Source organism: Martes martes, assembly GCF_963455335.1.
Source record: "Martes martes genome assembly, chromosome: 18".
NCBI lineage: Eukaryota > Metazoa > Chordata > Mammalia > Carnivora > Mustelidae > Martes > Martes martes.
The window spans coordinates 8022231-8092176 of NC_137906.1; the positions used below are offsets into that span (position 1 = coordinate 8022231).

The 69946-nt window shown below is 53.5% G+C and overlaps 2 protein-coding genes across 2 annotated transcripts; both read right to left on the minus strand.

The window, feature by feature from the left end:
• Positions 1-1011: 1011 nt before the first annotated feature.
• MUC17 (mucin 17, cell surface associated) lies at positions 1012-10638 on the minus strand (the record flags this gene model as incomplete). Its single annotated transcript, XM_080830418.1, has 11 exons — positions 1012-1549; positions 2831-2910; positions 3657-3754; positions 3935-4096; positions 4937-5099; positions 5213-5278; positions 5660-5811; positions 8116-8174; positions 8554-8684; positions 9181-9369; positions 10554-10638. 11 exons carry the CDS (start codon positions 10636-10638, stop codon positions 1508-1510), a joined length of 1227 nt encoding a protein of 408 aa, XP_080686544.1. The 3' UTR covers positions 1012-1507.
• A 40169-nt stretch (positions 10639-50807) lies between these two features.
• Positions 50808-55243, minus strand: MUC3A (mucin 3A, cell surface associated). Its single transcript, XM_080830419.1, is given in 7 exon segments — positions 50808-52260; positions 52262-52497; positions 53021-53086; positions 53545-53657; positions 54241-54320; positions 54374-54531; positions 54687-55243. Coding segments are annotated over 7 exon segments (1131 nt in total). The 5' UTR covers positions 55033-55243; the 3' UTR covers positions 50808-52128.
• Between the last annotated feature and the right edge of the window lie 14703 nt (positions 55244-69946).

Below are 69946 nucleotides of genomic sequence, written 5' to 3' on the forward strand. Positions count from 1 at the left end.
GTTCTTTTAAACGGTCCCTCCCATGACCACGGATGCCTTGGCCTGTGTGAAGCGGGAAGCAGGTTTGAAAAGGAAGACATCTGGATTCAGCCGGGCTATGAAATGAATGTCTGTCTCTCCCCACCCCCAAATTCATAGGTTGAAACCTAATCTCCAATGTGATGATGCTAGCAGGAAGTGGGGGGGGGGACGCTTGGGAGTTGATTAGGTTGTGAGGACGGAGCCCTTCTGAGTGGGATTAGTGCCCTTGTAGGAGACCCCAGAGAGCTCCCTCACTCCTTTTGCCCTGCGAGGACACAACGAAGAGCTGTCTGTGCATCAGGAACCAAATCTGTCAGCGCCTTGATCTTGGCCTCTAGAACTGTGAGAAATAAATGTGTGTTGTTTACAAGCCACCGAGCCAAAGGGACTAAGCCCAGTTTTAAGAGCTGGGGATTTTGATGGCTTTCTGATTGGGGGTTGGGGGAGGTGGGGGGTGGGGAGGGACCAGGACGGGGATGGCCAGGGGCCGACCGGTGCTTGCAGCTGCTCCGAGGGACCATGAGGGGGCAGCAGAGGCTAGGCTCTGTTTTTAGCTTAAGGTTTAAATGGGGTCTCCTGCGGGAGACACCATCCAGAACAAACTTAAGTCCCGAGCTGCGTGGCCGGAATCACGATCAAGCATCCTGGACACGCGAAGGAGGACAGCAGTAAAGCAGGGCTTTAGGAAGAAGCTAGTCCTTACGCAGCAAAAGGCGAGTTGGAGTCTGAATGATCAAATATGCTTTTCCCCCAGACTTAACACGGGGAGTGGATTAGAAAGCTGGAAATAAGCCCCAGGACTCTATCTCTGCAAATCTACGGGAAGAAGCACAAGCCCGTTTCCAGAAGCAGCAGCAAACTCACCACGCCCTGCATCCTGAGGGAGAGGAGGTGAGAGAGCTTTGCAGGTGAAAGAGCCAGTGTAGGGTGTCCGCTGCAGAAAGGACTGGGAGCCGTGCGAAATTTAATGAAGTTGCTTTCATTGTTTTTAGTTACTAGAAATATATATTATTATATTGACTAATAAAAAATCAGAACCGATAGATACATATTAGAACTTTAAAAATACTTATGATCCTATATATTCAAAGAAAATGAACGGTTTAAAGCATTTTCCATGAAAATGAAGTACAATAAATCCTACAAGAGATTCTGTATGATGTAAGGTTGAGTCCTGTGTTTGAGCTGTCGCTGACGTAGCGGGTGGGTCGGACGCTGTCCTTGGTGCTGAAGTGGGGCGGCAGGAGGAAGCCCTTCCCCGGATGTGCAGGGGTGCCTCGCCTGAGATCATAACAAGCCCGTCGGAGTTTCCATGGTTTCCTGTTTGAGAGTTTCCCAGCACTGTGCTCTCCCCTCTTCCTCCTTGGTATGGCTTTTGTTTTTCATCCAGTTCCATGAATGCTCTCAATGGGGAAAAGTTCAACCAGGCTTGGCCAAAGTGAGCTCTCCTCACTCTCTCACCCCACAGCTCCATGCGGGAGCTGCCTTAAATCGATGTCATCATCACCTGGGGCCTCTGAATTCTGATCTGGAAAGAGAGACAGAACCAGGTGAGGGCTAGGCTTGTAAGGAACCTGGGATTTGGAAACATAGTGTTGGGACTGCGGAAGTGCTCAGCTTAGAGTCTAGAACAAATCAACTGCCCCCCACCCCCCGCCCTTAACTCCCAACTTAGGTAGCTTTAAAGGCATTCTAGTAAGGGAGTTTGTCTTTGCCCCAAGGCTTTCCCTAGGGAGTACAGTGCCTGAAGCCAACACACTTCTTCGGAAGTGGGAATACTATGAGCGCATTTCTTCGGCCCTGGAACATCCATCCAGTTGAAATAAAATCAAGGTCGCAATCAATGAGTGGTCACCTCTTGCCAAGTGACCAATCTTGGTCTCAGTCCTAGTGGGACATCCTGACATCACGTACCTCCTGAGGTGGTGCAGTAGCTTTATTTTTCCATGACAAATGTTTAACAGAAACGTCTAAACTGGGACTAATCAAGCCTCTAGGCCCCCAGTTGCCAGTTCACAGGAAGAACAGAGGCTTGAGGGGAAAGAATTAGATATATTCAAAATGTGGGACGTTCCTTAAGACAATCATCCTAGACTCTTAAAAAAAAAACCAATAAATGTAAAAGGTAGGAATCGGTTCTAGATTAAAAAGACCAACGTGACCCAACAAAAGTCAGTGTGTGAAATTTGTTCATATTCCAAAAAGCTAGTAATCACTCTTGGGTTCATTGGAAAAATGGATACGGGGTGATATTGTGCAATTATCATCAACTTGTTAGGAATGCTAATGGTATTTGAGGGTGTGTACTGAAGTGTTTTATGACTTTTATCATTTTATCAAATGTCATAATGTTTATAACTGACTGACAGGTGCTCCAGCTAAGTTTGATGAGAGTGTGTCTCATCGTTGTACACGCTGTGCTGTAAGATGAAAACGTGGCAGCACATTAAATACTGGGGATCGAGGTGGGGCGTTTAGCACACCACTACTCTGACTTTTATGTGGGTTTGAAGAGTAAAACAAATGAACTAAGTTGGCCATCAGGACATACTTGACATGGAAAGAAATTTCTGCACCTGGAGCCCCAGGGGTCTCAGGCAGGTCGACCCCACCTTGCTGCTTAGTTCCTTCTCCTCCCCCTGCTGCCACCCCAAGTTACTGCTCACTTCCTGGCAAGGCACACCTAGATGTCACCTGGGTGAGCAAACCGTAAACACGACTTTGCTTTCCTCAAGAGCCCACCGTGGTAGGAGAGGACACGGGGCCTCAGCGTAGAGGGAGGCGGGCGCCTCACCTGCACGTCTCTCACCTGGGTTTCAGAGTCTATGTGGTCCAGGGAGGGCTGGAAGTTACTATAGATGGAGTCCAAGTGCACGGAGTCGTCTCGATCTGGAGGGAAGGGAGCCCCATGGAAGCAACTGGTTAGAAGACAAGCTCCTGTCCCTCCCTCTAACGTCACCCGCTGCAGGGCCAGAATTTCTTTTTGTCCTTTCCCACACTTTTGCCTTCGTCCTTGCTCTGCCCTCCATTCACAGGAAACCACCAATTTTTTTAAAAAATTCCCTCTTTTAGCTAGAGTGTTTAACCCACATGTAATTGTCGTCGTGGATAGGGTAGATTATTTTTTCCCTTATTTTGTGCTTCCTGTCTGTCATCCCTTTCCTGATCATCTGTTCCCCCTTTTTTGCTTTTTTGTAGGTTGACTAAAATGGTCTCCTCGTTCCATGCTTCCCTTCTTTGGAATGTAAAGACTCGATCTGTAGGAATTTTAACACGTACATTTAACCTGACAAAATGTGCAGCTCACCACCTGGCAGAGAGGGAAATCACTGCTCGGTGAGCTCACCCACTGCCAGGGGGTGCCTGTGCGCGACCACACGGGCAGGTCTGCGTGCTGGAGAAACCCAGACCATCGGCGACCTCGCGTCCCCCAGTGGTCGTGGGCTAGTTATGCTGTGCCCGTCCTCACACCTCATCCAGGGCATTGCGGGAGCCACAGGTGGAAATTGGGGTACAGATGTGGAACCCACTGTTTTAGAGATGAAAATACTGTTCTCTTTGCTCCTTTACGTCCTCCCATGTGTGTCTGTCTCCACACTTTGAGACATTTTGAGCGCACTGAGGACTTCCAGTACCTTCATGGATGTCAAAGCCAATGTTTTGGAAGGTTCCGGGTGTGGGCCGTCCGTCTTCTTCATGCCACTTGTACAACTGAGACACTCTAGACTTCTGCCTGTTGACAGAAGCACCAGAGAGATTCCACGACGATCAGGGAACCGGGATTTGGGGACCGGTTGGGTCCTTCCTTTTAGCTCCCGCACTGTCTACCCCAAGGACCAATGAGTGAAGGCAGAGGGACCAGAAGAGGCGCGGGAGCTGGAGGCCAGAGGAGGAGGTGGCAGCAGCGACTCACCTCTTCAGCTCTCTCTTGGAACGGAGCATGAACGTGGAGAGAACGCCGAGGACGAGGAGCATGACGGCGCCAGCTGCCCCCACGAGCCCGTACACCAGGCTCTTCCGGGTGCTGAACTCACAGGTTTCCCCACTGTACCAGTGGGTGTCCGTGGTCAAGCAGCTGAGAGGGACAGAGGGGGCGGATGGAGGGAGGGAGCATTCTGAGAGAGAGGCAGCCGACAGCCACAGCCTCCCGGCCTCAGATCTGGCCCTGAGCCCGTGGGAGCTTGATGAGGAGAGGGTAAGGGCGACCTCGCTGGGGCGCAGAGCCCGGAGGGGGCGGGCCTCAGAGAGGCCCAGGACTCCGCCCAGTACTTTTAGGTTTTGCAGCCCAGGATCCAGAGCAGTCAGCCCCACTCTGGTGTTGCCCTGGGCTGTACCCAGGAACTGGAGACCCCAATGGCGACCTTTTTATCCACACACTAACCATCACGTTCTCAGCCTCTCCCTTTCCATCAGGAAAAGCAAATCCCATCCCAGATCCCCAGCACACACTGTGCCTCCGAGGCCCCCTCCCCTCCCTGGAGACACCCTTCCTAAGCCCTGTTCCTCTCCTCCCCACACCAACCCGCAAAATCCTCCTTCAGGAAAGCTGCCCGGAACCAGAACAGCGACTCGGGTCTTTGCACGTGTGTCACTCCTTCCCCCTCTGGTTTTGTTTCAATAGCCAAAGCCTGCGGCTGGTCTTTTACAGGCTTTCTACTCCCCCCCCCACCTGGACGCCAGGCTCTATCCTCCCCATCTGACCGGGAGTTTCCCGAAGCTGGGGCTTTCCTTCTGCTTCCCCAGAGCTCGTCCCAGTCCTGACTGCACTGCACAAAGCCCCGGGGAGGGGAGGGGAGCTGCTGCGGCCCCGTCCTGGACCTGGCCTCGGGGCTCTGGCGACTCTCAAGGGAGGCCAGGACCCACTAGGTCCCTGGGCCTGGAGACGGGGTCCCGAGGGCCGCGGTGGGACACTCACTAGCACCGAGGGCCGCTGCGCTCCAGCTGGCACTTCCCCAAGTTGCAGTCCAGGGAGCTGTTGAAGCCGGGCATGCAGCGGGTGATGCAGTACGGCTTCTCTTCCCTGTACACCACGAAGAAGTAGGCGGCGTACTCTTCCCCAGCCCTCTCCTGGCATTCCTCTGCGGGGCGCGGAGGAGTTGCGGTGACCAGGCCAGCAGGCACCTGTGTGCCTCCCTCGACCACCCACCCCGGAGCGCCACGCCCCCGCCCCTCCCCCGCGCCCGTCACCTACTTTCAGGGTTGTAATCAACTGTAACATTTTGCACCTTGGTGGCAGTATTGTTGTAACACAGTATACCTGTGGAAGGAAACACACAGAGCCCCTTGAAGCGAATTCCTTGAGTGGGGGCAGCGGAGCAGGGAGTGAGGCTGTCACGAGGGGTCCCGCACACGGGAAGGCCAGCCTCGAGCCCTGCTCTCCAGAACAATGACCCTCCAAGGGCCCTGTGCCTTCCCCATGTCTCCTCCCACATGCACCTCCGCCAAGACCCCCACACCACTCAGGACGTGCCGAAGACCGCTCTGCATCGCAAGCCATGCTTCTGCTCGCCTTCCGCAGACCCGGGCCTCCCAGGACTGAGCCTGCGGGTGCACCTGCCTCCCCCCAGCCGCCCCGGGGATGCCGAGGCCAAAAGATCCCCCAGGACCCCTTCCGGCCCCTCCCTCCCTAGGAATTTACTTAAGCAGGTATTATTTCTGCTGATTTGCTCTGTGGTTACTTTCTGGATTTTTTCCGTCACTTGCTGGGAGACCTTCGAGAAAACTTCCTTGTATTCTGGGGTGAAGTTGGTCTTCAGGAGGACTTCATGTTCCACCACAATACTGCCGGCACTGAGGAGAGAGAAGGATGTCGGTGAGCAGCCTCCCAGGTCATGACAGGCGCTCGCTTCTCCGACCCCTTGTCCCGGGCACGATATGCCCTTTGCCCCCACGGGAAGGCAGAGCTGGGGGAGGGCGGTTGAAATGACCCCCCAGGGTTCCCTGGGTGAAGGCTCATTCCAGGCACAGTGCTAGGCACTTCCCCATAGGACTCACACCACGACTTGTGCCTAAGGGGACTGTCTCAAAGGTTAGGTTCTAGGCAGCCCTGTGTGGAAGTCTCAAGAAGGCTCAAGCGCAAAGACGGATAGAGGGATGGGACCATGGGAGATCGTCCTCACGCTGCCATCAGATGCGTTCCAGCAGGGGACTGGGCAGCTGCTGGCAAGGGGTCCTTAAGACGTAGGAGGACACCGGGGACTCTTACAGGAGTCGCGAGTTGCTGGGTGGAGGGCTGCAGAAGGTCTGTGAGCCTCTTTTTTTTTTTTTATTTTTTTAAAAGATTTTATTTATTTATTTGACAGATAGAGATCACAAGCAGACAGAGAGTCAGGCAGAGAGAGAGGGAGGGGGAAGCAGGTTCCCTGCTGAGCAGAGAGCCCGATGGGGGGGCTCGATCCCAGGACGCTGGGATCATGACCTGAGCTGAAGGCAGAGGCTTTAACCCACTGAGCCACCCAGGTGCCCTGGTCTGTGAGCCTCTTAAGAGTAGGCACAGATTTGAAGCTCATGTGTGAGTATTTTCTACTCATAAACACTTTCATCAATTCTAAAACGAATCTCTGACACCTAGAAGGTTAAAATTCTAGCCAGCAGTCTCTTCCGACTCTCTGCTTAGGAGCTAGGAGCAGCCGGAGGCAAGGCCACCAAGAAAGCGTGGCTTTAGACACGCTCACAGCTTTCAGTGGCTTCTTTCTCTCGTCCCTTGGTCCACATCCCCGGAGCGGTCCACCTTCTGCGCGTGCAAAGCAGGATCAGGAATGCCGGGAAGTCAACGAACTTCTAGCCCCAACTACTTCTCTCGCGTGCCTGGGTGTGGGGATCATCCGCACCCCAGGAATGAGCTGTTTGCGTTTAAAAATACAGCAACACGGGGCGCCTGGGTGGCTCAGTGGGTTAATCCTCTGCCTTCGGCTCAGGTCATGATCCCAGGGTCCTGGGCTCGAGCCCCGCATCAGGCTCTCCGCTCAGCGGGAAGCCTGCTTCCTCCTCTCTCTCTGCCTGCCTCTCTGCCTACTTGTGATCTCTGTCTGTCAAATAAATAAATAAAATCTTAAAAAAAAAAAAAAAAGCCGAGGCTGATAACCGGACCGAAATTCGGCAGGGCGGGGGGGCAGAATCCTGTGAGAGGGGAGTGGGAGTGAACACCGGCCAGCTGTGGACTCGGACACATTTTCCCTGGGGTTTCCTCCCAGGCGAAGTTACTGGGCTTCATCTCTGAAGACAAGTGCGGCGTCCACCGCACAAGCTGTAACCTGCAGGGCTTCTCGTGTATCAGCGTCTCCAGCGTAAGAGGACCTGGGTGTGAGGTTGGGCCCCCCCACCCTAGCAGTGACCCCCCAGGCAACTCAGTGCCCGTCTCTGGGTCTCTGTTTCTTCATCTGTGCAATGGGACCAGGCCTGCTGGCCTCTCTCACAGGGTGGTTAGGAGCTTCCAAATTGGAAAACATACACGAAACCGTAATTGTTGGAGGGTGTTACGGGCTGAACTGTGTTCCCCCAAAATTCGTGTGTTGAGGCCCTAATCACCCAGTCCCTCAGGACGCGTCTGTATGTGGGGACAGGGTCTTTACAGTTACGAATAAGTTAAAATGAGCCTGTTGGGGTGGGTCTTAATCCAGTCTGAGTGGTGTCCTTATAAGAAGAGGAAATTTGGGGTGGGGGGCGCCCGGCTGGCTCAGTTGGAAAAGTGTGTGACTCTTGATCTCAGGGTCATGAGTTCGAGCCCCATGCTGAGTGAAGAGATTGTCAAAAAAAAAAAAAAAAAAAAGGAGAAGACGAGGAAATTCAGTCACACAAAGACGCACGAGGGATATGCCTGAACAGAGAAAAGCTGTGAGGACCCAGCAAGAAGGCGGTTGTCTACAGGCCAGGGAGAGACTCAGAAGAAACCCAACCCACTGAACACCTTGATCGTGGACTTCCAGCCTCCAGAACGATGAGAAATAAATTTCCGTTGCTTGAGCCCCCCAGTCTGGGCCATTTGGTTATGGGAGCCCTAGTCAGCTAACCTAGGGGCAGGGAACAGCCGTCTTTCCAACTGCGACTGCTGCTTCCGCGGCAAAGACTTTCTTCCCGGGAGCCCCGGATACTTACGACAGCCTTGTGATGTTGACCCCTTGATACTCGGGGATTCCGGAATAAACTTTCTCCATCTGAAAGGCAAAGAGATCACCGTGTCCTCGTAGAGGTCCCAACTTGGAGCCCCGCCGGTCCTTCCCCAGGAACTCGGGAAAGCAGGCGGCGGGCGGACGTGCTGCGTCTCCCACTCCCCGTCCCGCACTGGCAGTGGCACGGGGTCCCGGGGGGTCGGGCCCTCCTCAGAGAGCGGCCCCGCCCCTGGGGCCCCCACTGCCCTTTCATGGAACCTTGTGTTGTCCTTCCACGAGCCCTCTGGCAAGCCCTGAAGAAGGGAGTGAGCTGAGAAACTCACAAACCTCTAACATGGGAACAGCCCTCACGGGCTTTCTTCTCCTCCGGAGACGACTCTGGGAAAGCTGAGTGGCCCACGGGGACCTGCATTCCCAGGCTCACCTCCTTTGTGAATATCGCACTGAAGTTCTGGAATCTTTCAGAATCCCGGTCTTCTAGATCTTTGGTGTACTCCATACTGGTCACTGTCACGGTCATTTCCATCTGGGCAGAGACAGTCTCTGGCGGAGACTCTAAAGGGGCCGGACAGAAGCACCACTTACTGAGGACGGAGCCCCCTCCTGCCCTTTAGCTCCCTCCCAAGGAGACCCACACCCCCAGCAATTCTGCCCTGGGCAGGGGAGTGGCCTGGGTCCAGCACCCACGACCCCCACTCAAGTCCCACCAGGGTGCCCCCCGAGGGTGGGGAGCACTGAGCACTCCTCGTGGCTTTGGGGTTGAGCCCAGGGGATCTCGGGTCCTACATTCTCCAGGAGAACCCCACACACTTTTTGTGTTCTCCTCCATCACTCACTCCTTCGTCTCAAGTGTATTTTATGGTAAAATTCTGATTCAGTTTGTGTTTGGTTCCAAACCAATTCTTCTTGCTTTATTCATTTCTTCATGTCTCAACTTTCTTACCACTGAGTAAAACGGTTGCCTCCGGAAGAAGCCGTATTCCTGGGCATGCAGAAGGGCAGGAAGGGAGGCCCAGCGTTGGGGAGAGCGGGGCCCCGCGGTCTTACTCACCCATCTCAATGCTCGGGACCACCTCCTCGCACCTCGGCCCCTGGTAGAGGCTGGTGCACACACACTTGATCCCGTCCCAGAAGCCGCCATTCTTGCAGATTGGGACCTTGGTCTGGCACTGGTCTCCTTGGTAGCCGTCGGGGCAAATACAGACCTGCCCGTTCCATGTCCCTCCATTTAAGCAGGTCCCTGAAAGGGACAAGGCCCCGGTTACCCACACGTATTTGCACAACACTTCAGGCTCGCAACACGTTCTCCCAAGCAATGCCTAGTCTGATACTCTTGTGAGACCCTCGGGTGGACGGGACAGTTAGTGTCATTCCCACTTTAGAGATGGGACAAGTGAAGAGGAGAGAGGCTTAGACACCTGCCCAAGGGTCCATGTGGAGCCCAGACTTGACCTGGTCTTGGAAAATTTCCATATGATTTACTTTAGCCCCGAGAAGAAAGGGACAGGAAACCGAGTGTTGTCAGGAGTAAGGGACAACACAGTAAAGGTTGAGGAATAGAAAAGAAGAAACAGAAACTCGGAGTACCAGAGGCACTTGACCAGTCTAGATCCCAGCAAGCCTGAGAACGAGTATGTCATCGTCTCTCCAACACCTGCTTCAGAAGAGCTCATACTGGAAACTGTTGCCATCGTGACGATTCCTGATTCCTCTTTATTTTCTGGGATGTGGGGTTTGAGGGAGGAGTGTAACCTCCCTCAACCTGCCTGGAAAAGTGACAGCTCTGCTCCCTTTGGCTTTTCTTTTTCTTTCTCTCTCTCTCTTTTTAAAAGATTTTTTTTTTAACTTATTTGCCAGAGAGACAGAGAGAGCACAAGCAGGGGGAGGGACAGGCAGGGGGAGAAGCAGGTTCCCCGCTGAGCAAGGAGCCTGAGGCAGGACTCGATCTCAGGACTCCGGGATCACGACCTGAGCGAAGGCAGATGCTCAACTGGCTGAGCCCCCCAGGCGTCCTCCCTTTGGCTTTTCTTGAAAAGAGCTGTATCTGCACTAACTAGTGCTCCAGGTGTGTTTGGCCTAGGGAGCCACGTGAGATAAGCACATACTTTAGAAGACCAGCCCCATCTCGGCCTCCTGGTCTACCCCTCCCCTACCAGATTCAGAGTGCGTAGGCCACACCCATGAACAACACATCACAGAGCCTCTGGTTACAGGCCTTTGCTCCAAGACACTGAGGAAGAATGAAAGAGCCGAGTCAAGAGTGCCCTCCCGGTGACACGATAAAGATCCATGAATCCAAATCAGCCTCTCTCTCACTCTCTCTGCTGTGTGTTACTGAAGATATCCAGATCTTTTGTGCACAGCAGCAAAAGCAACTATCGGGGTGTGTGACTTGTTGCCCAAGGGTCTACAGGGAAAGCCAACCTCCAGGCAGTAAGAGGAAGATGAAGGGAGACCGTCCGCCCTCAGACAGGTGATCAGCACCAGCTGTGGACTTGCGGTCTCGCATTCACTACTGGACACCTGTGGGACTTCCTAGGGATGCAAAGTCCAGACCTCCCCTCTGAGAACGCTCAGCGCCTCCCTCTGAGAACTAGAAAGTTCAACATGATGATGCCGCACTGGAAAGAAACCGAAGAACAAAGCCATATGAAATAAAGGCCAGGGACAGAACTCGCCAGAGGCAGAATTCCCCAAGTGCTGAGAAAATGCAGTAGCCGGATGCCGAAGAACTCCCTTCATCTGCCTTAATTCAAGACAGGACTGGGAAGTGCCCAGGCAGACACAGATCGTATCTCTCTGGGCATATCTATGGTTCATCCAAACAAGTAAATGTCTTCAAGTGTTTTAACTAGTGTGTTTTTCTTAATGTATGGCAAAAATCCTCTCTCGCTCTGATAATAAATCTCACAAGTATAAAAGAATATTCTATAATACATGTTGTATATTATATATTATATAATGACACTATTTTTTTTAAGATGTTATTTATTTATTTGACAAATAGAGATCACAAGTAGGCAGAGAGAGAGAGAGGAGGAAGCAGGCTTCCCGCTGAGCAGAGAGCCCAACGCGGGGCTCGATCCTAGGACCCTGAGATCATGACCTGAGCTAAAGGCAGAGGCTTAAACCACTGAGCCACCCAGGCACCCCGTGACAGTATGTTTTAATGGTAGGTATGGACTGGGGCAGGTCTCGTCCTACCCAGAGCAAAGAGAGCTGAGTGGAAGCTCTAGAGACAGAGATTGACAGGGAGGCTTAAGGATATGGAAACATTCAAGGACACAGAGCAGAGCTCAGAGCGCATAAAAGTGAAACTACGTGGTTTCTATAGGGCATGAACAGCAAATAAGAAAAAAATAAGTGAATGGTAGCAAAGAGATAGAGGCTAATAGCATATGTGAGTACAACTGGCAACATCCTCTTCCAAAAAAACAAAAAAAAACAAAAATAAAAGAAACTTAGCACTTTAGCATGAGCAAAATATACGAGAAAAACCCTTAAAAAGAAACGAAATCAAAATGAAGATAAAAATTCATGAGATTGGGCGCCTGGGTGGCTCAGTGGGTTAAGGCGCTGCCTTCGGCTCAGGTCATGATCTCAGGGTCCTGGGATCGAGTTCCGCATCGGGCTCTCTGCTCAGCTGGGAGCCTGCTTCCCTCTCTCTCTGCCTGCCTCTCTGCCTACTTGTGATCTCTCTCTCAGTCAAATAAATAAATAAAATCTTTAAAAAAATTTCATGAGATTATGGGATTTAAAACACAGTGGGACAGAGTTTCCCAGAATAAAAAGGAAGAAATGGACTGTGCATAAACCACCCTGGGGATTGATGGGGTCCAGGCGAAGAGAGGTAAAGCATGTTAAATGACAGAGATGACCTAGCTCAAGAGACAGAGGGCAGGACAGAGGACAGAGACAGGGTGACAGCCCAGATGACATTTGATATCATGGTAAACAATTAATGGCAAAAGAAGAGTATGAAGGGAATAATTTGAGAACCCAAGAAGGAAACTGAAAAGAAATGACAGCTGTAAAGGGCAAAACAAGAAACTGCTTACGGGTTGTGGTTGCAGAAGAAGACGTTGAGGTGCGGGTGCTTCTCATTGTAACAGTGGTTGAACTAGTGAACACAGTCGAGGGGATGGAGGACGTACGGCTGGACGTGCTCCCGTCAGCGGGAGTTAGAGTGGTCGTGGGTCCTGTGCTAGTCTGTCCGGTAGTGCTACTGGCAGTGGGAGTCGGAGAGGTTGTGGGTCCTGTGGTCGTTGGTCCCGTGGTGCTGCTCGCAGTGGGAGTAGGAGTGGTTGTGGGTCCTGTGGTAGACTGTTCCGTGGTACTACTGACAGTGGGAGTCGGAGTGGTTGTGGGTCCTGTGGTCGTTGGTCCCGTGGTGCTCCTCGCAGTGGGAGTCGGAGTGGTTGTGGGTCCTGTGGTAGACTGTCCCATGGTGCTACTGGCAGTGGGAGTTGCAGTGGTTGTGGGTCCTGTGGTAGGTGGTCCCATGGTGCTACTGGCAGTTGGAGTTTGAGTGGTTGTGGGTCCTGTGGTAGTCGGTCCCGTGGTGCTACCGGCAGAGGGACTCAGAGTGGTTGTGGGTCTTGTGGTAGATTGTTCCTGAGTGCTAATGGCAGTGGGAGTCGGAGTGGTTGTGGGTCCTGTGGTAGACTGTTCCGTGGTGCTAGTGGCAGTGGGAGTCGGAGTGGTTTTGGGTCCTGTGGTAGACTGTTCCGTGGTGCTAGTGGCAGTGGGAGTCGGAGTGGTTGTGGGTCCTGTGGTAGACTGTCCCGTGGTGCTACTTTCAGTGGAAGTTGGAGTGGTGGGTCCTGTGGTAGACTGTCCCGTGGTGCTACTGGCAGTGGGAGTCAGAGACGTTGTGGGTCCTGTGGTAGACTGTTCCGTGGTACTATTGACAGTGGGAGTCGGAGTGGTTGTGGGTCCTGTGGTAGACTGTCCCGTGGTGCTACTGGCAGTGGGAGATGGAGTGGTTGTGGGTCCTGTGGTAGGTGGTCCCATGGTGCTACTGGCAGTTGGAGTTTGAGTGGTTGTGGGTCCTGTGGTAGTCGGTCCCGTGGTGCTACCGGCAGTGGGACTCGGAGTGGTTGTGGGTCTTGTGGTAGATTGTTCCTGAGTGCTACTGGCAGTGGGAGTCGGAGTGGTTGTGGGTCCTGTTGTAGTCGGTCCCGTGGTGCTACTTTCAGTGGGAGTTGGAGTGGTGGGTCCTGTGGTAGACTGTTCTGTGGTGCTACTGGCAGTGGGAGTCGGACTGATTGTAGGTACTATGGTAGACTGTTCCGTGGTGCTACTGGCAGTGGGAGTAGGAGTGCTGGTGTGTCCTGTTGTAGTTTGTCCTGTGGTGCTACTGGCAGTGGAAGTAGGAGTGATTGTGGTTCCTGTGGTAGTCTCTCCTGTGGTGCTACTAGCAGTGGGTGTTGAAATGGTAGTGGGTCCTGTGGTAGACTGTTCAGTGGTACTACTTTCAGTGGGAGTTGGAGTGGTGGGTCCTGTGGTAGACTGTCCCGTGGTGCTACTTTCAGTGGGAGTTGGAGTGGTGGGTCCTGTGGTAGACTGTCCTGTGGTGGTACTTTCAGTGGGAGTTGGAGTGGTGGGTCCTGTGGTAGACTGTCCCGTGGTGCTACTTTCAGTGGGAGTTGGAGTGGTGGGTCCTGTGGTAGACTGTCCTGTAGTGCTACTGGCAGTGGGAGTTGGAGTGGTGGTGGGTCCTGTGGTAGACTGTCCCGTGGTGCTACTGGCAGTGGGAGTTGGAGTGGTGGTGGGTCCTGTGGTAGACTGTCCTGTGGTGCTACTGGCAGTGGGAGTTGGAGTGGAGGTGGGCACTGTGGTAGACTGTTCCGTGGTGCTACTGGCAGTGGGAGTCGGAGTGGTTGTGGGTCCTGTGGTAGACTGTCCCGTGGTGCTACTGGCAGTGGGAGTCGGAGTGGTTGTAGGTACTATGGTAGACTGTTCCATGGTGCTACTGGCAGTGGGAGTCGGAGTGGTGATGGGTCCTGTTGTAGTTTGTCCCGTGGTGCTACTGGGAGTTGGAGTAGGAGTGGTTGTGGGTCCTGTGGTAGTCTGTCCTGTGGTGCTACCAGCAGTGGGAGTAGGAGTGGTTGTGGGTCCTGAAGTAGTCGGTCCCGTGGTGCTACTTTCGGTGGGAGTTGGAGTGGTGGGTCCTGTGATAGACTCTTCCGTGGTGCTACTGGCAGTGGGAGTCGGAGTGGTTGTAGGTACTATGGTAGACTGTTCCGTGGTGCTACTGGCAGTGGGAGTTGGAGTGGAGGTGGGCCCTGTGGTAGACTGTTCCATGGTGCTACTGGCAGTGGGTGTAGGAGTTGTTGTGGGTCCTGTGGTAGACTGTTCAGTGGTGCTACTTTCAGTGGGAGTTGGAGTGGTGGGTCCTGTGGTAGACTGTTCAGTGGTGCTACTGGCAGTGGGAGTTGGAGTGGTGGTGAATCCTGTGGTAGACTGTCCCGTGGTGCTACTTTCAGTGGGAGTTGGAGTGGTGGTGGGTCCTGTGGTAGACTGTCTCGTGGTGCTACTGGCAGTGGGAGTTGGAGTGGAGGTGGGCCCTGTGGTAGACTGTTCCGTGGTGCTACTGGCAGTGGGAGTCAGAGTGGTTGTGGGTCCTGTGGTAGATTGTCCCGTGGTGCTACTGGCAGTGGGAGTCGGAGTGGTTGTAGGTACTATGGTAGACTGTTCTGTGGTGCTACTGGCAGTGGGAGTCGGAGTGGTGATGGGTCCTGTTGTAGTTTGTCCCGTGGTGCTACTGGGAGTTGGAGTAGGAGTTGTTGTGGGTCCTGTGGTAGACTGTCCCGTGGTGCTACTGGCAGTGGGAGTTGGAGTGGAGGTGGGCCCTGTGGTAGACTGTTCCGTGGTGCTACTGGCAGTGGGAGTTGGAGTGGTGGTGGGTCCTGTGGTAGTCTGTTCCATGGTGCTACTGGCAGAGGGAATGGGAGTGGATGTCGGCCCAGTGGTAGACCATTCTGTGGTGCTACTGGCAGTGGGCGTTGGAGTGGTTGTGGGTCCTGTGGTAGTCGGTCCCATGGTGCTATTGGCAGTGGGTGTAGGAGCGGTGGTGTGTCCTGTGGTAGTCTGCTCTGTGGTGCTACTGGCAGTGGGAGTAGGAGTGGAGGTGGGCCCTGTGGTAGACTGTTCCATGGTGCTACTGGCAGTGGGTGTAGGAGTTGTTGTGGGTCCTGTGGTAGACTGTTCAGTGGTGCTACTTTCAGTGGGAGTTGGAGTGGTGGGTCCTGTGGTAGACTGTTCAGTGGTACTACTGGCAGTGGGAGTTGGAGTGGTGGTGAATCCTGTGGTAGACTGTTCCGTGGTGCTACTGGCAGTGGGAGTTGGAGTGGAGGTGGGCCCTGTGGTAGACTGTTCCATGGTGCTACTGGCAGTGGGTGTAGGAGTTGTTGTGGGTCCTGTGGTAGACTGTTCAGTGGTGCTACTTTCAGTGGGAGTTGGAGTGGTGGGTCCTGTGGTAGACTGTTCAGTGGTGCTACTGGCAGTGGGAGTTGGAGTGGTGGTGAATCCTGTGGTAGACTGTTCCGTGGTGCTACTGGCAGTGGGAGTTGGAGTGGAGGTGGGCCCTGTGGTAGACTGTTCCATGGTGCTACTGGCAGTGGGTGTAGGAGTTGTTGTGGGTCCTGTGGTAGACTGTTCAGTGGTGCTACTTTCAGTGGGAGTTGGAGTGGTGGGTCCTGTGGTAGACTGTTCATTGGTGCTACTGGCAGTGGGAGTTGGAGTGGTGGCGAATCCTGTGGTAGACTGTCCCGTGGTGCTACTTTCAGTGGGAGTTGGAGTGGTGGTGGGTCCTGTGGTAGACTGTCTCGTGGTGCTACTGGCAGTGGGAGTTGGAGTGGAGGTGGGCCCTGTGGTAGACTGTTCCGTGGTGCTACTGGCAGTGGGAGTTGGAGTGGTGGTGGGTCCTGTGGTAGTCTGTTCCATGGTGCTACTGGCAGAGGGAATGGGAGTGGATGTCGGCCCAGTGGTAGACCATTCTGTGGTGCTACTGGCAGTGGGCGTTGGAGTGGTTGTGGGTCCTGTGGTAGTCGGTCCCATGGTGCTACTGGCAGTGGGTGTAGGAGCGGTGGTGTGTCCTGTGGTAGTCTGCTCTGTGGTGCTACTGGCAGTGGGAGTAGGAGTGGTTGTGGTTCCTGTGGTAGTTGGTCCCATGGTGCTACTGGGAGTTGGAGTAGGAGTGGTTGTGGATCCTGTGGTAGTCTGTCCTGTGGTGCTACCGGCAGTGGGAGTAGGAGTGGTTGTGGGTCCTGTGGTAGACTGTCCTGTGGTGCTACCGGGAGTTGGAGTAGGAGTGGTTGTGGGTCCTGTTGTAGTCAGTCCCATGGTGCTACTTTCAGTGGGAGTTGGAGTGGTGGGTCCTGTGGTAGACTGTTCCGTGGTGCTACTGGCAGTGGGAGTCAGAGTGGTGATGGGTCCTGTTGTAGTTTGTCCCCTGGTGCTACTGGGAGTTGGAGTAGGAGTGGTTGTGGGTCCTGTGGTAGTCTGTCCTGTAGTGCTACCAGCAGTGGAAGTAGGAGTGGTTGTGGGTCCTGTTGTAGTCGGTCCCATGGTGCTACTTTCAGTGGGAGTTGGAGTGGTGGGTCCTGTGGTAGACTGTTCCGTGGTGCTACTGGCAGTGGGAGTAGGAGTGCTGGTGTGTCCTGTTGTAGTTTCTCCTGTGGTGCTGCTGGCAGTGGAAGTAGGAGTGATTGTGGTTCCTGTGGTAGTCTCTCCTGTGGTGCTACTAGCAGGGGGCGTTGAAATGGTTGTGGGTCCTGTGGTAGACTGTTCAGTGGTGCTACTGGCAGTGGGAGTAGGAGTGGTTGTGGGTCCTGTGGTAGACTGCCCTGTGGTGCTACTGGAAGTGGGCGTTGGAGTGGTTGTGGGTCCTGTGGTAGACTGTCCCGTGGTGCTACTGGCTGTGGGAGTCGGAGTGGATGTAGGTACTATGGTAGACTGTTCCGTGGTGCTACTGGCAGTGGGAGTTGGAGTGGTTGTGGGTCCTGTGGTAGTCTCTCCTGTGGTGCTACTTGCTGTGGGAGTCGGAGTGGATGTAGGTACTATGGTAGACTGTTCCGTGGTGCTACTGGCAGTGGGAGTTGGAGTGGAGGTGGGCCCTGTGGTAGACTGTTCCGTGGTGATACTGGGAGTTGGAGTAGGAGTGGTTGTGGGTCCTGTGGTAGTCTCTCTTGTGGTGCTACCAGCAGTGGGAGTAGGAGTGGTTGTGGGTCCTGTGGTAGTCGGTCCCGTGGTGCTACTGGCAGTGGGTGTAGGAGCGGTGGTGTGTCCTGTGGTAGTCTGCTCTGTGGTGCTACTGGCAGTGGGAGTAGGAGTGGTTGTGGTTCCTGTGGTAGTTGGTCCCATGGTGCTACTGGGAGTTGGAGTAGGAGTGGTTGTGGATCCTGTGGTAGTCTGTCCTGTGGTGCTACCGGCAGTGGGAATAGGAGTGGTTGTGGGTCCTGTGGTAGACTGTCCTGTGGTGCTACCGGGAGTTGGAGTAGGAGTGGTTGTGGGTCCTGTTGTAGTCAGTCCCATGGTGCTACTTTCAGTGGGAGTTGGAGTGGTGGGTCCTGTGGTAGACTGTTCCGTGGTGCTACTGGCAGTGGGAGTCAGAGTGGTGATGGGTCCTGTTGTAGTTTGTCCCCTGGTGCTACTGGGAGTTGGAGTAGGAGTGGTTGTGGGTCCTGTGGTAGTCTGTCCTGTAGTGCTACCAGCAGTGGAAGTAGGAGTGGTTGTGGGTCCTGTTGTAGTCGGTCCCATGGTGCTACTTTCAGTGGGAGTTGGAGTGGTGGGTCCTGTGGTAGACTGTTCCGTGGTGCTACTGGCAGTGGGAGTAGGAGTGCTGGTGTGTCCTGTTGTAGTTTCTCCTGTGGTGCTGCTGGCAGTGGAAGTAGGAGTGATTGTGGTTCCTGTGGTAGTCTCTCCTGTGGTGCTACTAGCAGGGGGCGTTGAAATGGTTGTGGGTCCTGTGGTAGACTGTTCAGTGGTGCTACTGGCAGTGGGAGTAGGAGTGGTTGTGGGTCCTGTGGTAGACTGCCCTGTGGTGCTACTGGAAGTGGGCGTTGGAGTGGTTGTGGGTCCTGTGGTAGACTGTCCCGTGGTGCTACTGGCTGTGGGAGTCGGAGTGGATGTAGGTACTATGGTAGACTGTTCCGTGGTGCTACTGGCAGTGGGAGTTGGAGTGGTTGTGGGTCCTGTGGTAGTCTCTCCTGTGGTGCTACTTGCTGTGGGAGTCGGAGTGGATGTAGGTACTATGGTAGACTGTTCCGTGGTGCTACTGGCAGTGGGAGTTGGAGTGGAGGTGGGCCCTGTGGTAGACTGTTCCGTGGTGATACTGGGAGTTGGAGAAGGAGTGGTTGTGGGTCCTGTGGTAGTCTCTCTTGTGGTGCTACCAGCAGTGGGAGTAGGAGTGGTTGTGGGTCCTGTTGTAGTCAGTCCCGTGGTGCTACTGGCAGTGGGAGTTGGAGTGGTGGTGGGTCCTGTGGTAGTCTGTCCCGTGGTGCTACTCGCAGAGGGAGTTGGAGTGGATGTGGGTCCAGTGGTAGACCGCTCCGTGTTGCTACTGGCAGTGGGCGTTGGAGTGGTTGTGGGTCCTGTGGTAGTCGGTTCCATGGTGCTACTGGCAGTGGGTGTAGGAGCGGTGGTGTGTCCTGTGGTAGTCTGTTCTGTGGTGCTCCTGGCAGTGGGAGTTGGAGTGGTGGTGAGTCCTGTGGTAGACTGACCCGTGGTGCTACTGGCAGTGGGAGTTGGAGTGGAGGTGGGCCTTGTGGTAGACTGTTCCGTGGTGCTACTGGCAGTGGGAGTCGGAGTGGTGATGGGTCCTGTTGTAGTTTGTCCCGTGGTGCTACTGGGAGTTGGAGTAGGAGTGGTTGTGGGTCCTGTGGTAGTCTGTCCTGTGGTGCTACCAGCAGTGGGAGTAGGAGTGGTTGTGGGTCCTGTTGTAGTCGGTCCCATGGTGCTACTTTCAGTGGGAGTTGGAGTGGTGGGTCCTGTGGTAGTCTGTTCCATGGTGCTACTGGCAGTGGGAGTCAGAGTGGTTGTAGGTACTATGGTAGACTGTTCCGTGGTGCTACTGGCAGTGGGAGTAGGAGTGCTGGTGGGTCCTGTTGTAGTTTGTCCTGTGGTGCTACTGGCAGTGGAAGTAGGAGTGATTGTGGTTCCTGTGGTAGTCTCTCCTGTGGTGCTACTAGCAGTGGGCATTGAAATGGTTGTGGGTCCTGTAGTAGACTGTTCAGTGGTGCTGCTGGCAGTGGAAGTAGGAGTGATTGTGGTTCCTGTGGTAGTCTCTCCTGTGGTGCTACTAGCAGTGGGCGTTGAAATGGTTGTGGGTCCTGTGGTAGACTGTTCTGTGGTGCTACTGGCAGTGGGAGTCGGAGTGGTGATGGGTCCTGTTGTAGTTTGTCCCGTGGTGCTACTGGGAGTTGGAGTAGGAGTGGTTGTGGGTCCTGTGGTAGTCTGTCCTGTGGTGCTACCAGCAGTGGGAGTAGGAGTGGTTGTGGGTCCTGTTGTAGTCGGTCCCATGGTGCTACTTTCAGTGGGAGTTGGAGTGGTGTGTCCTGTGGTAGACTGTTCCATGGTGCTACTGGCAGTGGGAGTCAGAGTGCTGGTGGGTCCTGTTGTAGTTTGTCCTGTGGTGCTACTGGCAGTGGAAGTAGGAGTGATTGTGGTTCCTGTGGTAGTCTCTCCTGTGGTGCTACTAGCAGTGGGCGTTGAAATGGTTGTGGGTCCTGTGGTAGACTGTTCAGTGGTGCTGCTGGCAGTGGAAGTAGGAGTGATTGTGGTTCCTGTGGTAGTCTCTCCTGTGGTGCTACTAGCAGTGGGCGTTGAAATGGTTGTGGGTCCTGTGGTAGACTGTCCCGTGGTGCTACTGGCAGTGGGAGTTGGAGTGGAGGTGGGCACTGTGGTAGACTGTTCCGTGGTGCTACTGGCAGTGGGAGTTGGAGTGGTGGTGAGTCCTGTGGTAGACTGACCCGTGGTGCTACTGGCAGTGGGAGTTGGAGTAGAGGTGGGCCTTGTGGTAGACTGACCCGTGGTGCTACTGGCAGTGGGAGTCGGAGTGGTGATGGGTCCTGTTGTAGTTTGTCCCGTGGTGCTACTGGGAGTTGGAGTAGGAGTGGTTGTGGGTCCTGTGGTAGTCTGTCCTGTGGTGCTACCAGCACTGGGAGTAGGAGTGGTTGTGGGTCCTGTTGTAGTCGGTCCCATGGTGCTACTTTCAGTGGGAGTTGGAGTGGTGGGTCCTGTGGTAGACTGTTCCATGGTGCTACTGGCAGTGGGAGTCAGAGTGGTTGTAGGTACTATGGTAGACTGTTCCATGGTGCTACTGGCAGTGGGAGTCGGAGTGCTGGTGGGTCCTGTTGTAGTTTGTCCTGTGGTGCTACTGGCAGTGGAAGTAGGAGTGATTGTGGTTCCTGTGGTAGTCTCTCCTGTGGTGCTACTAGCAGTGGGCGTTGAAATGGTTGTGGGTCCTGTGGTAGACTGTTCAGTGGTGCTACTGGCAGTGGGAGTCGGAGTGGTTGTGGGTCCTGTGGTAGACTGTCCCGTGGTGCTACTGGCAGTGGGAGTTGGAGTGGAGGTGGGCACTGTGGTAGACTGTTCCGTGGTGCTACTGGCAGTGGGAGTCGGAGTGGTGATGGGTCCTGTTGTAGTTTGTCCCGTGGTGCTACTGGGAGTTGGAGTAGGAGTGGTTGTGGGTCCTGTGGTAGTCTGTCCTGTGGTGCTACCAGCAGTGGGAGTAGGAGTGGTTGTGGGTCCTGTTGTAGTCGGTCCCATGGTGCTACTGGCAGTGGGAGTTGGAGTGGAGGTGGGCACTGTGGTAGACTGTTCCGTGGTGCTACTGGCAGTGGGAGTAGGAGTGCTGGTGTGTCCTGTTGTAGTTTGTCCTGTGGTGCTACTGGCAGTGGAAGTAGGAGTGATTGTGGTTCCTGTGGTAGTCTCTCCTGTGGTGCTACTAGCAGTGGGCATTGAAATGGTTGTGGGTCCTGTGGTAGACTGTTCAGTGGTGCTGCTGGCAGTGGAAGTAGGAGTGATTGTGGTTCCTGTGGTAGTCTCTCCTGTGGTGCTACTAGCAGGGGGCGTTGAAATGGTTGTGGGTCCTGTGGTAGACTGTTCAGTGGTGCTACTGGCAGTGGGAGTCGGAGTGGTTGTGAGTCCTGTGGTAGACTGTCCCATGGTGCTACTGGCAGTGGGAGTTGGAGTGGTGGTGAGTCCTGTGGTAGACTGACCTGTGGTGCTACTGGCAGTGGGAGTCGGAGTGGTTGTGGGTCCTGTGGTAGACTGTCCCGTGGTGCTACTGGCAGTGGGAGTTGGAGTGGAGGTGGGCCTTGTGGTAGACTGTTCCGTGGTGCTACTGGCAGTGGGAGTCGGAGTGGTGATGGGTCCTGTTGTAGTTTGTCCCGTGGTGCTACTGGGAGTTGGAGTAGGAGTGGTTGTGGGTCCTGTGGTAGTCTGTCCTGTGGTGCTACCAGCAGTGGGAGTAGGAGTGGTTGTGGGTCCTGTGGTAGTCTGTCCTGTGGTGCTACCAGCAGTGGGAGTAGGAGTGGTTGTGGGTCCTGTTGTAGTCGGTCCCATGGTGCTACTTTCAGTGGGAGTTGGAGTGGTGGATCCTGTGGTAGACTGTTCCATGGTGCTACTGGCAGTGGGAGTAGGAGTGCTGGTGTGTCCTGTTGTAGTTTGTCCTGTGGTGCTACTGGCAGTGGAAGTAGGAGTGATTGTGGTTCCTGTGGTAGTCTCTCCTGTGGTGCTACTAGCAGGGGGCGTTGAAATGGTTGTGGGTCCTGTGGTAGACTGTTCAGTGGTGCTGCTGACAGTGGAAGTAGGAGTGATTGTGGTTCCTGTGGTAGTCTCTCCTGTGGTGCTACTAGCAGTGGGCGTTGAAATGGTTGTGGGTCCTGTGGTAGATTGTTCAGTGGTGCTACTGGCAGTGGGAGTCGGAGTGGTTGTGGGTCCTGTGGTAGACTGTCCCGTGGTGCTACTGGCAGTGGGAGTTGGAGTGGAGGTGGGCACTGTGGTAGACTGTTCCGTGGTGCTACTGGCAGTGGGAGTTGGAGTGGTGGTGAGTCCTGTGGTAGACTGACCCGTGGTGCTACTGGCAGTGGGAGTTGGAGTGGAGGTGGGCCTTGTGGTAGACTGTTCCGTGGTGCTACTGGCAGTGGGAGTTGGAGTGGAGGTGGGCACTGTGGTAGACTGTTCCGTGGTGCTACTGGCAGTGGGAGTAGGAGTTGTTGTGGGTCCTGTGGTAGACTGTCCCCTGGTGCTACTGGAATTGAGCGTTCGATTGGCGGTTCCTGAGTTAGTGTGTTCTCTGATGCTATTGGCAGTGAGAGTTTTAGTCCTTTTGGATTGTCCTTTTGTTTTAATTGTGTGTCTTCTGGCTTCTTTATAGGAACCATGGAATGAAAAGTCTAGGGATTTGGGGGCCTGTGAGGCTTGTTCCAGTCCTTTGGCACGAAGGTGCTCCTTCTCCGTCCTCCAGGGCTGCTGTGCCTGACTTGTATCCCTGGTGTCTTGTATCTGCTTACACTGAGGGTCCTGGGGGTTCTCCTGTGACTCACACCCTCCTCCGTCCCATACTGCCCTGTCTCCTTGGAGACCTGAAAGACAGAAAGGGAAATTAGTCTCCTGGATCTATAACTTTCCTTCCCTTTTGAGATCCTTACTTCTCTCAAAGCTCTGTGATTCCCGCCCCCAGCCCAGCCCGGTCTCTTCTGGAAAGGGCCATCTTGCTTGTTTCAAGATCTAGAGGTGAGGCAAGCAGGCAGGGGGTTGGGGGGATGAGCTCTGGAATATTTTGACGATGGGACAATGTCGTGTTGCAGAGCAGTAGGAAATGGAGTTTCTGCCCAATTCGGGAGTCGGATTTCAAGAAATTAAGTGTTCCCATGTGTCTGAGCCCTTCCAATGGAATGTGAGCAGAACCGAGCATACCACTTCCAGGCCAGCCCAGAAACTTCTCGTCGTGGCCCTCATTGCTCTTCCAGCTGGAGGCTGATGGCAAGGAGGCCCAAGAGGAGAGGAAGCCTCAGGAAGAGGGATCCTAGGTCCCTGAGTCACCACAGAAGGAAAGTTACCTGCCAACCACGAACATCTGCCTCATATTATTACATGAGCAAGAAAAAAATCTTTTGTGGTTGAGCAATTTCACATTTGGGGCATATCTGTTATAGCAGATACAAAATATCCTAATAATATGGGAAAGAGCCTCATTTAAGCTCTAGGAATGGATACACTTACTCTCATTATCTTTAAGAAATGTAAACCTTTTTGGGGCGCCTGGGTGGCTCAGTGGGTTAGGGCCTCTGCCTTCGGCTCGGGTCATGGTTCCAGGGTCCTGGGATCGAGCCCTGCATCGGGCTCTCTGCTCAGTGGGGAGCCTGCTTCCCCCGCCCTCTCTGCCTGCCTCTCTGCCTACTTGTGATCTCCGTCTGTCAGATAAATACATTTTAAAAATCTTAAAAAAAAAAAAGAAATCTAAACCTTTTGTATTAAATAATTCTTCACACTTGCGATTTAAGATATTTGTAATGTTCAAGAGAATTTGGCCTAACGTGCCAACCCTGTAGTTTCAATTTGTAACATATAATTGAGTGATTGATTTAGACTTGTCATTTTACATTAAAATCTCGCTAAGACTGTAAACAATATGAAAACATTTAAGAGAAGCTAATAGCTACCACACAGATAATTACAATGTATTTGACTTGAAGGTTTGGGGGGAGTTTTAAAAAAAACCTATATTTAATGTACTACATTTGTGGAGTTTCTTGAATACTTGGAAAGGTTTCCTTATTAATCAAACCATGAAAGACTTTCAATAGGAAAAGTGATGTATTCATTTTATAAGTGTAACTCGAAAGGTTGAAAAGTGATTTAATCGGCCAAGTATGTAAAATGATTACACACTAATCGAAGGTGGTTATCAAAGCGTTATACTTCTGCTTCTGGTCAAGAAGGAGTGTCAGGGATTGGAATTCACCCTCCTACCTGAGACCACACCCAGCCCCCAGATAACCACATCACCACGCAAGAGATAAGAAATGACGACTGTCAGTACAAAGGTTGTCAGGCAACAGAGGACAGCGGTCCCCGAGAGGCACACGAGGAAAGCAACAAGGGGAGCCCTGTGATGGCCCAGGCTTGCTGACGGCAGACGCCTTCCAGGCAGAGGGCCCGGAGGGAGAACCAGCGGGAGCCCACCCCATCTCCTAAACTGAGGAGATGCACATCAGTGTCTTGAGAGACCAAAGCAGCTGGAGGTCACAGGTCAGACCGACTGGGGAGGCAGACGTGCACAGAGGGGCCCCCGGATATCCGCCACGGCGCTCTACCGACCAGAGCGTGCTTAGGAAACAACTCCCCGAGATCCAGGAAGTGCCCCTGGAAAAGATCAGAAGGAAGCTGCCCAGGCTGTCGTGCAGGGATGGGAACAGTGCTGGTCCCACCAGCCAAATTGGAAAAACCTGTACTTCTCAGGGGATGGGACCGAGAACTCAGGAAGATCCTACTTCAGTCCTAGGAAATACAAGCCCTGCACACCGCGTGTGGGCCTCTTGCTCTGTCCTCCCCACCCCAACGGCAAGCTGACTCCCGTTTTGACCGGACAAAGTCAGGTGACATTAAGTAGACATGCCAGACTCATTTAAAACAGAACTGCTGAGGGGCGCCTGGGTGGCTCAGTGGGTTAAGCCTCTGCCTTCGGCTCGGGTCATGATCCCAGCGTCCTGGGATCGAGCCCCACATCGGGCTCTCTGCTCAGTGGGGAGCCTGCTTCCTCCTCTCTCTCTGCCTGCCTCTCTGCCTACTTGTGATCCGTCTGTCAAATAAGTAAATAAAAAATTAAAAAAAAAAACAACAGAACTGCTGAGTTCTCTGCTAGATCCCTTGGGGCAAGCAGCCTTCTTCTATGGACTGTTTAAGTCGAGCCCCTTGAAGGGTACTCCTTCTCTTCCCCCCCATCACCTCCCACCTCTGCAGTGCCACCCAGGCCTGCTGGTGTTCCCTGCAGAGCACATCCCGGATGTGTCCACTTCCTTCCGTGGCTCCTGAAGCCACCGGATCAGCGATGCCGTGGACTCCCACCTGGCCTCCTGCCCTGTCTCCCCACTTCCCAGCCGGGCCTCCACGCCAAGCACTCCTACACGCCGAAGCTAGAGGGATCCCTTCATGACACACGTGTGGGGTTACTTCTGGGCTTTAACCCCCCACTGTGGCCCCCTCCCCAGATCTGTATGGTGAAGTCCTAACCCCTAGGACCACAGAACGTTACATCTGGAATTAGGATTGTTGCCGATGTAATTACGTAAGATGAGGTCACCCCCAGAGTAGAGTGGGCCCTCATCCAAAATGACGGGTATCCTTCTAAGAAGGACCCGGGTCCGTATTTTGAACACAGGGACGTGTGCACAGGGAGATCCCGGGGGAAGGATGAAGGCAGAGGCGACATGCTTGCGAGCCACAGAATGCCAAGCTTGCCAGCAGCGACCAAATGCCAGAGGACAGGCCTGGAGAGATCGTTCCTTCCCCACCACCTTCAGAAGGAGCACGGTCCTGCTGATAGCTTGGTTTTGGACTTCTGACCTCCAGACCCGTGAGTCAGGATTTTCCCTGTTGTTTAAGCCACTCAGGTCGTACTAATTTGCTGTGGTGGTCCAGGGAGTGAGACTCCTCCTGGTCACCTGTAGCTGCAGCCGTGGGTTCAAGGGGAGAGAAGTCCGTGGTGAACACCCAGGAAGGCTTCTCGGAGGAGGCGGACCGTGTTGATGGAGGGGAGGAGGAAGGTAGCCTCTAGACTCACTCTGGAGGCTGACAGTGGGACGGTGCTGAGGATGTGGGTGGGCGAAACACTCAGGATGGGCAGTCGGGGAGAGGGCACGGGGAGAGGCCTGAGCACCCAGCGTTGGACACATTTGTGCTGGCCGTGGGAGGGGAGAGGCCCTTGCCACAGCTGGACAGGGCCGAGCTGGGTGCAGGATGTTGTTTTGCTGATAAGCGCTGTATAACCAGGACGTGCTGGGAGAGGGGACCAGGTGGCCATGAGAGGGTGTGCCTGCCAGGAAGAGCCAGCTGAAAGCCACGAGGCTCCTCCTTGAGGGCCACACACCACTCAGTCATCCCCAGCCCAGCAGCCTGAGAAGGGATGCGGCGCTGGGTCGCCGGAGAGGGCATACGGGAGAGTCAGGTGCCGCTCAAAGCTGGCCAGAGCTTTACAGACCAGCTGATGCCAGACGCAGAATGGGGACCCCGGGACCCCAGAGAGCAGGAGCAGAGGGTCTGCAAGGCTCCGTTTCACTGAGGGGGAGACTGAGGCTAGAGATGCAATGAGCCACAGCGTGCAGCCCGTGGGAGAGGCTGGGGCAGGGAAGAAGGGGGAAAAACGGCGGCAAAGAGAGGAAGAGGGAGGGGAGAGGCGGGCCAGAAAGGGGCGGGGGGGGGCAGAGTGGGAGGGAGCTAGAAACATCTTCCCCAACTAAGGCACATCACGGTGCCTCAAATGGCTTTGTTAGAGGTAAGTCACTAAGAATCTGGACAGCGTAGACAGTGCCTAGGAAGACGGGGTCACTCTTTCTTTTTTTTAATTCAATTAGCCAACATATAGCAGATCATTAGTTTTTGATGTAGTGTTCAAGGATTCGTTAGTTACACAGAACACCCAGTGCTCATGACGTCACGGGCCCTCCTTAATGCCCGTCACCCAGTTACCCCCGCCCCCCTCCAGCAGCCCTCAGTGTGCTTCCCAGAGTTGAGAGTCTGCCCCGGTTTGTCTCCCTCTCTGACCTCATCCCACTCGGTTTTCCCTCCCTTCCCCATGGTCCTCTGCACTATTTCTTCTGTTCCACATACGAGCGAGATCACGTAATCTCGTCTTTCTCTGATTGACTCACTTCACTTCGCATCATCCCCTCCAGTTCCATCAGGTCAGTGTAAATGGTAGGTATTCACCCTTCTGAGGGTGTCATTCCTGTAACTAATAAGGTGACAGCTCTGGGTGCTGTCACACTGGGAGTCTGTGCCAAGAGATGGCAGCGTTCGGGTCAGTGAACCAGCCCTTTAGACCAAGGCAAGCACTGCCCCACCCTGCCCCAGACTGTCATCCCCTGCCTCATCTCACCCTCCTTGTTTGGCCCATAAGCCCTCAGGCTGGTCCCCAGAGAAGGCCCTGCTCCTGTGGGGGCAGGGGATTGGTCCAAAGAGGCCTCAGGCTCCAGGACCGCACTCCCAGGTACTTTCTCCTCCGCTCCCGCCTCTTTCTCTCTTCTGAGAAGAGCTGCCCAAATTCTGGGGCCAGGGGACCAGGAGCCCTGGCTGCTCCTGGTGTAGGGACCTCACGCAGGACAGAGCCCAGGCTCTGGCAGTCTGAATGCCATCTATCGGCCCAGTATCAGCCTCCCCGCTTTTGCCTCCAAGTCCCCTTCTCACCCCACCTGGACCATCCCAGGAGGACATCTCAAGGGACGGAGAGCCTGAGGCTGGCAGCTTGGTTCCTGCCTTTTCCCCTCCCTCTCTCTCTGGGGGCAGGCGAGTGGCAGAGGGAACCCGTACAGGGTCTGATCAGGACCCCCCCCCATCAACCTCTGCCAACCTGAGCCCTGTCCCCATGGCCATGGAACCCGTATGGCATCCAACCCGTATCCTTTAGGGGAAGACACTGAGGCCAGAGATGAATGGAGCTGCCCTGTGGTGCACAGCTGTTTCAATGCAGGATTGGAATCAGGGGCTCCCGAAACCCCATCTTGTGCCCATCTGGCTGTAGCAGTGGCCCCCTGCCTGGTTCTGGGAGGCCTGACATCCCTGGGACACCCTCGGGATGGGGTGACGCAGAAATGGCTAGGATGTGAGAGCGGAGACTTCAGGCATTTGATCCCCATCATAACAAGAAAACCTGGACATTTGCTGGGTTGGAGGGGCAAATCCATAGGGTTAGGACAGATCCTAACATCGGCCAAGCATCTGCCATATGCCAGGGTCCCAGGCAGGTCTGAGCTCTTATCCTCTTTTTAGAGAGGAAGGAGGCTCAGAGAGACTAACTTGGAGGCACCCCAAAGTCTCAACTCTTCTCCCAAACGTAGTTGGGGAGGAAATGAGAGGGCAATGGGCATGAGGCTGAGCTCCAGGCAGAGGGTACCCCCACCTGTGCCCCCCAGGAAGCAGCCCTCCTTTGGGCCTGGGCAGATCCAGGAGAGGAGGTGAGGCCGGGGTTCACTCACCATGGCCGGTAGCAGCTTGGTACGACAGGAGGTGGAGGACAAGAGGCAGCAGGCAGAGCGTTAAGGCTGCCGGTCTTGACATCGGAGCTCGGAGGGTAGCGCACCTGCGATCCACCCTTGGGAGAACGGGCAAAATGACTGTCAGCCAAGGAACCCCAGTAATAAATGGGCCCCAGAGCCCTTTGATCCCTGAGACACTGGCGAACTGGGGCCAGCCCACCTGAGTCAGTGTATGAGTTTCTCCCATGACGAGTTGGGAGGGGGGGGGGTGGCACAGATTTTATTTCAGGCCAAAGGGCAGAGGGCGAGGAGCCCTTTCCTCTCCGGGCAGCACACGAGCATATCAGCCATCAGATTTTTCTTCCTAACAGAGGGGCAGGCGCAGAGGCCGGAAACAGCCTGGGAGGACGGAGAAGACCTGCGGAGGGAGGCGGGGCTAGAAAAGATGCTGGGCCTGAACCACAGAGGAGAAGGGCGCCCGTTGTTCAACTCCCAGTAAGGACACTCCTCCCTTCTTCTCAAGCTCTCTTTACTGGCCCTGTGTGTACCCCACCAGGAAGCAAATCATGGCCACACCTGGGCCAGTGCCCAGCTCTGGGATGGCTGCATCCTCGGATCTGTGGGTCCGGAGATCTATCTCTGAGTTCACAGGTGAGCACAAGTTTCCATGGCCAACCAGAGTGACCTTGCCCCCACCCAAGGTCAGCAAAGCCAAGTGCTCACTCCTTCGCCTTCTGTGGGCCACCACGCCTCACTCCCGGGGGCTGAGGCCCCCAAGGGCTGATCCCAGGCTCTTCTGCCACAGTGACCTCAGGCAGAGGTTGTGGGCCTGATCCACCTCTGGATCAGAGGGGAAGAGGGGGACCACGCTCCCTGCTCACCATGTGGTCACAGGGAGGGGCCGAGAGTGGTGAGTGTCCCCTGTGCAGATCTGGTCTCTAATCCTGGAAGGAGTACTCTCCCCAGGAAGGGCCCCCTGGAGCCCCAGGTGGGGAGGCAGGCCCCACAGGGAGAGAAGGAAACCACTCACTGCTCTCTGCTTTAAGCTTTGCTCTTTTATTTTTTAAGATTTATTTATTTGACACACAGACAGAGATCACAAGTAGGCAGAGACGCAGGCAGAGAGAGAGAGGAGGGAAGCAGGCTCCCCACTGAGCAGAGAGCCCGATGCGGGGCTCGATCCCAGAACCCTGAGATCATGACCTGAGCCGAAGGCAGAGGCTTTAACCCACTGAGCCACCCAGGCGCCTCTAAGCTTTGCTCTTTCATTGGGAGGCAAATTCCAGAGCAGAGAGTCATTGGAGCAAACAAAGAAGCTGGGGTGTCTGGGTAGCCCTGGGGCTCCTGGATGGAGGGCAAGGGAGGAGAAGGGGGCCCACAGCAGGGGCCGGGCCAAGCCCACCGGCTCTGAGCAGGACCACCTTGGGCCCTGATGCCTGTTTCCTTTTGACCAGTGGGGGACGTGGGCGAGTAGCACTGTGGTGGGCTCCGTCTGCCGCTGTCTTGTCCAAATCTGGATGATGGGCAGGAGCCCCTGGCTCACTCACTGCACTGCTGTCACCACCCTGGGCCTCTGGATGTGAAGCCGGGGATGGGAGAGAGGAGGGGAGGCCAACGGGCCCTTCAGTTACCTGTCCCTAGACCAAGGGTGCCCACCCTCCCCAGGCAGCCCCAGGGTGGTGGGTGGCAGGGGTAGGGGGAACGGCACAGCCCCTAGCTGGAGACGGGCCCCCAAGTCACCTCTGTGGTAGGGTCAACGTTCTCCAGGGAGGGCTGGAAGTGGCTGCAGATGTTTTCAAGGCTGAATGGGTCCCGCTTCAGATGCTCACCTGCAGAGAGAGGGGCCGGGCTGAGTGAGGCTGGGGGAGGCTGGAGAGACACAGAGAAGGGCCTTTTCCCATAAAGGGACAGGTTTGAACAGCAGTCCCACATTTTCCCTGAAGTATCTCCACCCTCCCACCACTCATTTCCCGGGCCGGGACTCTGCAGCGCGCCCGCGCCCGGGGAGCTGGCCCAATGTGACAAGAGGACAGGAGGGAACCCCCTGACGTGCCTCGGGGTCGAAAGTCATGGCCACAGGCAGGCGCCCTGGCGACCTGGGGAAGGGTGGAGCAGGAGGCAGGCGCTGCTCTGGGGTCACCAGCACACACTCCCTACGGCAACAGACCGAGAGGAGATGAGGCCAGCAGACCAGATCTTAGAGCAGGATTGGGACATGCAGAGCCCCCCCCAGCAAGGGGAACCTTCCAGACAGTGGTACAGGCTGGCACAGAGGAGGGAAACTGAGCGTGGGCCACACGCAGGCAGGAGGGATAGAGAGGAAAGGTGAGGCTTGGCAGGGGCTGCAGGGGGCTTGGGGTCAGGAGGCTATGGAGTGGCTGGCAGAGCCTGGCTGCCCACAGCCACGCTGGGGCTGGCCGTAGCATCTTCTAGGCCTTTCTCCACCCACCAGCTTGCCCCTGGTGAGAAGCACCTCCCCAGATGCCTGTTCTGGAAGCTGCCAGGAACATCTCCGTGGCATTCTCAAGACAAATCACATTCCTGCCTGCCCACAGAAACGCCGGGCACCGCTGGGAGCAGGGAGGTGGAGGAGGGGGCCTAGAGGGCCCTGACCCTTGGCTTCTAGAAAGGGCTGTCACAGCCAAGCCCTAGGTCCGGGAGGGGCCTGTCCCCAGGGCAGCAGCAGAAAACAAAACAACGTCACCTTGACCTGCCTGCCCTTCCCTCAGTGGGCCTCCATTCCCTTATCTATGAGCTGGAAGCACCAGACCTGGCCAGAGCCACTCCCTCTGACAGTCAGAGGGGCTGTGTCCATTGATTTCCCCCCACTTTACAGCTGGGACAGCGACGCAGGACAGCTCATCCCCGGTGTCCTGGTGCAACAATGGGGCGCTGTGGCAGCCAAAGGGTTAACACCAGGTACTGTCATTAAAGAATCCAATCTCAGGCCCCCAGGTTTTGGATGCATTTCTCTGCGGAACAGATCAGATCAGATCAGCCGGCTGCCTTTTGCCGTTCCCTACAGCTGAGAGGGGCTGCGTCACCATCAGGCCCCGGAATGCTCAGCTGAAAGGGACAGAGCCTTGGGAGGTTCCAACTGTGGTCCCCCATCCCTGGGCCCGGCCCCAGAAGCTCACCTGTGCAGTCTTCTCTGAGATCAGCAGAGGAAGACGGTGAGGACCACCACCGTGACCCCCAGCGGTGCTCCCACAGCCCCCACGCTCCCGGACACCAGGCTCTTGCTGGTACTCAAGGCTCAAGTCTCTCCCCAGTACCAGTGCGCGTCTGAGGCCGGGCACCTGGGGACACACTCGAGATCAAGCCAGTCCACTAGCGTCCCTTATACCCAAAAGTCTCCCAAAAGAAAAAAATGAATGCCAAAGCAAAGGAAACTGGCTCTCCCTTCCAGGGCAGGCACCAGTTAGGAGGGACCCAGGCAGGGAGGCTCCCCAGTACTTAAGGGGCAGCGAGGGGTGGGGGACCCCTACTACAGAGCAGGCTTCGGAGTCAGTGTTGGATGCCTCGTCCCAGACACTCGATGTCCATCCATCTAACCTCTGGCTAGCACCTTCTGAACTTAGTGCCCCAGCTATAGCTAGAGGTGCTATACCCTAGCACTGTGCTAGGGTATCGAGAGGAAAAGGAAACAGAGAGACAGATCTACAGATGCAGATTTGGCAACTGGGAACTAGAACTGTCTCGGGAAGGGGCTCGCTCAGTCCTAGGATGCCCACGTCTATAGGTTGCACGTGCTCCCCCCTCTGGTGGGGGCGAGGGGGTAAAGGAACACCCAGGTGGAAGAAAGAGGGACGGTGGGGGAGGAAGCAGCTTGCGAGCTCCGCCTGACCCCCTCTGCCTCCCCCTCCTCACCCCTGCTCCACGACTGTGGTGGAGAGTGCCGTCCTACCACCGGAGAGGGTGGGGGCCTCGGAGGGGCTGGACACTCACAGGCAGTGGGGGCCACGTGGTCGCAGCTGGCATTCACCCTCATGACAGTTCAGTCACAACTTCGTCCCCGCGGTGCACCTGGTGGCACAGACCAGCTTCCCGTCCAGTTCGTCCACATAGTAGAACTGGGCATGGTCCTCCGCGGCCTTCTGAGAGCACGGCTCGGGCGGGCGGGGAAGGGTGGACAGCAAGCATCAGGCTGACTGAAGCGCCCCCAGCCCCCATGTGATGCCCACGCTCTGCCCCCCAACGCCCAGCACTTCTCGGAGCTGCTTACCCTGCAGGTCAAAGCCCAGCTCCGTCTTGCTCACTATGCTGGCCTCCTCGTCGTGGCACAGAGGTGAGGAGGCTGCTGAGCGTGGTGGAAAACACGAAACACAGACATTGGCCTCTGACCTGCCAGGGCTCGGCCCATCCCTAGATGCGGCTTGGTCTGTAAGCAGGCTCGGACCGGGGCTCCAGGGGACCACCTGAGCCCGAGACTGGGAACAGCTGCTGCGCCCGCCGCAGTCTGGAGAAGGCACCCAGGCCTGGCTTCCGGATCCATATAGGGAGGCCTCTGGAGTTCCAGAAAAGGGGAGAGATGCAGGGCAGGGAGAGGCTGAGACCTCCCTCTGGGACCCCTCCCATCCTTTCCCCACCACCATCAAGGGGTTTGGGGTGGGCCCACCTCTGCCTGCTTCAGAATCACCAGAGAGCCTTTTGGTCTCACTCATAATTTTTTTTTTAAAGATTTTATTTATTTATTTGACAGACAGAGATCACAAGTAGGCAGTGAGAGAGGAGGAAGCAGGCTCCCTGCTGAGCAGAGAGCCTGATGCAGGGCTGGATCCCAGGACCCTGGGATCATGACCTGAGCCCAAGGCAGAGGCTTTAACCCACTGAGCCACCCAGGCACCCGCCTCATTCATAATCTTGACCTTTATGACTTTAGTGAGGTTTTCAAACAGTTCCGGAAATCGGAAGTATAGTTTGCCCCCAAGACGATGTCATGTGCCACCACAATACTGCCAGTGCTAGAACGAGGACCCGGTGATGCATCAGTCACCCTGGGTCACCCACCCTCCCAGAAAGCGGGGCCCACAAAGCAAGAGGGGTGATGGGAGACAATGCGCTGTGTGACCCAGAGGCAGGACAGACTCGAAACTCTTCCCTCCAACAGTTAACATCCTAGAGAGAAGCTGCAGGGTCAAATGATCTGAACGTTCCAAAATACCAGTGATCGCAGTAAATTCCACTGGGGGAAGTTCATTTGTAAAAACGGAAGTCTCCTGGGTGAAGATGTGGTGAGATTGATCCCTTGGGCACTGTGGGTGGGAGTGGCAAAGGGTAGAGCCACCATGGAAGACAGTACGGCACATCCCCCCAAAATTAAAGATAGAATTGCCCTATGACCCAGCAATCCCACCTCTTGGTATCCACCCAAAAGGACAGAAAGCAGGGATTTGGAGACATCGTTGAACACCCATGTTCCTTCATGATTCTTCATGACAGCTAAAAGGCGGAAGCAAATGGTGTAAGTGTCCATGGATGGATGAATGGATGCACCAAATGTGGTACATGGTACAATGCAATGTTATTCCATCTTACAAAAGAAGAAAATTTTGACACGTACTACGATGTAGATGAATCTTGAGGACACTGTGCTAAGTGAAATAAGCCAGTCACAAACGGACAAATACTGTATGAGTATTTACATGAGTCCGAATATACAGCTCACAGAGACACAACGTGGAATGGGGGTTGCCCGAGGTGGGTTGGGGGGAACTTGAGAGCTATTGTTTAAAGGGTACAGAGCTTCGGTTTGGGAATATGAGAAAGTTCTGGAGATGGACTGTGGTGGTGTGATTGTAGAACAGTGGGAATGTACTTAATGCCAAGGAACTGTACACTTAAAATGATTCATTTGATGGTTAACGGCAAATGTTATGGGTATTTTACCACAATAAAAAATATTTTAAGTTGGGCGCCTGGGTAGCTCAGTGGGTTAAAGCCTCTGCCTTGGGCTCAGGTCATGGTCTCAGGGTCCTGGGATGGAGCCCCGCATCGGGCGCTCTGCTCAGTGGGGAGCCTGCTTCCTCCTCTCTCTCTCTCTGCCTGTCTCTCCGCCTACTTGTGATCTCTGTCTGTCAAATAAATAAAAATCTTTAGTATATGTGCTGCCAAAGCGAGCACAATAAATAAAAATCTTTTAAAAAATTTTTTAAGTTAAAATTTTTTAAATAGAGGCTGTTGGATTATATTTTGAAGACCAAATGAGCATGCTTTTAGAAATGAAGAAACATGAGGTTGTTTTAGAAATATAATATTCCAGGGACACCTGGGTGGCTCAGTGGGTTAAGCCTCTGCCTTCGGCTCAGGTCATGATCTCAGGGTCCTGGGATCGAGCCCCACATCTGGCTCTCTGCTCAGCAGGGAGCCTGCTTCCTGCTCTCTCTCTGCCTACTTGTGATCTCTCTCTCTCTCTCTCTCTCTCTCTGTCAAATACATAAAATCTAAAAAAAAAAAAACGAGAAAGAAAGAAATAAATGTAATATTCCAACCCAGAAGCTCCTTGTTAGACAGCCAGTGGAGCACTGAGAGATCTTAAGACAAGGTGTGTCACCAGTCACAGCCATTGTGACAGAGAAGCCAGGAACAGGACACAGAAGGACAAAAACTAACAAAACCTTGTGCCAAAATGGAGATGGAAATAAGCGCTGGTACTGGGCAGGGGGTGAGGGTGGGGTAGAAGCCGCTGAGCCACGGAACCCCAGGGGTCCTTGACAGGATGAATCTCCCTCTTCCCCTGCTGGGACAAGACACCCTCCAGGCTCCCCTCCCACGCTTCTGTCTACTTCTTGCCACTCTCCTTTGGGGCTCTGCTTCTCCTCCCTGCCCCTTAGATGCTGGGGCTTCCCATGAGTCTTTCCTGGGAAATGTTTGCCCCTGTGCTGTGACCATTCCCAAGCCATCTGGTCTACTCCCAGAGCTTCCAGAATCCTCTATCCAGGGAAACCAGCACCAGTGTCTCCGCCGCAGACACCTTCTGTTACACGTCCTACCACACGTCGCTCCGTTCCTCAACCATTCAGTGTGGCCGGGCCCTGGGCACTTGAAACTCCACACGCCCCACCTATCATCTTCTCTCCCATCCCCCTCCTTCTTAACCTCCCCCATCTCAGCAAAGGGCACTCCACACCCCAGCGGCCCAGATATCTGGTGTCATTCCTCCTTCTCTCCAAACACCCGTCAAATCCCTATGATCGTTGGTCTTGCTTCCTAAAGACCTTTCACGCTGGACTACTTTTCTTCTGCATTGTCACCCTCTGTTCCAGGTCACCATAGTCTCCGTCCCCTGTCCGCCCACGCCCAGTCCTGCAGTCAGACTGAGCCGTCTCAAGTGCAAATCAGATACTTTCCCAGATGAGCCAAAACTACTGAGGCTTAAAGATTGAGTGACTTGGTACGGGTCACCTTTCCACCTCCTCTCCCAGCATGATCTCAAGCTGCCAGCTGTTCTGTAGGTCCCTGGAATCCAGCCTCCTCTCTCTCACCTCTAGGCTCCTTGTCAACTCCCTTCACATGGCTTATTGCCCCTCACGAGTCAAGCATCAGCTTCGTTGTCATTTCTTCCAGAAAGATTTCCCCCTACCTCGCCCAGCTTGCATTCAACCTCTCCCACAGCACCCCCACCCCGTGTGTCTCTTACCATCAACTCTAACCATATCGCACAGCCATATTGCTGTGTTCTGCCACTCTTTGCTCCACGGAGACCAGGACCACTGTGTTCCCTGCACCTAGCACAGGGCAGGCTTGTTGAAAGGATGAATGATAAATGAATGACTAAAGGAATGGGCCGGGGGCCCCTCTGGGCCAGCTAGGTACTGATACTCATTCAAGATGGGAGAAGACAAGACAGCAGAGAGAGGGGGGCTTCCCACAGTCTATAAATCTGACCCCTCCGCCATATACTCACAACAGTTTCTGTAAAGAGACCAGAGTGGGGGAAGTTAACACGCCAGGACCAGTGGGGAGGAAGGACTTGCGTTATGAGTGGTATAGAAGCCATCATGGGGACTGTTGGATTTGATGAATCTGAGAGGACTGTGGAGACAGTGGATTCCACAGTGAAGGATGTGGGTGTTTCCTGCTATCCACCTGCAGTGGGGAAAGTTTCACTTGAACTTGAAGTAGAAGCAGAACCTGTGCTCTCTTTGGAAAGTCTTGTCCAAAATCACTGTCGATATGGGCATATCGGGGGTGCCAGTCTAGACAGTAGCCCCATCACTTAGACTTAAGGATGTATGTTGTGAGGCATCTATGGTGGTAAAAAGTGGCCAGAACCTGAAGAGGATGCAGAACATCCTTCAAATTTGATAAAAGAAGTTTCAGGGGAAACAGGAGGTTTGGACAAGTCAGAAACACGGTATACACAACTGACTCCTCTGTGAGAATCAGTGTGGCTAGTCCTGAGAGTAGACTTAGGTGCGAGAGGTCACTAGGGCTTGATGGGAACCCAGGACTAGTCTTGTCTGTGCTGCAGGAAGGGTGGAAAGATGTTACTGTGGATGCTGGTGAGGTTACCATGTCGCAGGTGGATCCGGGAGGAAAGGTTGTGTGGTCATCACCGGAAGTGGCAAAAGGTTCAACAGACCGTGATGTGGACACGGAACTGCTATCCTCTTCGGTAACGGTGGCTACAGGTGAGTCTGTGGGTGTAGAGGAATCAGAGATGGTGCCGTGGTCTGTGGGTTTCTGGGTGACACCAGTGGCCGTTGTTCCTGAGACAGCTGGGCTGCGGGATGTCTCCCCGGGGTTCCACGGAGCCGCAGAGCTCCCAGTGCCTGTGGCATGTGAAAGCGGGGAGGACACTGGGGGCTCAGATGATGCTGGCACGGTGGCAAGGATGGTCGTCTCCCCCGTGAGAGTTGAGTCCGCTTGGCCAGGGACCAGCATGGGGGTAGAGAGCTCACTGGGGCTCAATGCGGAGGCAGGACTCACACCATCTGTGCTGTGGGAGGACTGGGTGGCGAACCCTGGTGAGGACGATGCTGAGGGGGCACCGTGGAGAGTGAACCTTGCAGCAAAGGATGTGGCTGTTCGTCAGCCATTGGCCGGGGGCCTCCAGGAGTCGGCGGTCCCTGACACGGGAGCAGAAATTCCATCCCCTCCGCTAACGGTGCCGTCTGACGTAACTGTAGGATCTGATGACTGAGGGGTGCCCAGATAAGCACTGGATCCCCCCAAGAGGCCCGTGGTTGTCTGTGCCGAGACAGAGAGGTCAGGAGACGGTAGGCCAGGACTTGAAGGGGGCCCAGCACTTCCGTCATCCTCGGTATGGGAGGTTCCAGAAGTAATGGTCGTTGGGGACAAATCAGACACAGTTGGGGAGACAGAGAGCAAACCCGTGAAAGCTGTGGCGCTGTGTCCCGTGGTCAGGGAGGTGGTGGGAAATCCATCCTAAGCATAAGGGACCTGGAGAACCGGGGGTACAGGAAGACACTGTGTATTCGGGTGTATTCGGGTGACTCTGAGACACATGAGGACTCCATAGCGCTGCGGGAGGCTGATGGTCCCGACCCTGGAGAGGCGGCTACAGATTCAGGGGGACCTGATGGAGACCCGGGACTTCCGACATCCCTGGTATAAGCAAGCGGTTGCCACTGAGTCCAGGGGCTGAGGGGAGTCAGAGATGGGGCTGCGGTCTGTGGATTTCCGGGTGATCACAGTTGGCCCAGAACCAACGGGACAGGTACAGAATTCTCCAGGCCTCAATGCAGCTGCAGAACTCTCTAGGTCTGCAGCGTGGGAAGGCTCAGATGAAGTATCAGAGATGGTGGTAGAGGTGGGTATTGCCTCTGTGTGACGTGTGGCGGTCTGTTCCCCAGACGCGGTGAGGGTATAGATTTCGCCGGGGCTTGACGGGGAAGCCGGACTTGCCTTGTCTGTGCTGTGGGAACGGTGTGTAGGAAAGGTCAGTGAGGAAACCCCTGAGGTCACATCCTGAGGCAAAGATGGGGTCATCTGCCCGTGATCACTGCTGGTGGGCGAAGAGTCCAGAGGCCCTAATGTGGAAGTGGGCATCCCACCCCCTTTGCTCAGGGCGCTGTCCGAGGGGACTGTAGGCTTGGACACATCAGAGGTGCCTGCATACACAGTGGGTCCTTCTGTGAGGCCTGAGTCAGCTGGGCTGGTAGATGGATGGCCAGGCCTTGAATGGAACGCACTTCTACCTTCCCAGGGAGAGGAGGTAACAGCTGATTTGAACAATTCAGGACTGGTTGTGAAGACAGAGGTCAGTTCAGTAAAAGCTGTCATGCTGTGACCAGTGTTGATGGGTGTGGTAGGAAATCCACCGGGGCTCGAGGAATTAGAAGAACTTGTAGTATAAACCGAGACTGTAGAATCTGGTGACACTGCACCGGCTGTGGTGACAGTGGGTTCCACAGAAGGCGATGTAGCTGAATGGGTCGAGGGGTCACTGGAAGTCGATGTGGATGCATAGTTGGTAGAGGTGGTTGCACATGACCCTGTGGGTTTAAAAAAAAAAAATCAGACACTTGGGGCGCCTGGGTGGCTCAGTCATTAAGCGGCTGCCTTCGGTTCGGGTCATGATCCTGGGGTCCTGGGATCGAGCCCCACATCAGGCTCCCTGCTCAGTGGGGAACCTGCTTCTCCCTCTCCCTCTCCTCCTGCTTGTGTTCCCTCTCTCACTGTCTCTGTCAAATAATGAAATCTTAAAAATATATAAATAGATAAATAAAATAAGATCAGACATGATGCTGTGGTCTGTGAATTTGTCATTGAATTTAGTGACAATCTGTCCCAGATAACTGGTCAACCTATGATACCGGAGCACAACTTCTCTCTTCAGAAGTACCGGAAATATCAGAGGAAACTCTGTATTTGGACAATTTACCAGCGACGCTCTAGTTTGTCTAGAGGGCAATGATCTAGCCTTCTGTCCCTTCTGGAATATACTAGTTTGTCGCTAGATAAGGTTCTGGATGTGGCCTGAGATTTATGACTTGGGTTGTTGGTTGTACGGTTACAGATCCTGACAAATCTGTACGGCTGCTCAGAAACACATGTATTCTGCCCCAAACTGCCTGCCCTATCTTCCCTCAGCACTCTGGGACATGTTTATTTACTTGGGCACTCTGGCATAAATCTGAAAGGACTTTCGCACTCGCGCAAATGACACGTGGACTTTTGTTCCCCACATTCTGTGATTTGCAGGCAACACAGTCACCTTGAGTCATCTGGCTGTTACTTAGTCTGATGAGAGTCTCTCCCCCATCTCTCAGGTGGGAGACGATGCCCACACACAATCCAGCCTAGCGGTTCTCACAGACCCAGGAGGCACAGGGGAGCTAAGGGCCATTTCCGTGGATAATTCACCCCCTGCGTGTTCTCTCCAGACACGCTTACTGGAGAGCTAGCCGCGCCACCACCTCTACCTGGCCACCACCCTGCGGCCCAAGTGAGCTCCTCCTGCTCCTTGGCCCCACAGCCTACCCTACAGACCACAGCTGTCGGAGGGGAAGAGTGCTGGGAAGGTGCCCTGCACCTGGAGGTCTCATCCTGTCATCCCCTCGCCACTTAGAACGTGGGATTGCATGTGTAGGACTCTATTCTCCCATGTACGGTGGGACTTGAAGCCTGGCTCCTCTTTTCAGCCGATGAGATGAAGAAGATCAAATATGAAAAGAATCTTTGTGACAGTAGTGCCGTAAAGGTAGGGAGTGCTAGGAATTCTACAGGACAGCACGAGGGGACTTCCTTGAAAGGGCAGGGCATACGGCTTGTCCCTCCTGCCAATACCCCACCCCTCCCCAAAGATGCCTGGAGCTGCCTCTTCCTCAGCTCTCATGAGGATGGACCTTTGCCACTGCCAGAAAGTACCACCGAGGCCTTCAGAGCAGAGTCACCCTCTGCCATTCCAGACGCTTCCCTTTTCACAGGGTCCTGACCGACAGTCCCAGGGAGAGACCAGGAGCTGGATAACGACTGGAAACCAGGGTAAAGAGGGAGTGGACAATGAGTCAAGACAGATCATTCACATCAACAGTTCTGGATCTCCGGTCTGGCAGACCACCATCGGAACACTTAAGGCACAGCACTACCAAATCACAGATCAATGAGTTCGGGTCAAAGGTGTAAAAACCCCTAGAATTCCTTTTGGAATTCTTTTTTTTTTTTTTTTAAGATTTTATTCACCTGTATGACAGAGAGAGAGAGCACAAGTAGGCAGAGAGGCAGGCAGAGAGAGAGGAGGAAGTAGGCTCCCTGATGCGGGGCTCGATCCCAGGACCCTGAGATCATGACCTGAGCCGAAGGCAGAGGCTTTAACCCACTGAGCCACCCTGGTGCCCCGACTTTTGGAATTCTACATTAACGAGAAAGATTGAAGAGATCGCTTGGCTGATTTTTAAGTCAGTAGACACGTTTGCTTCACCCAATCTTCTTGCCTCTGAATTCGGTTTTGTCTGATATGGCATGGTGGGAGCAGAGGCGCTGAGCTGGGGAGGCTGCCAAGGCGGGGAGCATCCCTGAGTCGTGGGTATGAGAACATCAGAGAGAGGCAGCACTCAGGGGCTCTGGTCAACACGAAGCACAGGGTGGCAGGGCTCAGAGTAAAGCCAGGCCTGGCGCCAGGACCTCTGAGCTGCCTACTCTTTTATCTTTCCCTTGAGTGGTGGGCCATTCTGCCCTCCTGGTCTCAGAGGGTGCCTCCTCCACTCACCTCTCCGAAGCCCTCTGTGTATCTTACCCAGGGGTAAGAAATGTGCCCATGGGAGAGCCACTTCTCAGCTCTGCCCCACCCCTGTCCTTGTAACTGCTAAGACCATACTGGGCCGTGGGATGGCTGACCACTCAGCCCTCTGCCCTTGCTGGGACCCCCAGCCCCTCCAGGGCAAGGTGGGGGTGGTCGAGGTACACATGATGGGAGGTGGGAGCAACTCCAGGGTGTGGTGTGGGGAGGGAGGGACCAGCCAGGAAGTAATAGCTGAGCTGCCATTCCCCCTTTAAAAAACGGTTTTGTGGATTTAGGCATTATAAATTTTATTGGACGTTTTAAGTCACAAAAGTAGACTGTTTGTTTTGACAAGTCAAACAACGAACAAACACGAAAAGGCAGTTTATGGTCGTGTGTCTAACTGAATCACAAAGAATAGAACAGGGGTGGGGACGGCTGGCACTGACTGGCCGCCTATCAGCGTCCCATAAGAGCCTTACAACTGTAACCCGGCGGCTCTGTGGGAACAGCCCACACAATCCCGACAGCCCCCTCCCCCACTCAGAGCACAGTCTCCACGACCTCGGAGACCCAGAGCAGGTGCTCAGGGAGCACTTCTGAAGCAAATGAGTGAATGAATAGTGAAAAGTCCCCCAGACTCTTTCCTAATGTTTCAATGCCATCGTGTGAGGCAGGCGTTACTGTTTCTGTCTCACGCACACCCGGGAGTTCCGAGGGTAAATTCTCTCCAAGTTCAACCAGCTGGTAGGCTAGAATCCAAGAGGGTAGAGAGACAAGTGGGGTGGAGGGAAGGCTCGTGAAGCAGGTGTGAGGCCAGCTCTGGACTCGGCTGAGCAGCAGTGAAGAACGTCCAGAAAAGGCCATGGTCCCAACTGTGCCTTGGAAGCAGAGAGCCCGGGAAGGGGGGAGGGGGAGGAGGAGGAGGTGGAGGAGGAGGAGGAGGGGGAGGAGGGAGCCCTGGAGTGAAGGGGCAGCAAGGGTAGAAGCGGGGAGATTGACGAGGACCCTGCAGGGACATGGTGGGCCACCCAGGACCCCAACAAAGGCTGGGACATTCACTGGAACGGACCCTTGACATCCTCCTCGTTCATCCGTGTTCCTGGATTCATACCATTTGCGTCACACAATCGCCATATTCCATCTGTCCTTAAAACACCCACATCCACCACTAGACTTGCCTCTCAGGGCACAGGGATGGGCTCCAAGTACGAGCATCCCTGTCCATCTCACCAGGCTGCCTTCCCACCTTCTGGAACCTCTCATGTCTTTCAGGTTCTAGGATGTCACCACACCTGATTCACCCTTCTCCCCGCTCCTCTTCCTGCTGTCTAAGGGGGACCGCCAAGGGAAAGGCTCTGCCCCACCTCCCACCTCCCAACAGGCAACCCGTTGTGTGCTCACGGCTTTCACTCACTCCTGGACAAGGAAACAGTGCCCTGAACGGTGCCCTGGGTGAAGAGCTTCCGGCCCCTCCTAGCCCAGGTTTCTAGTGGCAGTGGTGTCCCCAGAGATGTGGCAGAGCAGCTGAGGCTGTCCTTCCCAAGGCCAGCCTCCAGGTCAGGGATGCTTCCCTAGGAAGCTGAGTTGTTTTTTTTTTTAAAGATTTTATTTATTTATTTGACAGAGAGAGAGATCACAAGTAAGCAGAGAGGCAGGCACAGGGAAAGGGAGAAGCAGGCTCCCTGCTGAGCACGGAGTCCGATGCGGGGCTCGATCCCAGGACCCCAGGATCATGACCCAAGCCAAAGGCAGAGGCTTTAACCCACTGAGCCACCCAGGCGCCCCGGAAGCTGAGCTTTTTAAAAGAAAAGCACAGCCATTCTCCAAGGAAAGAAACCCACATGGTCAACAAGCCTGTAGGAAAAGTAAATAACCTTCACCAGTAAGCAAAGAAATTCAAAACAAAGCAAGATACTACTGATTTTCACCTACCAAAGTGCACCTCCTCTAATAGTAAATGATAATGATAGTAGGGGCGGGTTGGGGCATTGGCACAGGATGCCCATGGACTGCACCCGGTATCGGATTTCCAAAGGAGAATCTGAAAACACGCACCAGGGACCATTGGCAGACTCTGACCGTTCTTAATGATCTCATTTCTAGACACTGATTCTAAAATAAAGCAACCTGTGGCAGATTTTTTTTAAAGTTTTCATAATGGCATTACTTATTATAACGAAAAATCAGCTAAAGGTGGCCAAGAATAGAAGAAGAAGAAACTGATTAAAGGACTTAGGACTATGATCCTCCATAGAACGGAATAACCAGGGGCACCTGGGTGGCTCAGTCCGTTAGGCGTCCGACTTTGGCTCAGATCGTGACCTCAGGGGCCCAAGACCTGAGTCAGGCTCTATGCTCAGCGGGGAGTCAGCCTGAGATTCTCTCCCTCTGCCTTGACCACCACCACCCCTCCCCAGCTCAAGCATTCTCTTTCTCTCTCTAAAATAAGTAAATAAATCTTCCTTAAAAAATACACTGCCCACTATGCAGCCATCAAAAAACCCCCCAAATCTTGCCATTTGCAACGACATGGATGGAACTAGAGGATATTATGCTAAGTGAAGTAAGTCAATCAGAGAAAAACAATTATCATACGATCTCTCTGATAAAAGGAATTTGAGAGGCGGGGCGGGGGGGAGGAGGGGGTCCCTCCGGGGGGAAAAAAAATGAAACAAGATGGGACCAGGGAGGGAAACAAACCATAAGAAACTCTTAATCTCAGGAAACAAACTGAGGGTTGCCAGGGAGTGGCGGGGTAGGGTTAGGGTGACTGGGTGATGCACACTGGGGAGGGTATGTGCTCTGGTGAGTGCTGTGAAGTGTGTAAGCCTGATGATTCACACATCTGTACCCCTGGGGCAAAGAATACGCTATATGTTAATAAAAGAAAAAAAATACATTGCCCACAGAATACATCTAAATACATATTCAGAAACAGACAAAAATGCTCACAGTGTTGCACTGACCGATAAGATTAAGTGAAATTTTCTTCCTTTTGTTTGCCTATACTTTCTCAACATTTCTCAACAAATATGTATCCGTGTTCTAATGTGGAAAACATACATGCCACAAAAGCCAAAGGTTAGGTGTAGCCCAAGCCTCAGAAAATGCAGGGAAAATCACTCATGGTTAATGATTCCCAAGCTGGGATTCTCCAAACCCTCGCCGTCAAAATGCTTAAGAAAAATTATCTAGGGGCACCTGCGAGGCTCAGTGGGTTGAGCCTCTGCCTCTGGCTCAGGTCATGATCTCAGGGTCCTGGGATTGAGCCCCGCATCGGGCTCTCTGCTCAGCAGGGAGCCTGCTTACCCCTCTCTGCCTGCCTCTCTGCCTGCTTGTGATCTGTCAAATAAATAAATAAAATCTTTTAAAAAAATGATCTAAAGGTGACCCTTGAATAACATAGGTTTGAACTGTGCGGGTCCACTTGCATGTGTATTTTTTTACAGGGCAGCACTGTAAATGTATCTTCTCTTCCTTATGATTTTTCTTAATCACGCTGTGCTTTCTCTGGCTTATTTTTTTGTATAATAGAGACGACAGCCAAAATATGTGTCAATTGACTGTTTATGCTCTTGGTAAGGCTTCCGGTCAACAGTAAGGCTACGGGTAGATACGTTTTGGGGAAATCAAGAGTTATATGCAGATTTTCGACAGCACGGAGGTCAGCGCCCCTAACCCCTCTGTTGTTCAAGGGTCAACTGTATTTGCCTGTGTATAACCACATACTCATCATCAAAGACAGAGGCTCTCCTACCTAACAAGCCAAATTCCCTACTTTCCTGCCCTGTTGATGGTTTTTACTGCTCCTTCACAAAACGTGTATTTAGATTTTTTCTTAGAAAGATAAGCATTGGAGTGAGGCAGCCAGTTTGCTGGACAAGCCTTTCACTTGGTGGCATGCTTGGGGAAAAGCTCTAGAAAGCAAGTCTGAAGACGACCACTGCGAGATGAGGCTCTTTCCTCCTGCCACCTCCAAAACACATTTGTGCTTGTGGTGAACTCTGTCAGTGGGGTCCCCGGGAGCACCCCTGAAGGCTGGGGTGTCAGTGGGGCCCAAGAGCGCCTCCAAGACAAGTCATCGCCCAACCAAAGGATCTAGTGCGTTCCATTTCTCCCTGGAAAATGGGGACCAAGGATGCCTGCCATGACCACACTGCTCACTCTAGAATATTCTATAAGAGAAGCAGTGTGGGGGCCACTGGGATGTGCTTCAGCCCCCCAGGCGCCAGTGCACTTTCAGCCCTGCCACACAGGAGCTCAGTGGCGTGGGCCTGTCTCCTTTTCTGTAAGGCCATTCCCACCCGGTGGAGTGGCCACAGAGCTGACGCCAGGCCAGGCCACCTTGGCTCTCTCCCTTTCCCCGCTGCACATACCTATCAATATTCCAATTCTCTCCATAGTTAGATACGACTTTTTCGGTTCAGAATTGATCTAAGGCCATTGAGTATCTATTTCTTTATTTTCTTTTAAAGATTTTATTTATTTATTTGATGGACAGATCACAAGTAGGCAGAGAGGCAGGCAGAGAGAGAGGAAGCAGGCTCCCTACTGAGCAGAGAGCCTGATGCGCGACTCTATCCCAGGACCCTGGGATCATGACCCGAGCCGAAGGCAGCGGCTTTAACCCACTGAGCCACCCAGGTGCCCCCATTGAGTATCTATTAATACTTCCTTCTAGGATGCCTGGGTGGCTCAGTCGGTTAGGCGTCTGTCTCCGGCTCAGGTCATGATCCCGGGATCCTGGGATCGAGCCCCATACTGGGGCTCCCTGCTGTTTCCCCCTGCTTATGCTCTCTGTCAAATACATACATGAAATCTTTAAAAAAAAAAAAAAAAAGAAAGAAAGAAAGAAGGAAAGAAAAGAAAAGTGAAGGAAAAGAAAAGAAATGAAATACTTCTTCTGGCCCAACTCCTCAACAGCCACCAAACTGCAATGCCACCTCCTCTCCCTGCGGCCTCCCCAAAAAGCAGGATGGCGGTGGGGGTGGGGGGTGCGGCTGAAGCGGACTCTGAGGCCCCGCCTGCTCTCCTCCATCTTTGGCCCCTCTCAGAGCTCCAACACCCGCTTGGGTTCTAGGACTTCCTGTACTGTTCCCATGGTTCCACACAGTAAACTTGACTATAAGCTGATTTATTCAGCATTCTTCATCCAGTGTCCCGAACACCTGCCCAGGAGGAATCAGGCCTGCCGTGTTTGCTGAATGAGTAAGTTTATTACTTTCCGTATAAAACAGCACTTCCTTTTAATTGCTCTAAATTTATACTCTGCAAGTTTCAAAGGTTGTGCCTTTGTCTATCGTGAATAAATCACTCGCGTCTTCACCACACTCTTCTTGATTTTGCGCTGGAGCGTTTTCCACTTCCGCCTCCCCTTTGCTCAGCCCCAGAGCTCTGACCCCTCGGGCCCCTGGCCCAGCCCCTCCGGGGCAGACACTGCTACCCTGTCACCCTGCCACCCTGAGAAGCTCCCCTCCCCCTCCCCACCCATGAACTCTTTAGAACTTCACACGCACAAAACAGGACACAGGCTCCAGTCCTCGTGCTGTCCCACAGCATTGTCTGGTCTTTGTGGCCCCTGTAGCACGTGGAGAATGGAGAATTCTAGACGGTGCCCTATTCACATCCACCCCCAAGCCCCAGACCTGCAGGACAGCTGCACCCAGAAACTCCATGGTCCCCTCAAACGCAACATGTCTCCCAGAAGGCCACCATCAACCACCAGAAAGAAGTTCCTGCCCTCCCACTCATACATGGTCTAGGATGGTGTATCCTGGTGACCGCACAACCCATCATCAAGGAAAGTGGGGCTCCCGGCTAGAGTCACACACCAGGATGGCTCTCAGGGCAACAGAAGGGTCTGCCCTGGCAGGTCAGTCCACCCCTGCTCAGTCCACAGAGGTCCTCTGAGGTCTCCAAGCCTCCACCTGGCTCTAATGCCTTGGTCTCCCAGGGGCGCTCCCTTACATGCCCCCTGACCTTTGGGGCATTCCTATAGGTCAGCTGCCCCACACAGCCCTGCCCGTGCTTTCCTACCTCCTCAGGTTGGCTTTCTTTCCCCCTACTGTTTGCTTGTCCAAAACCTCATCAGTCCTCACAGAATACCCAGACGAGAGTGCCAATTAGAAAGAAAATTACAGAAGTCACCTGGGGTCCCTGAACCTTTCATCTGAACCCCTCCCCGAAGACCCAGAATACAAACAGGGGGTGGGGGGGGTGTTGCATCCCTCCAGTGCAGGGATGGGGCAGTTCAAACCTGCTGTCGAAGGGGGACGTCATATTAATTATTTGCTGTGCGTCCCCAGGTGTCCCCACTCACCCTCTCTGAGCCTCAATCTCCTGTCTGTCTACATCTCCTTACAGTGTGAGCTACCTGCTGTGAAACGAGTTTGTGAAAAACAGAGCCCTCTGTGGGTAGGAGGTGGGGGGCCCTCTGGGTACCATCAGACCTTCTGGGGTCTTCTAGAATGGCCCTACTTGCCTGACCTCTCCACTCCTGATAGATGCTTTCTGACTCTGGCATGCTAATGGGCTCACAGGTGTCAGTGTTATCTTTTTCACAAAATATCGAGCACCTTAGGAAGAGGGGTGTCCGCTTGTACTGGTGGTTATCTCTAACTCACGGCAAGGCGCGCGGTGCCAACACTCGCTGTCTGTGGGGCCCTTCATCCTCAACATCATCACCCCCTTCCCTCTCCCGTGACAGCCTGAGCAGAGAGGGGCCCGGAGTCGGCCTGGGGGCAGGGAAAGGCTGGACCCCCCGCAAGGCTGAACCCAGCCACAGCTTCCTAGGCTCTGTATTTGACCTTAAAGCTAAATTATCTTGAATTTCTTTCTTCATGCCCTAAGTCCACATAGTTCACCGACAGCCCCTCATCCTTTCCCAGCAGCCCCTCCCAGGCTGCGCTGCTGGGCCTTGAACATGTCTGGGTAGAGGAGAAGGCGGTACGTGAGGGCATGATGGTGGGCTCAGGTGGCACCTGAGAGCCCACCTTCATGACTGGGGTCTCAGAACTCCCTGCGTGGGTCATCTCACTGCCGCCCTGCAGGGAACCGAAACTCCCTTCCCCACCCTCCTGCCCCCTCATCCCCCCTCCCCCACAACTCTATGGGGCCTTCAACTCAAGGGTCCCCTCTCCTACCGGGGACCTTGGTCTCACTCGCCCTAGCACCCCTCACCCCAGCGACTGTCCTGCCCACACCTTCCCTCCGGTTTTTCCTGGTCTCCAGGGCTGGGGATCAGAAAGTCAGCTCCGAGTGAGGGAACCCACAAGAAATCAGCTTGTAACCGGTTGCTTCCCAGAGAAATGGCTGTGACAGGTCCAACAAGAGCCTGTGTCTCCCCCTCAGCCTTTCAGTTGTTTCTAACCAGAGGGGTTTCCCCAGGCACCCCTGAGCTCTCCCCATGCAAGAACGAAGCTGCTGGATGCCCGGTCCTTCCCTCCCCGGGCCAGGGCTGACAGCCCGTCCGGTGCGCCTGTGAGGTGTGGAAAGACAGGCCTTCCGAGCAGATCCAGCCCGCAGGAGGAAGGCAGGCAGAGGCCACCATCTAGCTGAGGAAAGAGTCCCTGCTATCCCAGGGAAAGGGCTGGAGAGTGGGAGGTGGGGGACACCAGCCCCTCTCAGCCCTGGGCCAGGGCCTTGGTGTAAGCCATCAACAGCCCAACAACGGGGGTCCCACTCACCCGGAGTCACTGCAGCAGGTGCCCAGAGCCAGAGACCCAGTGTCAGGACCCAGACCACCGGCATCTTAAGATTAGACACTGGCTGTCGGGTCTCCCCTCATCAGGAGGGACCCAGAAATGAGAGCTCCCAGGAAGGGATCAGCTATACAAAGGACTCCAGAGACCTGTGCCTTGGGTGAGGGGTGCGGAGATGGGGCCGGGTGGATGCGTGTGGTCGCCACCGGGAGCTGGCCGAAGGGCAGCCTGTCAACCCTCCCCTCTAACTCCACTAAAGCTGACCATGCACAGCCAGGGTCCCTCCAATGGAAGCCAGAGCCATGGGTGCAGCGGGACAAGAGGGACGGGACAGGAGGCCGGAGATGTGAGAGTGGGTGGTGGTGAGCAAGGGGCGGGGGCCCAGAAAACGCCAGGGAGCAGGTCACAACGAAGGGAGGGCGGACAGTCCTGGAGGGAGCAGCCAGCCACATGCCGGGCTGAGTGAAGGACCCTGCACCCCCAGCCCTGAAAAACCCCTCTTTCTCCCAGCCTTCCTTCCGGCGACCACCAGTCCTTCTGGGTGGGACTCCATTTACACCTGAGGCTTTGGGGTCCTAGCCTCCATCCCCGGCCACTGGCAGTCCCAGGGCAAAGGTCCCAGGGGCTTTTCCCAAAACCCCACCCAAAGAACTTCATTCCGTCAGCCCCAACCACCCTCACCTCCCACACCAGTGGGAATGGGAGGACCCAAGCCCAGGCGTGGGAGGCCCTGGCTTGTGGGGGCTCCAGATCTTTGGGGAGGCCCAGCGCAAATGGGCCCACGCATCAGCGCAAATGGCAGCTGACCCAGCCCGTGCCACCCACACGCCTGACCCAGGCCCGAGCTCCTTATGTCAAGGGAGGAAGGGCCCAGAAGACAAACCCAGCAGGCCCCCACCTGCTGCTGACCCGGAGGCTTCCCTGCCACCACTCGCTCCGTAACAAAATGGCCCCATCTCTAGGAGGACAGTCACAGCCCTGCGGGCTTCCCACAGACCCCTTCCTTCCTTGCTGGGACACACTGGTGCTCCCAGGCCCTCCCACACACCCTCTGGAAGTCCCTGTTCTCCAAGCAGAGATGCCACGAGATGAAGAGAAGCAACGTCTCCGACAATAAATGTCTTGTGTTCACACGGGAGAACTGGAGGAGGAAGGCTGGGGGCTTCTGGCCTCCGAGGTTACTGCAGGGATGGGGGTGCGGCCAGAGAGGAAAGGGGGGCTCAGTGGGGAAGGGTGGGGAAGGTGAGTCAGCAGGGGATGGGGGAGAGACGGCAATGAGGACAAAGGGCTGAGGGAGCTTCTCCACCCCATGGCCCTGCTTCTGCTCCTGCTTGGGGCCCCAGAAAATTGGAAGCCTGGGCCTTTGGGATGGAGAGGAAGGAATGGAACCCAAGAATGGGGGGCCCAGGGCCTGGGAAGCACCAGCTGGGGGGCCTGAGAGGCAGAGGACATCAATATAATACCTGGTTGGGAATGGGGTGTGGAGGGAGGAGGGAGGATTTAAGACTGGGGCCCAGGGGGGCGCCTGGGTGGCTCAGTGGGTTAAAGCCTCTGCCTTCGGCTCAGGTCATGATCCCAGGGTCCTGGGATCGAGCCCCGCATCGGGCTCTCTGCTCAGCGGGGAGCCTGCTTCCCTTCCTCTCTCTCTGGCTGCCTCTCTGCCTACCTGTGATCTCTGTCAAATAAATAGATAAAATCTTTAAAAATAAATAAATAAATAAATAAATAAAAGACTGGGGCCCAGGGATGGGGGGTGGTGGAAGGGATTTAGGGCTGACATTATAAGGATGGGGGAGGGGACAAACCCGGGGAGACTTGGGGCTGGGTGCTGGGGTAGGAAGTGATTTAAGAAGCTCCTTAAAGGGACGCCTGGGTGGCTTAGTTGGTTAAGCCGCTGCCTTCAGCTCAGGTCATGATCCCAGGGTCCTGGGATCGAGTCCCGCATCGGGTTCCTTGCTTGGCAGGGAGCCTGCTTCTCTCGCTGCCTCTGCCTGCCTCTCTGCCTGCTTGTGTGTACTCTCTCTCTCTCTCTCTGGCAAATAAATAAAATCTTAAAAAATTTAAAAAAAAAAAAGCAGCTCCTTATAGGGGGAGATTTAATAGTGGGAGCAAGGATGCAGCAAGGAGTTACATAAGGAGCAGGTAGGAGGATGGTCACAGGTGCAGGTGGGAAATGGGTGTCAGGATGAGCACAGGAGAATAGAGACTGAGGTCCGAGACCCCCCCAAAGGATGTGGGGACCGGGATCTGCGAGAGACCACATAAGCACAAAGGCTGACACAGGAAGGTGCACGGGGACAGAAATCTGACAGACAGTGTCTGGTTTTCACAGTAACCACACAAGGTATCGGGACAAGTGTGCTCTACTCATCTTACAGGGTTCAGAGAAGTTATTGACTTGGCCAAGTTCCCACAGTGCAAGATCCTGGATTTGAATTGGTTGAAACTCCAGGTGAAACTGGTGTTTGAAACTGGCGAAACTCCAGGGGAGTTTCACCCAAGTCCAGAGGATGAGGGTCAGGCAGGTGGTCTGAGTTTGTTCCAGGAAACCAGGAGAGAGAGCTGCCCAAGTCCTCGAGCCATTCCTTGAAATGGATGCGGTTCAGAGGGTTTCTTCCCACAGTCTGGGGCAGGCTGCAGGGGGGAGGGCAGAGCTCACAGCGAGAACAAGGCCAACCTCAGGTCTCTGGATATGCACCTGCCACAGAGAGTGTGTGTCAAAGAGGGAGTGAGAACAGGGAGCCACCCTGCCCAGGTAGGCTGGAAGGTCACCGCCTCCTGGTCCTAGCCCAATCCCCTGCCCTAGCGGGGGGAGGGAGGGCATCTGGACCTGGATCCGGGAGAGTTCCTACCAACTCCCTTTTCCCCCTCACCCTAACACTGGTGTCCACATTCTCCAAGGCCACCTGGAAGGGTTCATCCTTGACTAGAGAGAGAGGGGGAAAGAGGGGAGACAACAGGTAGAAAGAGATTCAAAAGGGCAGGAAAGGTGGGGAAGGCAAGGCCTGGCATGGGGGCTCCTGTGCCCCAGTGTCTGCCCTACAGGAATGACCGGCGCAGGACCTTCACCTTTCTCAGGAGGTGCCCACGGAAGCAGAGACTCAAGCTTCCCTACACAAGGTACGCGAAGTACGTGTCTGCCCCTGGCAAGGGAGGACGTTGGGTCCTTCCCAGGCCCCAATGGTGCCCAGGAAAGCCCCTGTCCCCTTTCCCTAGGAGGCAGGACTCACCCATCCACGGTTGTCCTCCAAGTCCAAGTTTGAAAAAGTCTCCATAGTGTCCTCATCCCAGATCTCGGACCATTTCTGTCGTCGCAGGACCTGAGTCGGGGCCACGCACCGCACCGTCAGAGCAGGGCCGCCCCAGCTGGGACCCCTCTGCCGCCCTTCCCCGCACCCCCAGGGTGCTCATCGGCCTCCACCTTGGCCATCTCTCCGCGAGCGGGAGCGCGCGACGACGAAGAGGCCCAGGGACGCCGGCAGCAGCCGCAGCTGAGCCAAGACCCCCACCAGGCCCCCAACCAGCGCCCTCCAAGCGACGGGCCACCTCGCAGCGCGGGCCGGAGAACCACAGCGTGTCCGTGGAGAAGCAGCTGGAGCAGGAGGTCACAAGCCACAGACCTTCACACCTACCCCCGCCCCGGGGCCGCTCGCATCGACGTGCGCCGACGTGGGCCGACGTGCGCCGACGTGGACCGCGGTGGGCGGGGCCGCGAGGGACCGCCCAGCAGGGAGGCCTGGCGGGCTGTGGGCGGGGCTCCTGCGCGTGCGCAGAGTCTCACCCGCCGGCGGGACGGCTCTTCTCCACGAGGCTCTGGCCCCGCTGACAGTCGATGGCGCCGAAGTGCACTGGGTGACCCAGCCAAGCCGGTTCTCCATCACCAAGGGGAAGTAGAAATCCTCATAGCCTTTGGCAGTGGTGCGGACAGATGGCTGGGTTGGGTAAAGGGTTGCAGAAAAACAGGAACCTCATCCACTCTACTCAGGGGCCTGGTTATAATGGCTCCGAAAATAGACGGGGGAAACCGCATTTCCGAGGGCGGGGTGTCGTGGAGTAGATCCTAGGATTAGATGAGGGGAGGGCAGAGCCCCAGGACCCTCCAGCCTGCTCCCCACCTTCCCTGCTGGTCCTCAGGGGGCAGCCCATAACAAAGGCCAGGAAGGGCAGCCCTGCCTGGGGCCACATCATTCACCTCCCTGAAAGGTCTCCTCCTCCTTACCAGGGAATTTCAAAAAGCAGATGTTCCTGGTGGGAGGGTCATGGCCTCCTGGGGCCACGCAGCCCTTTGCCCATCCTTACCTTCCACGGTCAGCTCCTTCCTGGTGTTATTGTTCACCTTGATGGAGTCAGGCTTAAAACACAGGGCTGAGGGGACACAGGCACAGGTGGAACTAGGGGAGATTAAAGGCTCAGGGACAGGTGAGCAGAGCGGGGAAGCCCGGGGAGGGGCAGAGAGGGCTCTGTCACTATGGGGAGATGAGGAGGGGCCACAGGGAAGGCTCTTCTTGCCCAACCTCCCCACATCCCCACCTCCCCACCTCTCCCCACCCCCGGCCAAATAAGCAAGGGTCCTCAGCCGTCCTGAAAACTTGGAGCAGAACTGTCAAGGGGTCTTCCCTGGCACCCAGCCTCTGGCAGGCCCCTCCCTAGCCCCATTCTTGACCCAGTTGGCTATAAACCTACCCCCCAATCCGCTGGAAGGACCCCAAGGCTGGCACCTGAGCCCAGGGGCTCCCATCACAGCCAGTAGCTCTGGCTCTGACCCCTCTCTCCAGCTCTGGCTCACTCTGGTCATGCTGGCAGCTGTCCCCGTTATGGCTGACTTTTCTGGAGCTTCTCCTTCAGCACTGTCTTCACCTTCACATGCTCGCTCTCCAGCTGGAGGCTTAAGGGCAACTCCAGCAGGACCAGGTAGTCCACCACAATGCAGCCACTCCTGAGGGGATCAAGAGGGTCGGGGGTCTTACAGGGTGCTCAGGCCTGGGGCATGTAAGTCTTTAGGAGGGCACCTCCAGGACTAACCACAAGTGCGCTGGTACTGGGAGGAAGGTAGAAGCAATGACTTGGGATTCAAGGAACATTATTCTCAGGAGCCACCAGTAGCCCTGATTTAGTCAGCCCAGAAGGCAAGACAAGGAATGATTGACATTCGCTTGCCTTTCATCAAGCCATTACCAAACCAGGCCCTCCTGCGCTCTCTGCCTCACTCATGCTGACCCACTCAGGAGGCCAGGAGCCACTGTCCAGACCCCATGCTTCCCACAAGCCCTCATATGCACCTCCCTGCATGTCCCATGTAATCTCTCCTTCCAATCATGTTTAAAAAGGGGGGGTGGCATCTCTCCTACAGAGAAATGACCACAGAAAATGATTGGGGAAAAAAATCCCCCATGAAGTGATTGGTTCCCCTATCTCCTTCCTCCATCTCTCTCTTTCTAAAATCTGATGATTTCAAAAGGAAAAGATGGCTTCTCCAGCTTTTCTTTGTGCCCCCTGTCCCCACCTAACACTGCCTCCACAGCCCCAAAAGGGTCTCCTTCCTTAATGACAGGATCTCCACATCCTCGAACCCCTTCACATTTTGGTAAATCTTCTGCATCTGAAATGCCGAGATCCTTGGGGTCTCACCTGAACCCTGTGACCCGTGCGTACCCAGGGGCCCAAGCTCAGCTTCAGGGAAGGACCCTTGAGTTCCCTCCCTTTCCCCGTCCCCTGATCCCAGAAGGGGTCACTGAAATCTTTGTAGGCTGCGGAAGTGTTGTCATTGAGGTCCGGGGAGAGCTCCTGGTCAACAGAGACCTCCATGCCCACTTCAGACTCCAGTCTACAGAACTGTAAGGCAACACGTTTGCATTATTTCAACTGCTAAGTTTATGGAGACTTGTTACAGCAGCATTTAGAAGCTAATACAGCTTCTAGCAGCCCAGACCGGGAAGGAGACCACAGGAAGGTGTGTGATCCCAACCGCCTCCTGGGGGTGAGGGTAGAAAGGAGGCATGACATGGGGTAGAGGAAAGCATGGGAGAGAAGGCAGGGATGGAGCAATTAGGCAAAAGGACATGAGTGCCGACAGGCAAATCCTGGGGCTGGACCCAGGGAGAGTCAGTGGCATCTCCCAGGAGAAAGTGCAGAAGGCAGGGTCCTGGCAACTCACCCAGATTCACCTGTTCCACCACAAACTCGCAACTACAGGAAGTGCTAAGGCAGTGGCACTTGAGGCCATCCCATTTACCCCCATGCTGGCACCTGATATCCTGGAGCTCACAGTGGGGCCCAGAGAACCCCAAGGGCAAGTGGCAGAGGCCTTGCATCCAGGTGCCACCATTGTCACAGCACAAGAAAAAAAAAAAAAGGAAGTTCAGGATAGGGCTTGCCCTTGGTGACTCAGAAATTTATCAGAGGAGAGAGAAGAGGAAACAGGGAAGCAGGAGGTCCAACGTGGGGCGGTGGTCCACCTAGACCGTGTGGTCATCTGAGTGGCGGTTGAAGTTGTCCTGGATGATGTAAGGATGATAGCACTCTGAGAGGTGACCACTGGTGTTTCTGGAGTCTTGATCGTGGTTGGGGTGGAGCAAGTCAACTTGATTGAAGTCAACATCGCAGTTGGAAAGCTGCTGCTTGGTTTTGTGGTCAGTGGGAGGCTAGTGAATCCAGACATATGTGGGATGGTTACAGAATTGGTGCCCATCCAGTTTCCACTGGTGGGTCTTCAAGTGCTTGTCAAAACTGTGTGACTGGGGACAGTCCCAGTGCTGACAGAACTAGGAGCATCTGTTATGCTGTTGGTAGGATGAGTTTCCAGAACAGTAGAAGTGTCCATATGCGTAGGAAACACGGTTGTCATACTGGTGGAACTAGGGGAGGTGGCCATCTCAGCAGTGGAAGTAAACACTGACATTGGGATGGTGGGCAGAGAAGAAACTTCACTACTTGGACCCATTCCCGCAAATGAAGTAGTGGGAGAGGCAGGTGCTATGGTAACGGATACAGATTCTGGACATGGCGCAGGAGAAGAAATAAAACAACGTGGTGGTTGTTTCAGTAGCAAAGGTCTTCAGAGAAGATGTGGCTGGAGACGTTCATACAGTTTCAGATGAAAAAGGAGCAGGGAAATCAGTAGCAAAAGAGCCTGTATTTTCCACACTAGAGAGAAGTGAGGATGTAGAAAGAGAGTTAGGGGTGGTAGTGAGCATTGAATTTGCACTAGTGGAGGGTAGAGAAGAGGACATTATTGTTGTGGATATTGAAGAAGAGAGAACAGTACCAAGAGAAGTAGTTAGTGCATTTGCAGATGTACTCAGACTAGGGAAAGATGATGTTGGAGAAACACAAGAAGTCCTGGGTGGTATTGTGGGGGTGGGTGTTGTTACCAACATTGTAGTCACAGTCACGGCTGTTTCTGGGGTAGAGGGAGTGGGCAGAGTGGCTGTGATGGAAGTAGACATTGAAGTGTTGGTGGGAGTGGTGATGTCAGTTGTGGCTGTGGTGACCACGGGGGTGGATGCAGCATTGGTACTAAGCAGTGTAGTAATCAAGGTGGATGAAAGGGTTTGCGGTCAAGGTGGAGGCTGATTCTGTGGTTGGGGCAGGTGGAGAAGACAGATGCATCCTCATGGCCAATGTCAAAGTATTGGTGGGGACTGGAGTAGAGGTGGTCAATGTCAGAGAATCAGCCGTATTGGTGGGATAACTGATGATGTGGTTGCAAGAGGAGAAGTAATCTCCGTGGTGAGATACGGCGTCCAGACATCCCCAGTAGGAATTAGTGTGGTTTTCCCGGGATATGGGGCATGAGAAGGTGTGAGAGCTTGCGTGTGTATGCAGTAAGTGTAGTAGAGGAGGGCAGGCCAGTGGTCAGGGGTGTTGTGTGTGTGTCAGTGGTAGTGGATGCTGGGGTGGGGTCAGCGTTTGTGGGCCATGTATTTGTGCCTGTTGCACATGAGGTGGTACTGGCTGTCTGTGTGGTCCCAGTATTGCTGGAAGACATGGAAGAAGCCTACAGATGTAACTGGAGTGTTGGTGGCAAGGGTGAGATGTGCAGTGGTGTAGGTACTTGGGAGCATGGGTGCCACAGCATTGTGGTCGAGGTTGTAATGACACCAGATGATAAGTCTATATTTTGGATAATGGGGGGAGGCCAATATGATGGAAGCCATAATTGTGGAGGTGAGGTCAATAATGGTAGTCAGTGGGGCACCTGGGTGGCTCAGAGGGTTAAAGCCTCTGCTTTCGGCTCAGGTCATGATCCCAGGGTCCTGGAATCGAGCCCCGCATCAGGCTCTCTGCTCAGCAGGGAGCCTGCTTCCTCCTCTCTCTCTCTCTGCCTGCTTCTCTGCCTACTTGTGATCTCCCTCTGTCAAATAAATAAATAAAATCTTTTTTAAAAAATGGTAGTCAGCAAACCAGTGGTGCCCCTAGATGTAGGGGTGATGGTTGCCAGTGTTGAGTTAGTCATGCCTGTACTAACAGAGGATAAGTTTATGCTGGTGGTTATCCTCGGGACACCAGCGGTGGAGAGAGTTGGGGTCATTGCTGACATGGTTGTGCTTCCTTTAGAGTAGATGTTTGAAGAAGTGACACCTGGGGTACTGTGTGCCATTGTGGGCGTGGGTGTTGTTACCACAATCATGGTGGTAGTTTCTGGAGTGGAGAAAGGGGGTAGAGAGGCTGTGTTCAAGGTGACAGTGGTTGAAACGTTGGGGGGAGTGGTGATTTCAGTGGTGGCCATGGTGCCAGGACTCGCGGGAGGTATAGGGGTGGACGTGACATGGGTTGTAGGGAGCGTAGTAATCAAGGTGGATGTAGGGGTAGTGTTTGTGCTCCGGGTGGAGACTGATTCTGTGTTTGGGGCAGGTGGAGAAGACAGACGCATCCTCATGGCCGACGTCAAGGTATTGTGGTGACTGGCAGAGAAGAGGCTGGTGTTGGAGAATTGACTGTATTCCCGGGCGTAGTTAAGGATGTAATTGTGGGAGGAGAAGTCATCTGTCATGAGAGACCCTGGGGAAATGTCTTTTGTAGGAACAAGTGTAGTTTTCCGGGTGGGTACGGCATGAGAAGGGGTGATGGCCGTCTTGCCTGGGCAGGTAGCAGCTGCCGTGGAGGAGTGGGGTTCTGTGGCTGCGGAAGTTGTGTAAATATTGGTGGTGGTGGGTTCCAGAGTGGTTTCGGAGGCAGCAGATGTGGCGGAAACCATTGTGTTTGTTGGAGTGATGGATGATGGGGTTGGAGAAATCAAAGTAATTCCTGCTGGGAGAGTTTCTCTAGGGCTGTCACTCCCCAGAATAAGCTTTGTTTTCATCGAACTCGTTGTTTTCAAAGTAATTGTTGGTGCATTGAGCGCGGCCGTGGCTTCAGTAGGAGCAGATGTACTTCGTGTTGTAGGTGTTGTTAATGTATTTGTTGATGTGGGATCGTGAGTGGGGGCGGTTGCTGTTTTGAATGTACTGGCGGTGGGAGGAAACGAAGCTGTGGTTGTGATCGAGACATTGGTGACGGGCGAAGAGTTGTTATTGGTTACGGTTGCTGAGATGTTCGCAGCAGTTAGAGAAGGGGTAATAGCGGCGGAAGTGATTACTGGGCTAAGAGACCTGGGTGTGTGACTGCTTGCTGGGGTCAGGCGAGGCCTTTCTCGGATACCAGTTGTAGAGGATGTCTGGGTATGGAGGTTGTGTGTGGGGCTGAGACAGAGAAGAGAGGAGGGCCATGGTTGGGGGAGTTTTCCCCCAGAGTGCTGGTGGTGGCGGGAGGGGAGGTCATGGCTGAGGTGAGTCTCTCGGTGGTGGTCAGCAGGGGGTGGGCTAAGTGGTAGTGATGTTAAGGCTGGTGGGGGAGGGGGTTGATGCCCTTTGTGGTGCTCCTATAGACAATATAGGTGGGTGGGGTGGTTTCGACATTGAGGACAAGTTTGGCCATTGGGATCATTGAGGTGTTGGACTTGACTGTAGTTTTGAGCAACGGCTCAGAAATAGGTTTAAAGTGGGGGGACGGTGGGGGGAGCTGGGACTATGTGCTCCCTACTGTTGGGAGCTGGAGGGACCCTGCTGGGGGTGCTCAGTGGCCACCTTGCCGCACCTTTGGAGCGGGATTCATTTGCAGATCACCTTGACACCATAAACACCACGTGGGTCATCCCCTGCCCTGCTTTCCAGATAGTATCACAGAAGGTAGGAAGTTCCACTGCTTATCCCTCTATCCGAGGCAGTTTGGGGAGAGGGCCTTGCAGGGTCTCCAGGGGATGCCCACAGTCCTTGGCCCACCCCCTTCTGAGCAGGGACCCTCCAGCCCTCAGGATGGCTGTCCTGAACCTACAGGTTCAGCCGAGGGCCCTCCCACCTCACCCCTTTCTCCACACATGCGTGTTTTCCTTTCTCTGCTCCTTCCTCTTCCCCACCTCTGCCCCGGATGTCCACCCTTTGGCTCTCCTCTGCCTTTCTCCCTACGCCACACTGCTGTCTGGGATGACTCTCCTCTTCTGAAAGAGCCCAGCCAAGCCTGGGCTTGGGGCGGGGGGCGGGGAGCACATCATGGACACTGGAGCCATTGGATCAGAGAGAGGAAAGCTGTGTAGAGAACAGCAAAGGGAAAACCAGAGATTGAGGCTCAGACTCTATTGAGACAGGGAGAGAGGCCCACAGTGACAGGCTGACGGACAGGACAGAAAAGGAAACTTCCAGAAAGGGATAACTCAGAAGGTAGACAAGAGGGGTGCCCAGGTGGCTCAGTCGGTTAAGTGTCTGCCTTCAGCTCAGGTCATGCTCCCAGGGTCCTGGGATGGAGCCCCGCATCGGGTTCCCTGCTCAACAGAGAGCCTGCTTCGCCCTCTCCCTCTGCTGCTCCCCCTGCTTATGTGCGCTCGCTCGTTCTCTCTCTCTCTGTGTCAAATAAATAAATAAAATCTTTAAAAAAAAAAAAAAAAGTAGGCGTGAGTTCCAAAGACCTTAAGGTTTAGCAGTGAGTGTTAATAAAAACAGACATATTTTCTATCTCCCATTCTGTTTTGCCCACTAGGGTAATTAGTTTACAAGTCTGAACCCCTCCCTAAGAGTGAGGGTCAGAGATCTCATCATGCTGGGGTGAGTGGCAGAGACACCCCTGCAGCCACAGCCTTTGAAAGCAGGAAGTGCCCAGACCCCCCTGCCCACTCACCATTGGCCTCCCCCTCACCTTGGACCCAGAACATCTTTGTTCTGAGAGCTGGGATTTCATTTCCCAGCCTAGCTGGGTGTGTCAGGGAGGTGGGAAGAAGGGATTATGAAGATTCCTGGGTTGGAGCCCTTAGAGCCAGGAGGCGGCCCTAGAGGTAAGTGAGAGGGTGGTCCTAGGTTGGGAAGGTGTAGGATTGGGGGACAGGAACAGACAGCAGGAGAAAGAGGGAAGGGAAATACAGGGGAATTGTGGAATTCCGAAGGGACAGGAAAGAGAAAGCCCTGAACCCATGCCGGGTGGTTCACACCCACCCTTTGGGAGCCATCCGGATCTCCCAGCCCGGCCGTGCCAATGACAACTGTGCCCGGAAACATGGGCTGGGTGGGGGCAGGGAGACAGAGAGGCAGAGCTGGAGGAGGGGACTGGGACCAAAGGCAGAGATGCCCCAGAAGGAGGAGAGAACCCCAGGGGCAGAAGTGGAGCTGTGGTGGAGAGAGCGCCCCTGGAAGTAAAGGAAGAGTCCAGAGTGGACCAGAGCACCGGGGCTGATGGGGGGAGCGGCAGAAGAGAAGTGAGGGCTCAGAACACCAACTCAAAGGGAAAAACACTGCTCTGGAGAGAGGTTATGCCCACCCTCCCAATGCACGCACCAACCCTTGCAACCTGCTTGGTCCTGGGGGGAGAACGGCACCAGATGAACCCAGCTTCCTTTCTCCTTAATGCCGCCCGCACCGAAAGCTCTGAGGAATCCCTCCTCGGTCTCCCCGAGGCCTCAGAGCCACTTCCCCACACACCCCTGCCCTAGAACGTCAGGAGGGTCTCTGCAGCCCTTTTCCCACCAGCCCCCTCACCTCTGGCCCCTGTGGATTGCCTGAGCATCCAGGGGAAGCCGAGGACCCTGGGTAGCCTCATGGGCCTCGGGCAGCGGGTACAGCAGGCGCCAGCACTGGGGACAGCTACAGGAGGCAGCCGCTGTGTACACAGCAGCACCCAGCTAGAACTGCAAGGTGTGGCTCTCTGCCCCGCTGGACGTGGGGGCTACGCACAGGTTCACCTTGCACCACCTGCTGTACTCCTCCACCCCTGCCCCTCCTGCAGGTAGCTGGCTCCACTTCTGTGCGAAGGACACCGAGAAGGGAGGACTAGCCCAGGAGGTGTCAGGGAGAGCTGCTGGTGGTCTGCTCAGAGGACGGGGACCCTGCCTAGAACCCTGCCTTTCCCCTCTCCTGCCCCCCCCACCAAGAACCAGCAAAACTGGACAAGAGAGACTACACTACTGGAGTCTGGGGCTGGCTCTCACAGCCTCTCCTTAGTTTCAGTCCTGGCTCCAGGAGAGGGAGGTGAAACTTTGTCCTCCTCACTGCCCCCTGCCTCCTGCTCTTCCCTCCATCCCCCCTTTAGCATGACTTGGGCTGAGACCCCATAATCGAAGCCATGGGAGAAATGCAGCATTCAGTCGGAGGTCATTTTAATATCTGAGGCTGTGGGCCACGTCCCAGGAAAGTTAATACAGATGGCCAGTGGAAGTAATCAAACAAAAGGATGTTTTGAGGGGTGCCTGGGTGGCTCAGTGAGTTAAAGCCTCTGCCTTCGGCTCAGGTCATGATCTCGGGGTCTTGGGATCGAGCCCTGCGTCGGGCTCTCTGCTCAGCAGGGAGCCTGCTTTCTCCTCTCTCTCTCTCTCTCTCTCTGCCTGCCTCTCTGTCTACTTTTGATTTCTGTCTGTCAAATAAATAAATAAAATCTTAAAAAAAAAAAAGGATGTTTTGGGGCGCCTGGGTGGCTCAGTGGGTTAAAGCCACTGCCTTCGGCTCAGGTCATGATCCCGGCGTCCTGGGATCGAGCCCCGCATCGGGCTCTCTGCTCAGCAGGGAGCCTGCTTCCTCCCTTCTCTCTCTGCCTGCCTCTCTGCCTACTTGTGATCTGTCTGTCAAATAAATAAATAAAATCTTTAAAAAAAAAAAAAAAAAAAAAAAAAAAAGGATGTTTTGACGCAGCAGATTAGCAACTATTAGGAAGTTTGAATCCCTTTGGTGCTGAGAAAAGTGTGAAGATCAAACACTCTTACCCAGCTGCGGGGAAGGTAAGTGTGTTGGGCTGTTCCAAAAAGGCAATTTGGTGATATCTATTAAAATTGTAAAGGCATGCTCAAGGACCTAGGAATTTCACTCTTCCATCTCTGGGTTCGAGAAGTACTTCACAGGGGCATTCACAGGATGTTCATGGCCATCCAGCTTATTGTGATTCCAACAGAAATTGGAAACAGCCCAAATATCCCTCAGTAGGAATCTAAAAATGTCTAGGGAGTAGTCACACTATTGACTACCATGCTTGAATCAAAAGAATAGTACCGGGGCGCCTGGGTGGCTCAGTGGGTTAAGCCTCTGCCTTCGGCTCAGGTCATAATTCCAGGGTCCTGGGATCGAGCCTTGTGTCGGGTTCTCTGCTTGATGGGGAGCCTGCTTCCTCCTCTCTCTCTCTGCCTGCTTCTCTGCCTACTTGTGATCTCTCCATCTGTGTCTAAGTAAATAAATAAAATCTAAAAAAAAAAAAAAAAAAAAAAGAGTACCATAAAGGAAAGACTCTCAGAATGGCATATTCAGTGAAACCAATAGACACAGTTTTGTTAAAACAGTTTTGTTAAAATACACACATATATATTTCCTATGTGTATTCCTATGAATACACACACAGACAAAAACACACAGGTAAGTGCATTCAAAATTTGAAGAGAAAAAAAAAAAAAACAATAGCTCACCTACACCAGTAACAAGGGTAAGATTAATTCAGAGAAACAAGAAGGAGCTACGTTTCAGAATGATAATCAGGGAACATTAGCTCTATCTTAGTTTTTACTTTTTACTTTGACAAAGATTCTCTCCTTGACAGAACTCTGACCAGGCTGCCCTGAACCCTCTTCCCAACTAACCCTCATCTGTGGTCTATAAAGACTTGAACTATCACTAACGCAGTTCTCAGAGCTCAAGGCCCCACCCCAGGTTGACCCCAGCCTCCCTTAAAGTACCTGCCAGAGAGAACTCAAGGCCACCGAAAGGATTTACTCTCTGTCCCAGTGAACACCCGAAGATAGGGCTTCTGTCTCCCAGCCTTTGGGGAAGGGCAGAAGCCTAACTTTGATAAGCACCAGTTTGCAAACCCAGATGGGTTTCACCTGGACCACATCCCCTCCCCTTAACTGTTCACTTCCCCGGTCCCCTGAGCCCCACTCCCTCCAACCCCTCTCCCTCACTCTCCCTTAAATCACCCAGTGACCTCTGTGCAAACCAGAGTTCAGTTCGTGCTGGACTCTTACCTGTTGCAACAGTATGTTACTGATTAAAATATGTCCTTAACACTTTAACTAGGGTATGACTTCGTTTATCCTTGACAACTCAAAGATGGTGTTGTGCTTTTGAAGCTAATGCAAAAGTAATTTAGAAGAGGATTCTGGGGGCAGCTGGGTGGCTCATTTGGTTAAGCCTCCAACTCGATTTTGACTCAGGTAGTGATCTTGTGGTCATAGGATCAAGCTCCACATCTGGTTCCACTCAGTAGGGAGTCTGCCTGAGATTTTCTCTCTCTCCCTCTCCCTCCCACCCATGCTCTATGTCTAAAATAAATAAATAAATAAATCCTTGAGGAAGAGGAGAAGGAAGAGAAGATGTGGAGAAGGAGGAGGAGGAGGAAGATTCTGGAGAGATAGTGGAGGAGGAACCAGGAATCCAGCTCCCCACCTAGACTATAACTGCAACTGTTCTAGCAAAATCTGTCTGATGTAACATACTTCGATCCCTGATTGTAGTTTCTGATCACAAAGGTTCAAACAAAGAGGCAAACAGCCGCACTTACAAGCCCTTCCCCCTCCATTTGAAATTCCTCCCCTTCAGTGTTTGCTTTTCCTCCTTTGAGAGTTGCACGTTAAAGACTAGGACATTCGAACATGACTGTATATGTGGGAAATTTTGGAAAGTGACCGAGCATGCTCAGGGAAAGGATTAGAACAAACCTAAGAAGACCTTAGTTTACACCTTGTGTCCACATTCAGCCAGAGACACTCTACAATAGCCAACAAAAACAATAACTGAAAACTGTGGGGAAGGAGGAGAATCTGAGTTCCAGAGTTACCACATTATTAGACTCAAATGTTCTGTGTCACAAAAACAACAACAACAAATAAAACAACAACAAAAAACAAACAAACAAACAACAACCACACAAGGCATACAAAGGAACAGGAAAGTATGGTCCATTCAAAGAAAAAAGAATTAAATAGAAACATCTCTGAAGAAGACCTAATAGAAGATATACTGGACAAAGACTTTAAAACAACTGGCTTAAGGATATTCAAAGAACGAAAGGAAGATATGGAGAGAGTAAAAAAATGATGCATGAGCAAAATGAAAAAAATCAATAAAGAAATGGGAAAACGAAAAAGAAATCGAAAAGAAAGAGCTGTAAAGCACAACAACTGAAATGAGAAATCCATTAGAGGGATTCAAGGGCATATCTGAGCAGGCAGAAGAAAGAACCAACAAACTTGAAGACGGGACCATGGATTATTAAATCGGTCAAATGGGAAGAAAGACTGGGAAAAAAGATTGAAGAAAAGTGGATGGTGAGGCTGGCTGCCCAGGAATGTGAACATACACATGGGGTACTGTGGGCTGCTGCCCCAGAAAGTGGCGTCTACCATGGAAGCCCCATTCAGCCAAGAAATGGATTTCATATGTGACTTCAGACCAGAAGGGGACATCGGCTCCAGCCCACGTTGACACAGTTGGGTGGTGCTTCTGTTGCAGGTGGACTGAAGCGTGCAGGGGGCCCAGAGAGCTTGGAGGCAGAGGTGGGTGTGGGAAGGACTAGAGTCCAGGGGGGAGTATTTGAAGGCAGAAGTCAAAGTGCCACTTGCCACAACTGGGGGTTTCTCTTTATAGAAAAGAGTACAAAATTATGAATCTAAAATTAGACATCACAATCCCTAAGGCCTTGGAGTCTTTGAGAGGGGAACCCCATAAATTCTCCTCTTCCTGGGAGGCCCAAGACTCAGGAGGTTTTGGAGAGGGGCTGCAAAGTGGAAAGGCAGTTGGCAAAATCGCCTATGCCAGGCCCTCTGGGAGCTCCCTGAGACTCTGTGCCTCTCACATCTCATGGGGGAACACATCTCTGGGATCCTCCACTTTGACCAGTTGCAAAATAGTGAAGAGTTTGTTTTTGGAAAGATTTGTTCTTGTTTTTCAGAAGAGTCTCCTTGGGGCTGGAGCTATGTGGTCAAGCACCAGTGTTGGCCAAGATTCTGGAAACAATGCATGAAAAGCCAGTTATCATGCCAAGGATACAGATGAGAATGGACCCCTGTTGTAAGGGGTCACAGGCTCCTGGGGAGACGGATCCCAATCCAACATCAGGTTCCCTGATTCCTCCCCATCCCCCCCTTTCAATTTCTTCTCCCTCTCCTGCACAAACGTGTTTCTACTCCACCCAATAGGCTTCTCCTACCTTCTGGTCTTGGCCTGCACTGTTTCCCACACTAGGATGGCCCTGTCTTCCTCCCATTCTCTTTCTCTCAACCTGTAAAAATCCTACCCATTCTTTTTTTTTCTCTAAAGATTTTATTTATTTATTTGACAGAGAGAGAGAGATCACAAGTAGGCAGAGAGGCAGGCAGAGGGGGAGGAGGAAGCAGACTCCCTGCTAAGCAGAAAGCCCGATGCGGGGCCCGATCCCGGGGCCCGATCCCAGGACCCTGAGATCATGACCTGAGCCGAAGGCAGAGGCTTAACCCACTGAGCCGCCCAGGTGCCCCAATCCTACCCATTCTTAATGGCTTTGCTTCTTTCCTCCGACAGGAAGCCATGTGTGATCACTAAGCGACCTCTCCCACTCTTGAAATGTCCTGGTATTTACTGCTGACATCTCTCCCATGGCACTCAGTTGTCATCTGGTGGCAGGTATTAGTCACTTGAATGCCTGCCCAGAAGGGGAGGGGAAGATGACACCGGTGTACCCTGAGCTGGGGCAGTGGCCACTTTCTCCCTGAGCTAGCAGAACCCCACTTGACTAACAGAGGAGATGGTCGATCTAAAACAGCCAGAGTCCTCTTGCTGGTTTGGGGGGAAGCCTCATCCCCATGCCAGGCTCCAGCCTGCATGAGAAAGCCGGAAAGGAAGGAACACAGCAGCAAGCACCTTAGCCCCCTGTACCACTGTGCGACACTAGAGCTGGGAAACCTACACTCGAGACCCAGAGGTGGCTCCAGAAATGAATATAGTCCCAGCTAGAGTTTGAGATGAACAAGAGGCCTGCTGGGGAGTGGGGAGGCTGGGGCTGAGGATGGTGAGGTGAGGCCCACCGTCAGTGACACCCACCATGTGACCCCTTCCCATCACCCACACCTCACCCCCCAGGCCAGGTGACATTAAAGTGTAGTTCATGGAAGGACAGCGAGGGGTACTGATCTCTCTCCAAGAGTCCACTATTGTCACAGGTACTCGGGGGGAAACATCAACCCAGGAAAATACAGGCTGGGACCGTCCTTCAAAAGCCAAGGTTTAAGGACAAAGTGTAAAGATAAGACCAAGGGCAGGTCACCCCTTTGCTGCTCCTGAGTGAGTCAAGTTTGCTGGAAAGGTTAGGACAAACGTGCTCATCGTGCGCTCCACTGTGTCATAATCTGAATTGTGGTAGCAATTATCATGGATGGTGTCAGGTAATAGGAGTAAAGGTGCTGACTAGAGTTGTCTCTGAAGTCATGATAAGTTGGCAGCGGGGAGGGGAGATCGATTTGCACGATAGCAGATGAAAACCTGATACTTGGCTTTATGACAAGTGGGAGCCAGTGATGGTTGACCATTAGTGAGGAGAGATCAGGCAATGCTGAACTAAACAATCTTTAAGACTCGGTGGCTTGCCACAGCAGACCTTTCTTTCCCACTCATCTACCTGCCCATCCCAACATCTGTGCTGTTCATTCAGGGACCCAGGCTAATGGAGCAGCCCCTGTGTGAGACACTGCCAGCCTCACAGTGGTGGGAAAGGACGGATGGCAAAACCATGAGCTGCCTTTTAGAGCTTCTTTCCAGACAGGATGTCGCATACCTTCCACCCTAAAGCAAGTCGCTTGGGTGCCCTGAGTTTGAGGGACTAGAATGTAAAATCCTTCATCAGGGAGAGAAACCACACATCTGATACCAAGCCTGCTATCAGTGGCATGGGGAGATATAATCCACCCCAGGGAGGGAAAACAAACACGGTGAACAATAACACAACCTAGCATGGCTAGGATCCTAGCAGTAGCTATGGTTTATGTTAATCAGGAGCCATCAGTGGGGCGCCTGGGTGGCTCAGTTGGTTAAGCGTCTGACTCTTGACTTTGGCTGTTTATGATCTCAGGGTCCTGAGACTGAGCCCTGCTTCAGGCTCCACGCTGGGCGTAGAGCCTGCTTAAGATTCTCTCTCTCTCCCTCTCCCTCTGTCCCTCCCCCCACCTCTGTCCTTCTCTTTAAAAAAAAAAATTTTTTTTTAAATTTTAAAACAGAGCCATCGGTGACACTGGTAGACGTGATCATACCCCTGGCAATCTTTTCTTTCTTTTTTTTTTTTAAGATTTTATTTATTTGAGAGAGAGAGAGAACGAACGCTAGAGAGAGAGAGAGAGAGAACAAGTCGGGGGAGGGTCAGAGGGAGAGTGAGAAGCAGGCTCCCGGCTGAGCAGGGAGACCGACGCAGGGCTCCATCCCAGGACCCCAAGATCATGACCTGAGCCAAAGGCAGAGGCTTAACCGACTGAGCCACCCAGGCGTCCCCCTGACCCCCCATGGGTCTTTCTGGGCTTCTCAGAGCCCTGCTAATGGAGATGATAGAATTACGGGTGCTGGTGGGCTCAACCCAGCAGTCAAGATTATGGGAGAACCACCCATAGTGAAGGAGAGGGAAGTCCTATAAGGGAGAAACTAAACACTGCAGTTATGTTTGAAAAGTGGGGAGAGGGAGGGTCCTCCCAGAACGGAGGAGAGCTGACAAAGTGCTCACAGACGCACGGGAAGTGAATACTACCAATGGGAAGGAGGCACTCTCAACCCGGGGTCCTGTGCCGACACAGGAAGTGGTGTGAGAAGCAAAGATGTGAGCACCTGGCGGCATTTCCGGGCACTTAGCAGAAGAGATAAGGCAGCAACGGAAAGAATTTTAATCATGGTGGGAGCTGCTAGAAAAGGATCTTCCACATCTTGAAATAGGGCAATCTTGAGGATAACAATCAATTCACAGAAAAATATATACAGTTTGACTCCGAAAGGCTAATCTAAACAACATTTTGATTCGGAGTTCATACATGTATAGAAATGCTCTGAAGAATATAAAAGTAGGGGCTCCTGGGTGGTTCAGTGGGTTAAGCCTCTGCCTTCGGCTCAAGTCATGATCCCAGGGTCCTGGGATCGAGCCCTACGTCAGGCTCCCTGGTCGGCGGGAAGCCTGCTTCTCCCTCTCCCGCTCCCCCTGCTTGTGCTCTCCCTCTCACTTGCTCTGTCAAATAAATAAGTAAAAATTTTTTTAAAAAGTAATCATTAATATAAAATTCAGAAAGTTATCATGGAGGAAAGAGGCATATGCAATCAGTGAGAATCATGCAGGGAGTTCTTAAAGGATGTAATGTTCAATTTCCTGAGCTGGACAATTAGTACATGGGTGTACTTTTATTTTTCTTTTATTTTTTTATTCTTATTCTTTATCATGCCGTTTGTTACTTTTTATTATTCTTTTATTATTATTCTTTTATTCTTATATTATTCTTTCATTCTTATTCTTTTTTTTTTTTTTTGCAAGGTTTTATTTATTTGACAGAGAGTGAGATCACAAGTGAGGGGGGGGAAGCAGGCTCCCCGCTGAGCAGAGAGCCCAATGCAGGGCTGAATCCCAGCACCCTGAGATCATGACCTGAGCTGAAGACAGAGGCTCAACCCACTGAGCCACCCAGGCGCCCCTCATTCTTATTCTTTTATTATTATTCTTTAACCGTGTGTGTGTGTGTGTGTGTGTGTGAGAGAGAGAGAGAGAGAGAGAGAGAGAGAGACACTTTCCTTATCCATTAATGGACGCAGGTGGTTTCCATTTCTTGGTTACTGTAAATACTGCTGCAGTGAACATGGAGTGCAGGTACCTTTTCAAGTTAGTGTTTACTGCTTCCTCTGATAAATCCCCAGCAGTGGGATTGCTGGATCATCAGTCAGTTCTATTTTTAATTTTTCGAGGAACCTCCATGCTGTTTCCTTAGTAACTGTACCAATTTGCATTCCCACCAACAGTGCACAAGGGTCCCTCTTTCTCCACCTCCTCGCCAACCCTTGTTACTTCTTGTCTTTTTGAGGACAACCCTTCTAACAGGCGCAAGGTGAGATCTCCTCGTGGTTTTGTTTTGCATTTCCCTGTTGATGGGTGACACTGAGCATCTTTTCATGCACTTGGCGGTCAACTGTATGTCTGTAATGTGTTTATGATATAGGGACGTGATGGGCAAATGTTCTTCAATATATTTTTCAAAACTTCTGTTTCCATGTGAAATTTATTCCACGTGAAATTTTCCCATGAATCCCGTGCTCTCTCTCTCTCTCTCTCTCTCCTTGTTTGTTTTATGCATGCAGAGTGAGTCCTAGAATAAAACCAAGTGATTTAGCCCACACTACTCAGCAAACTAAGATCACAAAGTGGCATTTCAATTCTGTTTTTAACTTTCTTATTGGCAATTTTCTTGATCACCCTTGCCATAATCTAGTTTCTGTAAATTCATCACAGACTGTATGATTTAAAGCAAACACTCCGGCTTGAGAAAAGAAAGTAGTGGGAGGGAGGGAGAGAGCTAGAGCCAGCTTCTACTCATAAAATAACTTAATAAGCTGTTGTTTCTTATCCTAAGGAGGACAAAGATCATAATAAACTTAAGCATGGGACTTATCCCCTTAGGAGAAATGCTCACATTAAGTTAGAGAAATGAAAGTTACGATAGGATTTAAAAAAAACAAAAAACAAAAAACTCAGGGCACCTGGGTGGCTCCGTGGGTTAAGTCTCTGCCTTCAGCTCAGGTC